Source organism: Panthera leo, chromosome B3, assembly GCF_018350215.1.
Source record: "Panthera leo isolate Ple1 chromosome B3, P.leo_Ple1_pat1.1, whole genome shotgun sequence".
NCBI classification, from domain to species: Eukaryota; Metazoa; Chordata; class Mammalia; order Carnivora; family Felidae; genus Panthera; species Panthera leo.
In genome coordinates, this window is record NC_056684.1 from 93,540,436 (window position 1) to 93,612,524 (window position 72,089).

General features: G+C 35.8%; 1 long non-coding RNA gene across 2 annotated transcripts; it reads right to left on the reverse strand.

Annotated features, from left to right (window-relative positions):
* Positions 1–14,857: 14,857 nt before the first annotated feature.
* Positions 14,858–42,338, reverse strand: LOC122222501. 2 transcript variants are annotated; one of them, XR_006203786.1, is made up of 6 exons: positions 42,290–42,338; positions 39,879–40,029; positions 37,902–38,009; positions 16,835–16,906; positions 15,692–15,876; positions 14,858–14,931 (listed from the first exon to the last, which is right to left on the reverse strand). It is a non-coding gene; the product is annotated as an uncharacterized LOC122222501 (long non-coding RNA). The 2 variants fall into 2 exon arrangements; XR_006203787.1 differs by having other exon boundaries at positions 39,856–40,029.
* Between the last annotated feature and the right edge of the window lie 29,751 nt (positions 42,339–72,089).

A 72,089-nucleotide genomic window follows, 5' to 3' on the forward strand; every position in this document is an offset into this window, starting at 1 on the left:
TCTTATCTACTAAATTATTCAGAGGAAATATGCCTCCTAGAATGCCAAACTGTACTTCTAGTCATTTCTCCATCCTTCTTAACCGGTTTCCTGGGAGCTCTCTCTTCTTTTAGAAATATTGCCTCAAGTTGTGGGCACAATTCTTGATAACTTGAAAGGCTTCAGCAATTGGTTGTTGGTCAGTTTCCTAGTTAGCAGGGACCCTGAGTTTCTGGTCTAGGGGCAGAAGGTGAAGCATAGCTTGTGGACTGGCATGGCATTAGATTTAAAAATTTGATCCTATGAAGCTTGTAGTGGGTAATGAGAAATCCTCATAGATTTTGATAGGAAGCTGACCATCAATCCTAATTTCTATGGATGGTATGAATTTCCATTCTTTTGGTTTTCATAGGTGTTTCAGTGAGAATTTAGGAAAGGCTACATCAGTCATGTTTGCCCCTTTATACCAGAAGCCTTCATTCATTGAAACATTTGGATAGAATTTCCCAAAGTGTATTTTGAATACACCATTTCAAAAAAATTACATTAAAAAAAGTATTTCACAGGGCAAGCCAGGACATTTGAGTTATACTGAAATAAAGAAAGTTATGGGGCACCTACGTGGCTCAGTCAGTTAAGAGTCTGACTTTGGCTCAGGTCATGATCTCATGGTTCATGAGTTTGAGCTCCACATTGGGGTCTGTGCCGATAGCTCAGAGCCTGAAGCCTGCTTCAGATTCTGTCTCCTCCTCTCTCTGCCCCTCCCCCACTCATGCCCTGTCTCTCAAAAAATAAATGTTAAAAAAGAAAAAGAAAGTTAAACAAGTTTGTTTAAAGTAAAGCTTCCCAAAGCTTTTGCTATGTTAATGTACATAGAGAATCCCTTCGCTAGGGTTAGAGTATGTATTCTTTGTTGCCCAAACTTATTTGAACACAAGTCTCCCCCATTCCATAAGCCATTTTCTGAGACTAGTGTGTTATAGAACATGTTTTGGGAAAAATAAGTTTATAGGTGGTTTTTATTTTCTGGAAGTTGCCTATATCTTACTGGAGCTGTTCACTTTGTTGTTAATTATCCTTGAGAGGGAGATGGGACCAGAGGGCATGAATTCTCAGCCAGAACTCCTCTCTTCTCAGGGTTATTATTCCAAAGAGTTTGCTAGAAAATGGGGTAAGTATCTGAACAGTTCATGTCCAGCAAAAAAAAAATATATCTTTCCATTTGCAAGTAAATTTACTCCTCAGGTGTTTGATTGCAGTGGAAATTCATACACACATACTTCACTTCATATCACCTTGTTTGTGACCTCTATTCGATTTTCCCTGCTGATTTAATCCAGTTTCCAAGGCAGGATAAAATTTTGGCTTTTGAAGGAAAGGGAGTAAAATATATATAGATCAATATTACTGTGTTTTGTTTTGTGATTCCTGACTGTTTTCTCAGAATCCTAGCAGTTTGTAATTGGCAATGACTAGACTGGGTAGGTCTGTTTTAGGAGATCTAAATTGGATCTCAGCTCCACTGCCTTTGGAAGCTGTACTTCCTGAGTACCAAGAAGGACTCACTGTCTAGAATAGTATTTCTCACTTAAACTGTACTGTGAGCTGTTAACCTCATTAACGGAGTTGCAAGTTTTAGGGAATACATAGTTAATAACACTTACTGTGAAAAGGTTGTTGTTCTTTGGCCAAGAAGAATAATATGCTGACTTTTAAAACACTGTGAGAAACAACAAAATGGTCCTAATTCCCCCCTCCCTACCACCTCCTGCCTGTATCCATCACCAAGGCCTAAAAGTCACCATTTGACAACCCCTGATCTGAACACAAAACAGTACAGTGGCAAGAATAGGGAGAGAGGAGGTGGGTAGCAAAAGCTACAAAGTATACGGGGGAAGAGGGAGGAGGTGGTCTAAAGTGGTAAAAGTTTACTTCACCAGCAACTACGAAGTGCCAGTGTTGAATGTCCAGAGCCTCTGTGAACCAGTTGGAACTTGCTGAATTTGAGTCTGTATCTTTGGGAAGTTTGCCAAGACTGTAGTAACCATGAGATTTAAAATATTTACCACAAGGTAGACACCATTACTGTAGTGCTAAAAATGTTTTCAGAGTGCCAGTAGATTATGTTTGAATTCTGTATCTTAGATCAAGCTAGTATCCCTAATATGTCAAAGATTGATGATTTCCAGAATCTTTAGCAAGATTATCAATAGCAAATATTTTATCTGGTCTTTACCCTGTAGTTACAAGCTTCTTGATGTGAAGGGTTGTTTTAGTCAAGGTTCTTGGTTGCAAAAAAAAAATTCAAAACAACTTTATTTCAACTAAGAAATATTTTGAAAAATACTGAAGTAGATCACAGAGTTGAGGGAAAAGCTGTAAGAACCAGGAAAGTTCTAGTGGGCTATAATTGGATTGGTGCTAGAATTCTCTCTTTTATTTATCTTTTCTGATTGATGTGGGCTTGGTCCCATACTTTAAACAATCATGGTGTCTACGGAAAATGGGGTTTTTTGATTGGCCAGCCTGGACCATATTTCATTTCTTTGGTCATGGGATCAGAGCATTATGATAAGCAGTTTGATCAAACCCATATGACAACCAGGGAGAGCAGATCTCAAAAAGAGTGGGCAGTGGGGTGTTTGTGTGTGTGTGTGTGTGTGTGTGTGTGTGTGTGTGTGCATATGTATGTGTGTATGTATGTGAGAACATTTGTATTTATTTGCGTGTATGTATAAGAGAGAGAGAGAGAGAAAGAGAGCAAAATTTACTAAAAAATAATGAAAAAGCGATGCTGAAAAGAAAAAATTATTATGGATATTGTATCTTATCCAGTCCTAACATGGTACTGTACACATATGGCTCTTCCATAAGTATTAATTTGATTTCCTATACCTCTCATCTAGGGAGACCATTCTTGAAAATACCTCATTTAAGCTTGTGTCAAATTCTGGCACTGATTCTAGAGGAATTCTGGAAAGATGCAAGTCGTCATAGGATGACTGGTTATTTAGTTGAGTGGATTTTAATCTCTGTCAATCTGAAAGAATGGCTTATGTTTAGGTGAAAGTCATCACTGTCTAACGCTGGCATTGAGTAGGATGAATACTTGAGGGTTGGGAGGAATCTAGTACCTAATGTCATTATGGTGCCTCCCAAGACAATCACTAATTTTTACCTAAATGCTTCTAGTAATAGGGGCTCCTTGTTTCATAGAAATGCATTTTCTCTAATAGCTATATTGTTTACTTATTTCCATATTATGGAACCATATTATCACCTCTTTGATTTATAGAGATTCTGTGTAATCAACCATTCTTTTATGATATCATTCTTTAATATTTGAATATTGCTCTCAACTCCTTTGCAATCATCTTTTAATGTCATTTACCTTCTTTTTTGCCAACCAATCATTTATGAATGACACTTTAAAATTGCTGCACACTATTTAGCAGTACACATTGAAACCCTGGTAAAATTTGCCTTATAAACCCTACTTCTAAGAGTTTATCCTAGTGAAACAATTATGTATATAAAACTGTAAGACTTAAGTTACTTTGTGTGGAAAAAGAAAGTAACTTATAACAGTTGAAAGTTATAACGGCTTAAATGTCCAATAATAATGAGTTTGCTAAGTAAGGTTTGAAATGTTCACATGACAGACTATTATAATGCCATTAAAATACTCCATAAATATATCTATTAACAGGGGATAATATTCATTATATAGGGTTGTTTCATTTATCTCTTGCTGCATAATAAATCTCCCCAAATCTTAGTGGCTTAAACCAAAAATGATTAATTTCTTCTGATACTGTGGGTTAGCAATCTGGGTGGTTCTGCTTGTCCTGTCTGAAATCACTTATACATCTCTAGTTATCCCATGGCTTAACTGGGCTAATGAACTCAAGATGGCCTCCCTCATCTGAACGGTAGTCCATGCTGTTGATTGTGGTGCCTCAGTTCTTCGAGGCACCAGAATTTACGGTGTCATGTCTATGTCATCCCATGGGTCAAAGCAGGTCACAAGACTACTCTAAATCCAAAAGATGAGGAAATAGACTCTACCTCTTGATGAATAGAGCTACAAATGATTTATCACCATGCGCAGGATCTATCACAAGTAACAAGTAAAAGACGCAGGTTATAAATAGCTTGACTCGATTTTCTGTTATTGATACACACACATAAATACACAGATAATATTCTTGAAGGATATATGCAAAAATATTAAAAGCGAGCTTTTAATGGATGGTAGGGTTATGATTAGTTTTGTGGGATTTTTGTATGAGTGATATGATTATTATTATCTAATTTTCTACAACTAATCAATTGTGTAATGAATTTAAGAGAGATGTCTTAAAATACTAATCATCGTGTTTTCTGTGTGCATCCCTACTCTGCTTTCTTACAGGTGTTTTTAGGGTCTACCTCAAAGGAGGATTTATTAGTTAAGATACATTAGAGTAAGTTGAAGTAATGAACTAAGCCCTAAATATCAGTGGTTTGATAAAAAAAAGATTTTTTTTTCTTGCCCACATTTATGTCTAATGAAGTTCTGTGATGCTGGTATAGGACTCTGCTCCACATAGTTGCTTCAGGGACTCATTTTGATACTTCCATCTCAAAATTTCATTGGTTGCATAATTTTCACAGCAGGGCAAGAGCAAGCTGGCAGGTTGGGAATTGGTTTTTAAATGCTTTGACCGAGAAGTGACACACATCCTTCTGCTCACAACCCTTTGGTCAGAATGAGTCCCATGACCTGCTACATAACCTTCAGGGGGCTGTGACATGTGGAGGGACACATGGACATTTGGTGAGCAATAAATATCTCTAACATATATTCCCTCATGGTCATTAATATTTTCTTCTCCCTCAACTTTCCATACATCAAATATCTCTTCAAAAGGGGTGAAATTCCATCCAGTTATTACATTAAACTAAAAAAATTAGGATGATACACATTAATCTCTACGTCAGCTCTGAATGTACTCCTATTACTATAGAGTCCTGCTGCATCCACACCACTCCTGAAACAGAATGCTATGGGCACCAGTGACAGTCACAGCAAAGTTTATTTCAATGAGAGGCAAGGCCAACCAATCAGGACCGACACTCTTGATTACAGTGCGGCCTCAAACAGTCGGGGTATGGAGTTTTTATAGCCGACCACATTGTCTTATCATCACCTGGGAACAGAGCAAAGAAATAGTTCCCAGATGGGGGTGGAAACAGTTCAGGCCTTCTGTGGTTAAGCCGGTTAAGCCACAACCCGTTGACCACCTTGACCCTGCCTCTGGTGCCACTTTTTCAAAGTTCTCAACATGCCCTTGCCCCAATCCAATCAAACACTAATCCAGTTGATTTTTTCAACTTGAAAAACTTTTGTTCCCTTGATTGATAGGACAAGGCTGTTATCTCCTAACCTACAGTGTCAAAACAAAGCTGTTACTTCTCAAGGCTACAGGTTAGCCCTACAATTTAACCCTTACAGTCCTATGAACTAAAAGACAAGTTTGCTTCCACAAACCCAGGCTGAAGTAGTATAACATGGCAGGAGAACTACAATCCGTACTTCCTTTTAGAAACAGGAATGATGGAAGGCATGTCAGCCACCTGTCTACAGCGATTCTGAAGAACCACCTGCAGACACTGGGGCTAGACTCAGCTCTCCCCACAGAGCTTCTTCATCCATTGTTCTCATAAGCCCTGACTGTGCCTTTCTGTGAGGTTTTTCTTTTTTCTTTGTCCTCTTTGGCCACTTCTAAAGAAGGCATTGAATTTACCTTTTGGGAGAGTGTATGGATTTTGAAACTTAATTCCTTTCACTTGAAATTTGGGAGCCTGAGTCATTTTACATCTCTGTCACAAGCATGTAGTTTCCTTGATAGGCAACTCTCTTGAAAATTTCATAGGCTTTTATTAGAATCCAGTCAGTTACACAGTCTAGTAACTGAACTGACAGTTATATTTGAGATTTAGTTCCCAGATCTGCTGTATTTCTTTGCTATTTTTTCCTCTCATACTCATCTCAAACTCCCTTTCTCTTTCTTTACTTAATGATGGATATCCTTGAATCCATCTAGAGCAATGGAGAGATAGAAGGCCACACCCTTAATCTAGTATTTTCCATGAAGCATTTTAATTTAATCAATTTTAACTGATTGATAAATTTTATTAGGCATGATCTGCTCAATTTTAATCTCATTATGTATAGTTTAGGTTTTGAAAGCACAGTCTCTTTTCTCTTTCATTTCTTCTTATAATCAGTAAATTGTTTCCTGAGAATCTTATCTTTTTCTGATATTTACATGTCAGATTCAACTCAAAATAACCAATGCACATGCTAATTTTCTTTTTTTACAACCTCTTCCTTTAGAACTACCTGCTTACTACTCAATTGTCTGCTTTTCAAGTTACGTCCTGTAACTAGTTACCAAATATTTTGCCATTGCTTAATAAAAATGGCTATATTTTTAGCTTTGATATCACTTTCCTTGCATTGTGCTGTGTGATTACTAAGCCAATGACATACCTTAGGATTTTGTTATGGAAACACCCCATGCCTGGCATGAATTCTGCATTCACTCAATAGGCTAGACTATGCTACATTAATAAATTTACACTAAAATATCTGGTTTAACACAACACTAGTTTATTCATTGCTCATACTTGATGTCCGACAAAACAGAAGTTCCCTTACAATGCAAGTACTTACAGCCCCAGGCTGACCAATTTTCCTTTATCTTATAATGCTACTATTTCATCATATGACTTTATAGTTGCTTCAGAAAGGGAAGAGGAAACCATCTACTGGCTCTTAAATGTAAGGGAGGTGGGAAATAATAAGAAAATAAGCATTTGTTTAGTAATAAATATCTGTGTGGAATAAATTCAGCGGGACCCTTACCTAGTGTTAGTCCAACACAGGAAGATGAAGTTATTTAGGAATTAAAAATATTACTGACAAATACTGTATCATCATTGATTTTATGGTACCAATCATAATATCTTAAAGATCAGAATGTATTTTATGTCTCCTTTTCTAAGAGTCTATACCTGTAACAATATTAAAGAAAAAGTTTTCCGTATGCAGTATGATACTCGCTCTTCTTTTTTCTTATTCCCCCTGAGATGAAATAATTACGAGCAGAACTTCATACAGTATTTTATTTTTATCTTTAAAGATAGAGGTGGTGGAGATAAGTAGAGGGAAGACTACATCCTCTTAAGTTATTTTCTCCTCAAGGTCAGGGGATTCATAACATTTACTTCTGGAAGTGACTAAAATTTTTTTTTTTAATGTTTGTTTGTTTGTTTGTTTATTGAGAGAGAGAGAGAGAGAGAGAGAGAGAGAGACAGAGTGTGAGCAGCCAGAGGGAGAGAGAGACAGAATCCAAAACAGGCTTCTGATCCTGAGCTGTCAGCACAGAGCCCCATGCGGAGTTCAAACTCACAAATGGTGAGATCATGACCTGAGCGCAAGTTGGATACTTAACCTACTGAGCCACCCAGGCATCCTTGTTTTGAAAGTAATTTGACAGGTAATCTAGTTCAAATTCTTATTTTAAAAGGTGAGAAAGAAGAGACTTAGAGTGACTAAATGACTTATCAAAAGTCACCCAACTAGTTGCTATTGGGAAATGTGAAGAGTCTAAAATTTTACCCTGTTTGCAAGCTAATAAGCTTGCCTTCTGCCCCTTTATAAATGTTGTTAGAAGACGCAATACGTCTGCATCAGGGGCAAAAGGCGTAATTACAACAAGAAGCAATAGCCAGAGTTTCATGTTCATTTGAATCTCTTCTCTTTGTCCCCCAGTTTCTGTGCAGGTCGGCCTAGATGCCTGGTCTTCCAGTGGACGTGTTAGGTAGAAGCTAGATATGAGCAGTGGAAGGAACACCCCAGAGATAAGAACGTGAGAAATAGGTTACACATTAGAAGTCCTGGGGCACTACATCCTGGCCCCGGGGCTTCCAGGACCATGGGGCTAACAGAAAAAGAGCTGCAAGTGCACAGCAAGTGCTCTCCTCTTCCACCTTTGCCCCAGGGTAACCCCTAGATTTATGATAATGCATTTGCATTGTGGTGGTAGTCCCTTCCCCCCATGAGAGAAAGATGCTGGGAGGCTGACCTTAGAGAGTCAAACACTCCCCTTCCCAACCTTGTGGGAGGAGTCCCAAAAATGTTTGGAAGCAGCCTCCATTAGAGACCACCCTGTCCTTGATGCAGGACCCAGACTCAGGGAAAAGGAAAGGACCCCTGTAGCCTCAGGGCATTTGCCACCTCTGGGCCTGCCCGCCCTTCCATCTTGAGAGTGTAAGATCCTCGATAAAGCTGCTTTGTGCTTTCACTGTGGCGCTGATCTCTAATGCTTTATTGTGTCAGTGCCAAGAGCCCAGACACAATGGCTTTTCGTGCTGACAGATTGTGTTTCAGGAGAGGAATGCTGAGCTCTCCACTTGGGGAATTCGCTGCTTTTATAGTGAGCAGGAGCAAACTGCTGTTTGTCTGGAGAGAGGCATTACCTCATTTTTCAAAGCTCCTTGCTGCAAACATGACCCTGATAAATGGCCCTAACTGGGCCATTAAGGGACTTTCATTTTTGGCATACCTGGCAAGAATGTGGAGAGATGCTCAGTGCCCCATGGTGGTGGATTGCTGCTTCCAACAGTTGGTAGCAAAGTTTACACTAGAATTTGCTCTCTCAATTCCTGGTTTACTAAACTGTCCATAGCACTGTGTCGGAAGACAAAAACCTTTTTATTTTTTTTGAATTTATTTTGATTTATTTATTTTTAAATATAATTTATTGTCAAATTGGCTTCCATACAATACCCAGTGCTCATCTCAACAAGTGCCCATCACCCACTTTCCCCTCTCCTCCCTACCCCCATTAACCCTCAGTTTGTTCTCAGTACCTAAGAGTCTCTTATGGTTTTCCTCTCTCCCTCTCTGTAACTTCCCCCCCCCCATCACTTTCCCCATGGTATTCTGTTAAGTTTCTCAAGATCCACATATGGGTGAAAACATATGGTATCTTTCTCTGACTGACTTATTTCACTTAGCATAATACCTCCAGTTCCATCCACATTGCTGTAAATGGTCAGATTTCATTCTTTCTCATTGCCAAGTAGTATTGCATTGTATATATAAGCCACATCTTCTTTATCCATGTGTCAGTTGATGGACATTTAGTCTCTTTACATAATTTGGCTATTGTTGAAAGTGCTGTCATAAACGTTGGGGTACATGTGCATCAGCACTCCTATATCCCTTGGGTAAATTCCTACCAGTGCTATTGCTGGGTCATAGGGTAGTTCTATTTTTAGTTTTTTGAGGAACCTCCATACTGTTTTCCAGACTGGCTACATCAGTTTGTATCCCCACCAACAGTGCAAGAGGGTTCCTGTTTCTCCACATCCTCTCCAGCATCTATAGTCTCCTGATTTATTCATTTTAGCCACTCTGACTGGTGTGAGGTGGTATCTCAGTGTGGTTTTGATTTGTATTTCTCTGGTGAGGAGTGACGTTGAGCATCCTTTCATATGTCTCTTGGCCATCTGGATGTCTTCTTTAGAGAACTGTCTATTCATGTTTTCTGCCCATTTCTTCCCTGGATTATTTGGTTTTTGGTTGTGGAGTTTGGTGAGTTCTTTATAGATTTTGGATACTAGCCCTTTATCTGATAGGTCATTTGCAAATATCTTTTCCATTCTGTCAGTTGCCTTTTAGTTTTGCGGATTGTTTCCTTTGCAGTGCAGAAGCTTTTTATCTTGGCGAGGTCCCAGTAGTTCATTTCCTTCAATTCCCTTGCCTTTGGAGATGTGTTGAGTAAGAAATTCTGTGGCTGAGGTCAAAGAGGTTTTTTCCTGCTTTCTCCTCTAGGGTTTTGATGGTTTCCTGTTTCATATTCAGGTCCTTTATCCATTTTGAGTTTATTTTTGTGTGTGGTGTAAGAAAGTGGTCTAGTTTCATTCTTCTGCGTGTCGTTGTCCAGTTTTACCACACCACTTGCTGAAGAGACTGTTTTTATTCCATTGGATATTCTTTCCTGTTTTGTCAAAGATTAGTTGGCCATACATTTGTGGATCCAATTCTGGGTTCTCTATTCTATTCCATTGGTCTATGTGTCTGTTTTGTTATCAATACCATGCCGTCTTGAGATTACAGCTTTGTAGCAGAGGCTAAAGTCAGGGATTGTGATGTGTCCCACTTTGGTTTTCTTCTTCAATATTACTTTGGCTTTTCAGGGTCTTGTGTGGTTCCGTATAAATTTTAGGATTATTTGTTCTAACTTTAAGTAGAATGCTGGTGCAATTTTGGTTGCGATTGCATTGAATGTATAGATTGCTTTGGGTAATATTGACATTTTAACAATATTTATTCTTCGAATCCATGAGCATGGAATGTTTTTCTTTGTGTCTTCTTCAATTTCCTTCATAAGCTTTCTATAGTTTTCAGCATACAGATCTTTTACCTCTTTGGTTAGGTTTATTCCTAGGTATTTTGTGGTTCTTGGTGGAACTGTGAATGGGATCAGTTTCTTTATTTCTCTTTCTGTTGCTTCATTATTGGTGTATAAAAATGCAACCAGTTTCTGTACATTGATTTTATACCCTGTGACTTGGCTAAATTCATGTATCAATTCTAGCACTTTTGGTGGAGTCTGTCAGGTTTTCCATGTAGAGTATCATGTCGTCTGCAAAAAATGAAAGTTTGACTTCATTGTTGCCAATTTTGATGCCTTTGATTTCCTTTTGTTGTCTGATTGCTGATGCTAGGACTTCCAATACTATGTTAAACAGCAGTGGTGAAAGTGGACATTGCTGTTGTGTTCCCGATCTCAGGGGGAAAAATCTCGGTTTTTCCCCATTGAGGATGACATTAGATGTGGGCTTGTCATAAATGGCATTCATGATGTTTAAATATGTTCCTTCTATCCTGACTTTCTTGAGGGTTTTTATTAAGAAAGGATGCTGTATTTTGTCAAATGGTTTTTCTGCATCTATTTACAGTATCATATGGTTCTTATCTTTTCTTTTATTAGTGTGATGTGTCACATTGTTGATTTGCAAATATTGAACCAGTTCTGCAGCCAAGGAGTGAATCCCACTTATTCATGGTGAATAATTCTTTTTATATGCTGTTGAATTCAATTTGCTAATATCTTGCTGAGAATTTTTGTACACATATTCATCAGAGATATTGGCCTGTAGTTCTCTTTTTTTGCTGGGTCTCTCTCTGGGAATCTGTCTTGGGAATCAAAGTAATGTTGGCTTCATAGAATGAGTCTGGAAGTTTTCCTTCCATTTCTATTTTTTGGAACAGCTTGAGAAGGATAGGTAATAACTCTGCTTTAAATGTCTGGTAGAATTCCCCAGGGAAGCCATCTGGTTCAGAACTCTTATTTTTTGGGAGATTTTTGATAACTGATTCAATTTCTTCACTAGTTATGGGTCTGTTCAAGTTTTCTATTTCTTTCTGTTTGAGTTTTGGAAGTGTGTGGGTGTTTAGGAATTTGTACATTTCTTCCAGGTTGTCCAGTTTGTTGGCATATAATTTTTCATAGTATTCTCTGATAATTACTTATATTTCTGAGGGATTGGTTGTAATAAATCTATTTCCATTTGTGATTTTATCTATTTGGGTCCTCTCTCTTTTCTTTTTGAGAAGCCTGGCTAGAGATTTATCAATTTTGTTTATTTTTTCAAAAAACCAACTCTTGGTTTCATTAATCTGTTCTGCTGTTTGTTTGTTTGTTTTTGGATTTCATATTGTTTATTTTTGCTCTGATCTTCATTATTTCTCTTCTTCTGCTGGGTTTGGAGTGTCTTTGCTGTTCTGCTTCTAATTCCTTTAGGTGTGCTGTTAGATTTAGTATTTGGGATTTTTCTTGATTCTTGAGATAGGCCTGGATTGCAATGTATTTTCCTCTTAGGACTGCCTTTGCTACTTCCCAAAAGGTTTGGATTGTTGTATTTTCATTCCCATTTGTTTCCATATATTTTTTAATTTCTTTTCTAATTGCCTGGTTGACCCATTCATTCCTTAGTAGGATGTTCTTTAACCTCCATGCTTTTGGAGGTTTTCCAGACTTTTTCCTGTGGTTGATTTCAAGTTTCATAGCATTGTGATCTGACAGGGTGCATGGTAGGATCTCAATTCTTTTATACTTATGAAGGGCTGTTTTGTGACACAGTATGTGATCTATCTTGGAGAATGTTCCATGTGCACTCGAGAAGAAAGTATAATCTGCTGGTTTGAGTTGTAGAGTTCTAAATATATCTGTCAAGTCCATCTTGTCCAATGTATCATTCAGGGGCCTTGTTTCTTTATTGATTCTCTGTCTAGATGATCTGTCCATTGTTGTAAGTGGAGTATTAAAGTCCCCTGCAGTTACCACATTCTTATCAGTAAGATTGCTCATGTTTATGATTAATTGTTTTTATATTTGGGTGTTGCCAAATTCGGTGCATAGACATTTATAATTGTTAGGTCTTCCTGATGGATAGACCCTGTAATTATTATATAATTCCCTTCATCATCTCTTATTACAACCTTTAATTTAAGGTCTAGTTTGTCTGATATAAGTATGGCTACTCCAGCTTTCTTTTGACTTCCAGTAGCATGACAGATAGTTCTCCATCCCCTCACTTGCAAATTTTTTTTTTTTTAACGTTTACTTATTTTTGAGACAGAGAGAGACAGAGCATGAACAGGGGAGGGTCAGAGAGGGAGACACAGAATCCGAAACAGGCTCCAGGCTTTGAGCTGTCAGCACAGAGCCCGACGCGGGGCTCGAACTCACGGACCGCGAGATCATGACCTGAGCCGAAGTCGACCGCTTAACCAACTGAGCCACCCAGGCACCCCTCCATCCCCTCACTTTCAATCTGAAAGTGTCCTCAGGTCTAAAATGAATCTCTTATAGACAGCAAATAGATAGGTCCTGTTTTTTTAATCCATTTTGATACCCTATGTCTTTTGGTTGGAGCATTTAGTCCATTTACACTCTGTTAGTATTGAAAGATATGAGTTTAGAGTCATTGTGATGTCTGCAGGTTTCATGGTTGTAGTGATGTCTCTGGTACTTTGTTGTCCTTGCAACATTTCACTCACAGAATCCCCCTTATGATCTCTTGTAGGGCTTGTTTAGTGGTGATGAATTCCCTCACTTTTTGTTTGTTTGGGAAAACTTTTGTCTCTCCTATTCTGAATGACAGTCTTACTGGATAAAGCATTCTTGGCTGCATATTTTCCCTGTTCAGCACATTGAAGATTTCCTGCCACTCCTTTCTGGCCTGCTAAGTTTCAGTAGGTAGGTCTGCTACTACCCTTATGTGTCTACCTTTGCATGTTAAAGCCCATTTATCCCTAGCTGCTTTCAGAATTCTCTATTTATAGTTATATTTTGCCAGTTTCACTATGATATGTCATGCAGAAGATTGATTCAAGTTATGTCTGAAGGGAGTTCTCTGTGCCTCTTGGATTTCAATGCCTGTTTCCTTCCCCAGATTGGGGAAGTTATCATCTATGATTTGTTCAAGTACACCTTCAGCCTCTTTCTCTCTTCTTCTTCTGGAATCCTATGATACAGATATTGTTCTGTTTGATTGAATCACTTAGTTCTCTAATTCTCCCCTCATATTCCTGGATTTTTTTAATCTTTTTTTCAGCTTCCTATTTTTCAATAATTATATCTTCTAATTGATCTATTCTCTCCTCTGCCTCTTCCTTCTGCACTGTAGCCTCAATATTTTGCACCTCATTTATAGCATTTTAAAAAAAATTCATGGCTATTTTTTAGTCCCTTGGTCTCTGTAGCAATAGATTCTCTGCTGTCTTCTATGCTTTTTTTTCAAGCCCAGAGATTAATTTTATGACTATTTTTCTTAATTCTTGTTCAGTTATGTTGCTTAAATCTGTTTAGATCAATTCTTTAGCTGTCACTTCTTCCTGGATTCATTTTGAAGGGAATTCTTCTGTTTTGTCATTTTGGCTAGTTTTGTGTCCCTTATGAGTTTTAAAATTTTGTTATGTGCTCTGCACTTGCAAGCACTGCTATATTAAACATGGGTTATACACTGTCAAGGGCCTGGCCCTTCAGGAGATGTTTTTTGGAGAGTGTTATTTTCCCTTTGTTGTTGTGACTTTGGTTATTTTATTTCCCTTCTTGTATTTATGTATGGACCCTCCACCAGGTGTGCTATGATTTGTTCCTTGAAGTAGCCCTATGGTCCCTCAGGTTGTCTCAGTTTCTCCCTGGTATATTCAGTCTCTTTTCCTTCCAGACTTTTGGGTTCAAAGTCCTTTGGCTTCAGCCCTTCTTTGTTTGAGAGACGCAGGAAGTACAGATCCCCCTACTTCTCTGCCATGTTGGCCTGGTCCCCAACAAAACCTTTTTAAACAGTATCTTCATTCTGGTTGAAGCCCTCTTTATTAATTATTTTCCTTTTTGGAAAGGGCCCATATTTTGTAGTCCTATTGAAATATTTAATATTTTTTCTGTTAATGATCTGATTGGTAACTTAGGTCATGTATTAGGTAATGTGACCCTAAATTATTTCATATATAATAAGATCTAGTCAAGGACCAGCAAATTTGTGCCAGCAAATCCTGAATTATAGGAAATTTGTCCTTTTAAAATGCTGTATTTTTCCTTCAACTTGTTTTATACTTTGTTTTTGGTAGTCAACATTTATAGATCTCCTACCTTGTGTCCATCTATACTTGGAGTGTAGGTTATATGACAAATTACAAGTCTTGACCTCATAGTGCTTATAAGACCCATGTGTAAGGAAGTGAAAAACAAAAATGAAGAAGCATATGCTAAGACTAGATTGAGCAGTATAGAATACAGGTTTATGGGATCCCAGAAGAGTTAGAGTTTTCTTGCCAGCTGTGGTCAGACAGGATTCATTGGTGAAATGGAGAAAGTAAGATAGCTCCTAGAGAAGGGGGAGACAATGAGTACTATTACTCTTTGCATTCTCTGTTATTTTGAAAGTAAATATTAAGGGTTATTCTTAAATGGCAACCATATAGGCACTTTCCTCATCTGTTTTATTCACTGCTCAATATTCAGTTCTTAGAAAAATGCCTTGCCTGTGTTAGAAACTCATAGAAACACTAATGAATGAAGAAATGATGGTTAAAGACGTGCATGATTTGTACTATTTGTCTTCAACATTCATTTTTTGCATAGCCCACACATTCATGCAGTATACATTCATACAGAGACAATTTCTCATTCATTGAATTGGGTCTTTCATATGGTTCCTGGCCCTGAGAAAAAGGACTTGATGTCAGCATGACACTACAGGGACATTTTTTTTTTTTTTAATGTTTACTTATTTTTGAGAGACAGAGAGAGAGAAAGAGGGAGAGAGACAGCCCGTGAGTGGGGTAAGGGCAGAGAGAGAGGGAGACACAGAATGCAAAGCAGGCTCCAGGCTCCATGCTGTCAGCACAGAGCCTGATGTGGGGCTTGAACTCACAAGCTGTGAGATCATGACCTGAGCTGAAGCTGGATACTTAACCTACTGAGCCACCTAGGTACCCTACAGGGACATTTTTTTAGCCAACTATGAATCTTCCTCAGTTGAACCCAAATATTTCTTATTGTCTTGGATCATGTGGCTTGGATCATGTATACTCATGGAGTGATTTTTTTACCTTATTATATATCCCACTTATTCCCCCACTCACTCTTAACTGTAGGCTCAGGGTTGTGGAGGCCACATAAGTGCTGGTGGCAAATGGTGCAACAAATCCACTGTTAATAGCAGTGGACACAGCCTTCTTTTATCTTTTTCATAGTGCATACTGAGCTCTGTTGGCAGAGGCTTGAGGGCCAGGGATAGCTTCAACACCCATATAAAATGATACTAGATCTATGGGAAGGAAACAAGAATGGATCAAATTTCTGCAGTTCCCTGGGGCACCTGGTCTTCCTCCTACCTGTTACCCATTCCTGACAACTCCCCATTCTTGTCACCATGTTGCTTGGCAGTAGTGTCCCAACTATTATTATTATAATTAAATAATATGTAATAAATCCTTATATATTATTAGCTGCTGAAACATAATATTTTCTGTTTATATGGGGATAAAACCATCTTGAAGCCATGTATGTTCAACCTTCAATATTGGAGTTTCAAATATATATTCAGAAATATAGGAGATTGCTTATGTTTTGTTCTTGGACTATAGGATTTACGTCTACTACTAATGATATCTATGCAATTTTCTAGTGAAAACTTTAATTTTTTTAATGTTTATTTATTTTTGGAGAGAGAGAGAGAGTGAGCGAGTGTGTGTGTACGCACATGAGTTGGGGAGGGGCAGAGAGAGATGGAGACACAGAATTGGAAGTAGGCTCCGGGCTCTGAGCTATCATCACAGAACCCCAAGTGAGGCTCAAACTCAGGCGTGGTGAGATCATGACCTGGGCAGAAGTCAGATGCTTAACCAACTGAGCAACCCAGGCACCCCTCTAGTGAAAACTTTTAACTGGGTGAACATAGTCATAATAATAATTTGTGAGAATAGGAAAAATGAAATAAATTAAACTTAGTAACTAGTGGGATGTCTTTAGAAGTATTTGCCATACACATCATGGGGCAGTCAATTTAAAAATATTAATTAAAAGGAATTGCTAATTAAAGTCTTATACCATTTTAGAAACCTTTTCTCATATAATGAGAGCCACATTTTCACATGGCTTTTTATAACATTTTAATTTTGCTCATGCTTTGTGAATCTAGTGAATCTAACAAGGATCAAAGTGACTCTCACCTTCCTTGGAAGGAAGCTATTAAATTAGATGTTATAACTTATAAATTCACTTACTTGTGCTGAGAGATTCATTCTGTAGAAACGTCCTTCTGTTTCAAAATCTTATTGGTGCAATGATGTAGATTTCTGAAGGGAAAATAAAATGGGCAGCCTGAAAGAAATGCCAGATGGCCAGGCATTGCACAGAGAGATCTGAAGCCAGGTGTAATCCAAGCAGTGCTTACTAGGATCACACTGGGGGTAGGAACAAATGAAGGATTGCCCTTAGTCTGAATCTTTTATGTCTATGTTAATTCTAGGGACTTATGAACATTGTAGGCCTGTCCACAGTTGGGAAGATGGGAACTCTACAGTTTTGTTTCCCTATTGGATTCACTCTGGGCCCAGGTAACTTAGAAGCCAGAGAACCTGTAGGTGTAGATATTGGCTTGGTGGAATGTTATGATATAGTCAAACAGTAATCAGTAGGTATCAACTTTTTCACTTTCAGATGTTAGCTAAACCCCTAAAGCCCTGACAAAACTCAGCTCTCAAGGGAATCTCAGATGCTAAGTACTGAATATTTGTTTCCCTTATAAATGCCTATGTTGAAATCCTAACCCCAAAGATGATGATGTTAGAATGTGGGGACTTTGGGAAGTGCTTATGTCATGAGGGAGAGCCCTCATGAATAAGATTAATGTCTTATGAAAGAGTTCCCAGAGAGATCTCAAACCCTTCCCCTATGGGAGGACACAGTGACAGGTTGCCAGCCAAACCAGGAAACGGGCCCTCACCAAAACATGACCATGCTGATGCTTTGATCTTGGGCTTCCCAGCCTTTTACAGTATGAGAAATAAGTGTTTGTTGTTTTTAAGCCACCCAGACTGCGGTATTTTGTTATGACAGCCTGAATAGACTAAGGCATCAGATAAATTGAGAATGTGAATCTAGATATTTGTTAATAGTGCTAAAGGATTATGAATCAAATGATATCTGGGTAAACCTAGTAAAATACCACAAATCATTCATTCATTCATTCATCCAATAATTATTCACTGGTTCTTAGGAGTACCAGATATTCAACTGGGCCCTGGAAGAGACAAGCAGATTAAAGACATGGTCCTAGTCCTCAAGAACCTTGTGATTTAGGTGAACAAACATTTTTTTTTCCTTGAAATTTTTGTATACACAAAAGAGGGCCATTTATGTGGCCAGTTCTTGGATTTCCCCATGTAGCATACCTACCTATTTGAGCATTTTGTTAGCCAATGTACTAATATACAAATTCTTGACCATTCCTCTACACAATTTAATGTAAGAGGAGGTTTCACAGTTTAGTAGGAGCAGTGTTAGGAATAGTTGGTTGTAAGCTAGACAGCCTTACCACTTCCCCTGCCTAACAACAAAATTACCATTAAGTTGGGGCGCCTGGGTGGCGCAGTCGGTTAAGCGTCCGACTTCAGCCAGGTCACGATCTCGCGGTCTGTGAGTTCGAGCCCCGCGTCAGGCTCTGGGCTGATGGCTCGGAGCCTGGAGCCTGTTTCTGATTCTGTGTCTCCCTCTCTCTCTGCCCCTCCCCCGTTCATGCTCTGTCTCTGTCCCAAAAATAAAATAAAAAAAAAAAAAAATTACCATTAAGTTATTCAGAAAATGTTTGCAAAAAGCCTTTCATAGAACTTATCTCTAGAAAAATAGAATTACATTTACATCAGTGGTGGACTATTGACAAGGTGCTGGTAATCCCTGAAGATTGAGAAGGAAACAAGGCTTTATTTTTATCTCTTTAAGTGATTAAGTTTTCATCAGTACTTTTATGCAGTGTGTGTAGGTGGAGGAAGCCATAAAAGGGACCCAAAACATATACAACAAACAATTTTTGTTGATTGGAAAAATAATGGTAAAGATAGAGTGAAAACAAAACTAAGAGGTTATTAATTAATAAATATTTACTTGGTAACCATTATGGGAAAGACACTTCTGAGCACTGCAGGGGATAGAAAAATGGCCATGGCCTTTGATCCCTACATTCCAGGAAGTTGTAGTCACTGGGTATAGGAGTACAACCAATCTATATAATTGTAGCGCATACCATAATAGGTTAAATGCTTCTATAGCAAAGAGAAAAATAAAAGGATAAAAGGTTCAGGAAAAGAGAGAATCTGGTTGAGTATGTGTTTGGGGCTTAAAAACACTGTTAAGATTAGTGAAATGGGATTTCTGCTGTTTCAGGATGGATGACATTTAAGTCAGCAGACATGGGCCGAGGTGCAGAAGTAGGAAAAAGCACAGTTGAGGAAATGTCCAATAAGTCGGGGAGTTCAGGGCATACTTTGGGGATAAATGGCTGATAAAGCTAGAAAGATAGTATGGAAAAAGGTTACACATATTTATTTATGTTTTTAATCTCTTTTTACCTGTTTTCTTTTTGAGAAGAATCTAAATCTTTCCTCCTATCTTACCTTCCTCTTTTTTTTCTTCTTGAATTTGCAGAGAAAAATGTGTCCTCCAAATAATCATTTTGTTTAATTGTAAGGTTATTAAATGCATTTGATCCAAGTGTCTATTATATGTGATTTTCAAAAGTCACAACAGTGAAATAGTACTCATAAGTCTATAGTGTAGCAAGTCTTAGAAGATCAAAAAAGAGAAAAAAGAATAAAAGCTGAGCTTTAAATGTATGGATATGAAAACAGGTGGTTTTCCATAGCAACATTTTTCCCCATAGACATACAGTTTTGATGCGTTGCCTTTTAACTTCTAGTGGATTAAAGATAAAACCTCAGAGTTGAAACAGATCAGTAATTAGATTTTTCCCAGTCTCTTTACTTTAAGGAAGAAAGCAGGCTACTCTCTATCTCGAGTTACTTTATTTTTGGCTCACCTTATAGTTGTTTGGCTTTGAGACATTTCATGTTTAGATTAAGCATGCCTTTGGGCAAATTTGATTTTTATCAGGGTAATTCCAAAGCATGTTGAATTCACAAAGTTAGAAGTATAAAAGCTTATTTCTGATCACCTTTAATAGGATAATATTGGTGCCTTTTGTTAATTTTTAAAAGTAAGATCTTGGATAGTGTAATTATTATCATTCCATCATAGATTAGTTTTGTTCAAGTGCTTGCTACTTAGAATTATGAAAAACCACAAGTGATTGCTATTGCCAAAACTTGGCTGTTACTTTTGTGGTTAATATTAAACCTGTTTTCAAGTTCAGATTGTATTTACTTTATGTATAAGTCTAATTTTTAAAAAAATTTTTGCATGACAAGAAATTGTCAGTGTGTTTCTAATTCTCAGTTTCCAAAATCAATCATCCACCCTAATTGTGTTCTGGTCACTTATATTAATGATTGTAAAATAACATGTTGAAAATTGTCTTATTTGTTCTATATATAGCCAGGAAAAAAAATCTGTCTGCATGTCAATATGCTCTTAAATTTAAAGTTCCTCCAAACTAAAAAAAAAAAAAAAAAAGAAAAAGAAAAAGAAAAAGAAAAAGGAATTGTAATTTTGTATAATTTTAATATACTTACTTTGTGGCATTTATTATGAAAATAAGTTTGCTTTTATAATAGTCATAATTAATTAAACTTTTATTTAGACATTTCTTTTAACCCTTCCTATGCTACTTAAAATGTATTTCTCTTTTTGTTACTCTACCAGTTAGGTTAGATTTTATAATATTTGGTTTAAACTTATAATAAGAACCTTGAACAGTAATCATATTTTCTTTTATTTTCTGTTTTGATTCAGTGAATAAATTCTTTAATTGTTAAGATGCCACCTCAGCATTATGTTGAAACGAAAAAAAATCGGGAATTGTTTACTGTAATTATTAAGCTGCCAATGTCTTTACAAAAAGATGTTTCTGCCCAAATGAGTATTACTGATGTAAATAACATAAAATACACTTCCACAGGAGGACAGAACAAAAGTACATCTGCCTTGAATTGATATGAAAAATAATTTAATTGGCAATGTACTTCTCTATACCAAGAAATAGACTCACCAGTCTATAGTATCCATCATGGGAGAGATCAATTAGATGTCTCTTTAACAAAAATATAAAAAAAGAACTGTTTGCCCCTCAGATGAAATGATTTCCTCTCTGACCAAAAAACCAAACCAAAACAAAACAGAAAAAAACAAAACAAAAAAACTGCACAACAAGATGAGTCAATCCAATCTTACACAATTAATACTCTTACCTAAAGAATGGAAGCACCTTATTATGATTGAGTTCCTAGATTGCATTTTTTTTTTCTCATCAGATTTTAGGTTTGTTCCTGAGGATGGAAAATGCTTAGGTTTGTGTACTTGCCAAAGTATGTACCCAAAGCTATCAGTAGCTCCTTTCTTTGTTCATATGCTAAAATTGGAGTGCTTAAAATTTATAAGGATGGTTTAAATGTTAAAACTAAGCATGCATAGAGATCTAGGCAGATATCCAGTCCATAGACATGGAATAGCTTTTTTTGATGGAGTTTTCTTATTCCATTAATACTCTTGAGTGATTCAGTTCCCTGGAGGCTATCCTTGATGTACTTGTGGAAAGGCTGACATTCTTAGAATTTCAGTCATACAGTGCAACTGGTATTGTTGGAAAATTACACAGAAGAAACTGTCCTGTTCTATATGGCTAAGCTCTGGTAGATAAATATTTAATGAGTTCCAAAGAATATCAGTCATTAGTATTTATCATTACTGGTATGGAATATAGCTAAATATAGCTGAATACAACTCAGTATTTTTGACAGCACACAATGGGAAAAATAAGCTTTGAGGGTGTTTTGTTTTCTCCTGATTGATTTAAATTCAAAGGTATAGCTTTCTTGTCTGTATCAACATTCCACTGAATACAAAGATTGTTCAGCGAAAGTGCACAAGACCAGCATGTCTAACATCATTCCCTGCTCGGTTGAGAAAATCATGATGCAAAGAGAACTTTGCCCCTAATCTGTATCCTTTGACTTTTGCCAAATTCTTATTCCTAACTATTTCTAGGGCTTATTGGGTAAAATAACACTTAATATTCCTGTTTGATATAGATGCTTTAACTATGACAATAATTTCTACTTAAATGAATACATGTATTATATGCAAATTTATTGTTGAGTCTCAACACAAAGATTCTATAAAGATTTTGTTTGGAGTTAAAAATCTTTATCAAATGGACCCAATGACTTACCAACTGGTTTAGACATTTCATGAGGTAAATCTTCATTACATTTCTAAATAATGATGATTTGAATAATTTTTCCAAGTTAACACATACAAAAGGTACTTTTCCTCACTTCTCATTTAGAGAAGACTTTTTTTAAATTTATAAATGAAAAATTTAATTAATAAGTGGTGATATTTTAGGGCTCATTAGATTATGAATTCTTTCCTTTGCTATGTCATTGTTTATTGGAAAGAATTTAAGTGGAATCATTTGCCTTTATCATTTGCCTTCTGGTGAGTACACTCTGGCATCCCACCCTAACTTTTAAAGATTTGCTTCATTGTTACTATCTCATAGTGCTTAGCAAGAGGGCATTGTATATAGAATAAATATTGTTAGTGTGAAAAAATCATGTTCAACTGAAACTTTTGTTACACATTTTGGTAATGAATACAGGAGAATGGTGGGCTCAGTTTCGAATATCATACTTGGCTGTTCCAGCCAAATTTTGAAGATTGCTATTTAGACTCTTATCTGAAATTAGCAGTTGAAGGTTCTCCATCTTGTATTATACACTGGTTACACTATTGGAGATTGCCTAGTGTTTAATGGAGAAAGGGCACAATGTATGTTTTGGACATATAATGTTCTGGGCTGCAGTAGTGTTTCTGCCACAGTAGAATAGGGGCAACTCCTTAGAGTAATCTGGTAACATATCAAATCACCAGAATTCTCTTTCTTTCTTTCTTTCTTTCTTTCTTTCTTTCTTTCTTTCTGTGTGTTCATTGAGTTGGAAATTTCAGCTAAAGTGACTTTCATGCAGTTGGATAATTATCCTGTTAGTATCTTGTTTACTACTGTGTGTAGCATAGATCTCTTGGATATTATAGCAATTTTCAGTGTGGAATGTGAGAAAACTAAATAATAGTACTTTAAATAAAGGTAGGTCTTGATGTGTGAGCACTTATAGTATTTAGTGTAGCAAATAATATCTTTGCTTTATACTATTTGATAAGGCTTTTCAATTTGTCATATCTTCCACATCACTATAAGAAGGCCTTTCATGATACCTTCTCTCTCTCCCTCTTTCTCCCCCTCTTTCTCATTCTTTCTCTCTGTTGTTGTTATTTTCCTCTGAGTATCTTAGGAAACTTGGCTTAAAAATAATAAGTAACAAAATCATTTAGCTTATTAAGATATGTGGAAAGGGAGTTTCAATTTTAATCTCAATGGCTGCTAAATCAATAATTAAAAACACACTGAAATTAAAGGGAAAAGCATTTAAGTGAATGAGCCCAGTTCTTTCTTGAATAGGACAAGCCCTTTAAATATGGTAATTGATTGTATAAGGTTTGTTTTTAGCTTTGAAAACTAACTTTGTGCTTTTTTGTCTCCATGCTATTTCTTGGGGAGACTGAATATTGTTATGAACTCAAAAATAGATTTATATAAAAAATTGTCACAGATAATAGTTAGTCAATTGAATTCTGTCCTATTAGTACAGTGGGAAGAACAGGATTATATTTCTTTGGTGTTCCACATAAAAACACTTTGTTTCTTTGAGCACTGTGGAGCCAATGGGATTCAGCTTTTGCATACAAGGGAGTTAACCACAATGCTTATTGAAAACAGCTTGCTCAGGCTGCTGTCAGGTCTTGCAACCAATATAAATGCCTTGCAGGCAGATATAAATGCAGCCCATGCATTAAAAAAAATATTAAAACACTTACTGGCACAAGCTTATAGATGGTATTCAAGTTTCATTCAGGCTCTGGTATCTGAAAGTCTCTTATGACTTTCCTATTTCCTTTTGCTTCAGGACATTGAAATAAGCCTGACTCAGAGACAAGATATGCATATTTATATATGTTTTATAAGAACAACTAACCTTGAAAAAATGCAGAATATACTCAGAGAGGGCTGAATTATGCTTACTTTTCAAATTCCCAATAGTCCTTTATTTTCTGAACAGTGATTTAAAGTCCTTGTGAGTGAAGAGCTTTGAAAGGGGCATTTATTAATGTGCTCAATATATTTATTTATGACCAAATGTATTTTAAAAACAGCATGTGTCCTAGATTTGGAAAATGTTGTTAGGATTCTTTAGTGTCATTTTACTTGCTTTGGAAGACTTATAGTCTCAGTAAGTATTTTAATTTTGACTGGAGAAAAAGGAGGAAAGATGAAAAAAGGAAACCCACTAAAGTGTTTTTAGTGTATAGTTGTTTATTCAGAATTCTCATTACCAGAAGTCTCAAATAGCATTTCTGTAAATCACACATGCAGTGATAATTGATTTTTATAATGGTAAGTTTTAGTTATTGCTACATATTGAAGAGCCTCTGAATCATTAAAGAAACATTATGATTAGATTAGTTTTAGTATCAAGTGTTTAACATTACATCTCCTTTCAGGGTACAATATATCATTCACAGAGATACAAATTTGCCTTTCAAATTCTACACATTCCTGGGAAAGCTGTGCGGGGTTGGTTAAACATCCCTTACGTTAGCACATGCTACATTGAAAAGGACCCTCTTCTCTCTCTCAAATGGTTTCATCAGTGTCATAATATTTAGAAACATGGACCTGGAAGGTAACTGAGCCCATCTTGATTATATCTGATTTTAAGAAACCAGGTCCTTTGGCCCTGTTTGGACTGTCTTCTGCATTGGTCTCCCACACATCTGCCTCCCTCGCCTTCTTCCTTCCCCAATGCATCCTTCCAGAACTTTGGCAAGATAATATGTCTAAAATATACTTTCATTTGTGTCACATTTCTGTTCATGAACCTTCCATGTGTTCCTTCTCTCCTCCCCTTCCTCGCCCCATTTCAATCTCTTTTCTGGTTAGCATTTAGGTTGGAGATAGTAGTCAATGGAGGATAGAAAAGAGTGTCAAGAGGGAAAAACAAAAACCTGAGATAAAAAAAGAGAAGGTGAAACAACTAAAAGAGATAAACTTGGGTTCTCAGACACTTAGGATAAATGATTTATAATGTATATACTTAGTGTGTATTATGCTGCAAGTTAGAAATATTGTTTTGAGATCCTCAAGATGGTTTTATCTAGTTTAGAGTATGACCTGTGCTATTTCCTTTGTTAGAAATTATGGATTTTTTTTTTACTGCTTTGGAAACCAATGAATGATGATCCAGTTAACATGTATCTCTAATATTATTGGCATGTTAATTTTCACTGATGCATAATTACATCTGATATCTAGAAAATATAAGATAGTCTGACAAACTATCATCTAGAATTAGGCTGGGAAGGATCATTTCACTCTTAGGCCCCCATGTGACTGTGGCCCATGCATAAATAAATAATAGATTCTGAAGGGAGGTCTGAGTTGGGCAAGACAAAATTGTGAGATGGGGGTTTTCCATTCTCACCACATCTACCTTTCCTTGTACACCATTTCACTTTACTTTCCATTTTACTCTGTACCGTCTTGTTAGTTCAGACAGGTTTTTGCTTTTCACTTTTTCCCTGCTGCAGCTTCCTCACCTAAACAAGGGAGGTTCAACCTTATTGAATCTTACTTTTTGTTAACTCTGCTTACATCTTAAACCATGTCTATTGTAAAATAAAACATCCCATACAGAAAATCACCCAAATTAAATGTATGGTTTAATGAATTATATTATAAGGTAAGCATCACCCAGGTCAAGAAATAGAACTTTCCCAGCCACCCCAGAAGCCCTTCTATTTGTACCACCCCAGTTATAACCCTTTTCTCCTGCCATTATCCCAACTTTTATAGTAATGACTTCCTTGCATTTTTCTTTTAACAGTTTTGTCACTAACATATACAGTTTTGAAATTTTGACATGATTTTAAGTCTTTAAAAAAATCTCTATGTTCCTTTTCCATCCCTTTCATTTCCTTATAATATATCTATTTAAAAAGCTAGGAAATTTGATATGTAGAATTTGCCACTGTCTGGACTTTGATGATGATATCCTTGTGGTACAGTTTAATATGTTTCTTTGTCATGGATATTTCTTGCACATTGGCTACTGAATCCAGAGGGTGGATCTGATTTATGCATAATTCCTTTGACAAGACTATACACAGTATTTGGTATGATTATAGGAAGTACTAGCCTAGTTTTCTCTTTTTGTGATTTTAGTAACCACTGATATTGACTGCCTACATACATAATTTATTGGCAATTATAAATGGTGATTTCTAATTCTACCATTTCTTTTTCTCATTTATTAATTACCATACTTTTATAAAGAGACAGTCCCTCTCATCTCCCATTTGATTACCTAGTGCAACAGTTCATCTAGGAAAAGCTGGATAAATGTTGCTTCCATCCCTTTATTTACTAGTTTTCAAGATAATGAGGTTTTTCTCTGTCATCATTGGAAGGTGACTAATGTTTAAAATATTATTATGATAGATTTCAACTCCTTACAATTTGTATCATTGTTAAAGCTCACATACTATGTGATTAACCTTTCTTAATCTTTATGTTACTATACAGTCATTATTATCTAGCTAGGGATGGCCTTTTCAGTAACTGAATTTATTTTTGATAGACTTAATTCTTTTATTTCCCATTTCCTCCTACAGAATGTAAGTGACTTTATGTAAATATAAGTGCTATAATAAAAGAAACACATGTTTATTGTGAAAAAAATGTTAAAAATTAAAAGACAATAAAATTAACTTACAACTCACCACTCAAAACTAACCACTATCACATTTTGGTAAGTAGCTTTCCAAAATTCTTCATGCATAATATATCAAATTTAAATCTTACTCTTTGTTTTAGTCTATGATATATGATGAATGTATTTTCATGTGAATAAATATAGACCATCTCATTACTTTGAATGTATGGATATAAATTAATGGATATTAAGTTTCTATTTTTCCACCAAAAATAATGCTACTGAATAATTACTGAAAATAATTACTGAAAATACAAATATATATGTATATATTTGTATTAGAGATGCAGTACATTTCCTAGCCCAACCATATATCCTCAGAAAGTTATGAATAAGCAGTGAATATAATACATTACATTAAACCCTCCCCTCAACAACTGGGATACTAATCTAGAGTTTTATAAAGTAGCTTAACCCAAACTGATGAGATAATAGTAGCAATCAGATTTTTTGCTTAATAATTTATTTATTTTTAATTTTTTAAATGTTTATTTATTTTTGAGAGACAGAGACAGAGCATGAGTAGGGGAGGGGCAGAGAGAGAGACACACACAGAATCTGAAGCGGGCTCCAGGCTCTGAGCTGTCGGCACAGAGCCTGACGTGGGGCTGGAACCCACGCACCGTGAGATCATGCCCTTAGCCGAAGTCGGACACTCAACCGACTGAGCCACCCAGTTGCCCCCAAAATTTAGAATTGTGAACTGATAAACTGTGCTAGTCACTGATCATTTCAGTTGGGGGTTACAGTAGCCATATTTGGCCATGTGAAACCTGAGGTTTACAAAGAAATAGCAAGTCTATTGACCAAAAAAAAAAAAAAAAAAATAGAGCAGATATACAGGGCACCTACTATGTGCCACTCACTGTTCTAGCTTCTTGGGATACATCAGTGAATGAAACAGTGATTTCTGTTTTCGTGGAACACACATTCTAGAGACAAGAGACAATAAACTATTGGCATTTTAAATGAACAGTATAGCATATTAGCATCATATGGAAATAAGGAAAAGGAGAGAAGAATAAAGGAGGTAGAAACATAGGTTTTAGAAAAGGGTGATGTTGTTCTTATGAAACTAATCGAGAAGCCCGCTGCCCTAGTTCTGGTAACTTTCCAGTTAGTAGTTCCAGTTTGCATGAATCCTGTCTTCTTATACTCATTTACAGTACAGATATAGTATTTATAGTATGCTGACTTTTGTGACATTTAGGTATCCTTCAATAAGTCTCCTTTTTTATTTTAACTAGTTTTAATCTGTTTCTGTTCTTTTCAACTTTGATGAAAACATTCTTATGTACTAATTTACCCGATTACTTTTCTTGGATAATTTCCTATAAATAGATTACTGGATTAATGAGAATTCACCTTCAAATTTCTCAGATACCTTTTGGCTGAATTTGTGCTTTAGTTTCCCAACTTCTGTTAATATTGAGGGGGATGATAAATATCCATGGGACATATGAGCCAACATATTATATATCAGAGAGGGTCTGGTCAGGAGCCAGTCATTTAAGAAGAGAAATTTTGATATAAAGAATTTTTTTTATGAGATAAAAGGTGGGTAACTATTAAAAGACATTAAAAAAGGGACCCCAAAATCCATAGAGGTAGCATCTGTAGAGTGTGGTTACTACCCTGAGAGCTGAGGGAAAAGTCAACAAGGAAGGAACTGGGGAGAAGGTCCTGCAAGGCTGAGGTGCAGACCTCTAAGGAGAGGGTGTGGTTGCCACTAGGCCATGCCGCTCACCACTCTGGTGATGAAGGAGCTTGTCTTGAAAACTGAAAGCCACCATTCTTAGGGTGATCCTTTCTGATGGGCACCTACTGCTGAACTGGCAGGAATGCCCCCAGCTTCTGGGACCCTGAAAGTCCCTTTTTCCTTTTGGACCCTGGCCTTGTCCTTCCAGGACTCTTGAATGGCTGTGTCTCACAGTGAGCCAACTGGCAAAATACAAGCATAGTCTGCAGACGGAAAACAAAGTGGGGTTGAAGCTGGGACACTATATATTAATATCTGCAAATGTGGTCAGTGTATTCTGATTTAAACCCATTAACAGAATAGTTTTGATATGATAGAAAATAAGGCAAAAATCCATTTGCTTTTCTCTACACAAAATGGTCTATTTGGGCTCAATCCCATTTGTTCTGAAGCTATTCTGAGCATGAGAAAAGTTTCTAATATTTTAAAAATTCCTTCTTTGGGCTATAATTCTGCATCACTTTCTGGCAAAGTGATGGGATGGTTTGTTTCATCATTCAGTTTTACCACCCGAGTGAAGACCAGATAGTGCTTGAGTCCAGAGAGAATTTTATTGATTTAAGTTTAATACTGTGTATTAATCTTGCTGTGAACAGCCTTTCCTACTCATCAGATTCCCTATATACTGCTTACAATTATTTTCCATGTATAACTCGCAAGCCTTTTCAAATGCATTTGTCTCATGGGAATCCAAAAGCTCTAGAAACATTATAGTGTGTATTTCAGTGGTTGCAATTTCAAGGTGCAGCAACACCTGGTGAGGCCATCACAATTCATCTTCTGTCTCTTAGGGAATGTAGTAAATTTTCCAACGAACTAGATATTTTTTCTGTATTTATTTCTCTTCTTTTTCCTTCATATTGCACCTGCTTACCAAATTATACTAATATAAAGAAATAAAATTATTCTAAAATGGTATTTGACTACAACTGTTACTTATATAGGATAGTAATCACTGTTGGCTTTTTTTAAATAAACAAAAGCCTTCCTCTTATTAGCACCCCACATTATATAGTCTGAAGGTAAACTCCCATCATGTCTCACTTAGAAGAACATTATTAGGCTAGCCCACTAAATTGTTGCTTATACTCTATTCTTAGATGCCCCAAATCTGTCCTCCATACTTCCATCTGTGAGGTCTTTCCAAAAGACCTCATCTTGTTCGTATCAGTTTTTCTCCAGGGTTAAACCCCCCCGCCCCCCTTCCGTTGCTCCCCAGTGACCAAGTTCCTTTGCAAGGAGACAGGCCATCCCCAACAGCTCACCCCCTTATATTCTGTATCTCAGTTGCCTGAACCACTGGCTATCTTGCACAAGGGCATACTATTTTTGTGCCTAGTGGGTTTCTGCTCATTCTTCCAGACTCAGACTAAGGTTTGTCATAAAAATTCTTTGGAAAGAGTTGTTTATTCTGTGTCACCAGTGTTTTATTCAGTACTCATTCAGACATTTCAAATATTTGAGCACTTACTATGTGCAAGAGAAGAGAATAGAGAGTGATGAGGTAAAAAGATGGCAGTTTTAGGTAGGATGACTGACTTCTCTGAAGTAATGTTGAACAGAGAGCTGAATGAACAGATGGATTGAACCGTGTGGTTGTCTGGGAGAAGAGCATTTCAGGCATAGGGTATAGTAAGTGCAAAGACCCTGAGGCAGGGATGTGCTTTGGTACAGAAGGAGTAACATGGAGAATGACTGACAGGAGAAGAGGGAGAAAGGGGGTGTGGTTAGAGACAAGATTGGATGCTAGGGTAGGATTAAGACAGATCACATAAGACCTTGTAGGCCATGGTAAAGATGTTGGGTTTTATTCTGATTGAGATGGGATGTGAAATATTGTATAAGAGGATATAGGATTAAGTCCTCCTCCCCCATTTGCTTTTATAGTAGAAAAAGCCTAATTCTTTAGAACATAGGACATTTTTCAGGTAAAATTCTTTTCACTGTTGCAGCAAAACCTGCTGGGCAACAATGGGTTAACCTGCTATTTTGCCTTTTGTGGGTAGGAGATATATTTAGGTGAAAGGAAATGATGATTCTTGGAAAAATCAATTTCTTCTTATCAAATCTCTGAAAATGAAAAAAGCTCACAGTTTTTGCAATTCCTTGGAAAATAGTTTTGTATTCAGTAGTGGTGTTTGATCATGTATTAACCTATATTGATCAAATCAAAGTGTTGGAATGGCTCATTGTTTTTTGTTCTGTTTAGTTTCGTTTATCACTTTATGTCTGAATACATGGGCTATATTTGTGATTTAAATTACTATTTAAAAATTCATAGTAAAATCTTAACAGAGGCAACAAAAATAGAAACCCAGAAGTATACAATTGTTTTCACTATGGAAAGGACTTTTTTTTTTAAGAGAAAAGATCTTTATCATTTTGTATAATGAATTAATGTGCAATTTGCATGACTTTTTTTTTTTTTTTTTTTACAATTTAATGGGAATTATAAAAGTAATATAGGATATAATGCATCTGGAATTTCAACTGACTTTTAAAAATAAAAAGGATACTTTAAAATCATGGACAACCTTAGGATTAAAATCCAACTGTATGTTAGAAATTATGTGTGAAGGTCAGGGATGTGGGAATCTCAGTCTCAAACTATAGTGCTTTAGTTTATCCAGTCAAATTTGATATGGTTATGCCATCCACTTTATACCATGTGGCCCATTCCAGTTTTGATATGAATTTCAGAAGTGCAGTACCAACTCTGACACTGGAGTCTTCCTCTGAAGAGCTGTATTTACTTCTTTTTAATAACTGAGGATTTTACATGACTTAACATCTAACCCTTCCATGCAAATGGATCAATAAGAATTTTAGTTTCAACAACATTTAAATAACAACCAAAAAAGAGTTCAACTACATAAAACTGTACCAAAGAGATATGAAGTGCATTAGAATCCAATGGGCAAAATGGGTGAAGGGGAGTGGGAGATATAGGCTTGGAATGAATGTCATAGGAATAAAAGGCATGGCACAAGGAATACAGTCAATGATCTTGTATGTCAATACAATGAGTCAGTAGCAATGCATAGTGACACATGGTAGCTATGCTTGTGGTGAGCACAGCATAATGTATAAACTTGTGGAGCTACCGTGTTCTACACCTGAAACTACTATAACATTGTGTGTCAGCTATACTCAAATAAAACAAATTTGATGTATTATAAGGAAAAAAGTAAGGCTCCGATTGTATATATATAGCATAAAGCAACTATGTTTAACAAAAAACTTCTGTGAATAATGGTAGTAATGTTGATGCTGATAATAATAGAAGAAAAAAAAGAATCCAATGGGAGCACAGATTTTGTACATGCTCACGTTTCCACTCCCCCAGATCTTATACTCAGTGCAAAAAGGTAGTGATAGAAAGGGTCTCCCTGTATGTTTAAAAGCAATCACACCAGAAAAGGAGAGGGAGGATGAACCAGAATGAAACTTTCTCTAAAAATATTTTTAAAAGTTGCCCTTCCCTACACTTATCGTATATTAGATGTAGGTTATTTAGTTTTGGATACTTGGTGTTTTGTGAAAAAATAGAATATTTTTTTTCTTTTAAAGTCTCATATTTAAGGCTTCGTGTTTCCCAGAATTTCATTTGAGTTCCAGAAGATATGAAATATAAAACTAGATTTTTTAAAAAGTTGCTGAATTAGTGTCCCATCCACATCCAAGTTAGACAAAGCTCACATGATCCAAAAAACAAAAAAACATTTCATTGACAGTTCTTTCTGACATTCTTTAGGGATGTGTGTGTGTGTGTGTGTGTGTGTGTGTGTGTGTGTTCTAAAACAACCAAAGAACTTAATATCAAAGAAATAGCAATGATTTGTGATTTAGCCCATACACTCAGAGTGATAACTTTTGCATAAAGAATAGGGCAGTGAATTTGGCCAGAGAGAAGGACTAACAGAGGGAAAAAGCCTGTGTTCAGTACACTTTGATGTATCTCAGCTACCTGGTCAAGCTATGTGCAAGAGTCCTAGGAGTTCCAGATCATTGTTAACCAGCTGTAAGAATATTCCCAGGAAAAGTATCCTGCCTGAATGCTTTTGTTGTGACACGTTCTAATCCTAGTGTGCCACACTTTGTTCTGGCCTCAAAGTACTTGGGATAGTTTCTGGAAGATCTTGGGGATAGAAAACACTGTGCTGGGATGGTGGCATTAGGGGAGGAGGTGGAAGATAGGACGTGTTTGGGAATTTTGTATCCCAGGGCACATTTTACTAAATGTTAGTCCCCACTTCCCATTATTGTAGTCAAGGAAGACAGGACAAGAGATTCAGAAAAATTAAAAATGCACAAGCAAGTGTTCTCACAAAGAGGCAGTTAAAAGTCAGGATCCGTGGAAACCAGGATTGGGAAATTCTTTAAAAAAGAAATTACAATAATCTTGTAAGAGAATGAGTAAGAAGATGCAGGAATGGGATTAATTTTAAAAAAGAGAGAAATAGGGTAGATGAACAAATATCCAATTTTCTTCCCACTAGGTAAAGCGTTTAAGGCCATTTTTCACATTTTCTGACAGAAAAATGTGTCTGTGATATTACAGCCCCTAACACGGGCAATGTTCAGACTTTCTGATTCTGCATTTTCTGAACATTGATGGTTCCTTCACATGGCTCGGCCCTTTAGAGATGAGCATTTCTCCTGCTCATCAACCTGGCAGGGCTTGGAGGTTATTAACACCGGCCTACTTTCAAAGTCCTGAGCTGAAGCCCCAGGGTATCCAGTTGTATAGTGAAACCCAGACAGGAGGAATGGCAGTCTTTCTGTCTCTTTATGGGGAAGAAATCATCCCCGTTAATTAAATGAAGAGTTTGAGCGGTGCTTGGAGACTTGTCTGTAGCTCTCCTGTGGAAAGAGTTTTCTTTGTCATGTCTTTGGAAGTTAACCCTCCAGTTCAAGCTTTTCATTTGTGAATTAGAATTTGAACTTTTTTTTTCATTAAGGCAAATAAAATCCTTGCACTCAAATTTCTAAGTATAAATAAAAATCATAGATCTCAAATGTAGATTTGGACCATTGACCACTCTACTCTTTTAATTATAGCTCTAAGGAAGTGGGTTAGAGATTGAATGCAGTAACATATATCATAGTTAAAAGCTCAGGTTTTCACTGGATTTTTAACTCTCATTTGTGTGATCTCTCCTTTATCATATGCTACAAATACTGGGGGTTGAAAATGGTGTCTGCAGTTACCTAGGGCGCCAGCCCCTGGGCCTAGTGTTCCTTTAGTCTGTGAGTTGCTACAGAGTTGCTGGCTTGTTTCTAGTGAATTACCATTTTGCACATTAAGGACAATGCAAGGGCAGCTCTGGGATACCAAAGTAAGTCTTATACCATTTGCTAAATAATGGGAAAAGCCTGTATTTGGAGCCAAACCTGATTTCTGCCTGGCCTCTTTCTAGATGTGTGGACCGTAGGAAGTTCACTTATTTCTTCAACCCTTATTATAAATATGAGAATTTTGTACACTGCTTGTGTCATCTGAGACACTGCCAGGCACTTGATGGGAAATTTTTAAATAATAGCTACTTTACTATTTAGGCATTAATTAATAAAATATTGTCACTTTGAATCTTTTCTTAGAATTGAAGTCATCTAACATTTACATACATCTTCATTCTCTACTCAGCTACTTAAGGATTCAGGCATTTGGGAGAGATGGGTTGACTGTGTCTTCAAATTATTTGCCTGCAAGTTTTCAGAGAGAAGGCATTACATTGCATTTTGAGCACTCATTATTTCCAAGGTCATCTTCTCAAACCACCTCCTTGTCCCCAATACCGTTCTTACTAGGGAGAACTACATATGTTGCAATTTGATTTTTCTTTGCACTGTCCTAGCTATTGCATGAAATTTTGCTGACTTCTTATTCTTCATCCTCTACCTCAGATCTCAATACAAACGTATGTATACCACCCCTATACCACTTACACAGGAGACTGACAATGTCTCTCCTTCCTTCATAGTCTCTTTTTTTAAAAAAAAAATTTAATGCTTATTTATTTTTGAGAGAGAGAGAGATTGAGAGAGAGAGAGAGAGAGAGAGAGAGAGAGAGGGAGAGAGAGGCAGGGCACATGTGGGGGAAGGGACCAGAGAAGGAGAGACACAGAATCTGAAGCAGGCTCCAGGCTCTGGACTGTCAGCACAGAGCCCAGTGCAGGGCTTGAACTCACAAACTGTGAGATCATGACCTGAGCTGAAGTCGGACGCTTAACCAACTGAGCCACCCAGGCACCCCCATAGTCTCTTTCTAACTGAGCCTTCTGTTGCCTTTAGTGTCCCTAAGTTAAACTCATTCTCCCCTGACTGTTGTCACCTGCATTGTTATAAACGTAATTGTTCAAGGTCACATAAGTTTATCTCTTTAATAGCCTCTAATTCTTCAAGCTATTTTATAACTTGGATCCTGCCAGAGACTTTTAAAGTTGCCAGGTTTCTGTCCACCTGAATATTTAAAATACATGAAACAAAAATTTCAAACAGAAATACACTGAAGATCCTTCATATTAAAGTCATTTGTTTCTGATGTTGCAATTGGGTATCATTCTTCAACTAAGTAAATATATACGTAAAGATGCCTGTTTCTGTAGTGCTCTAAAAATAGAATAAAATTAACAAGGAAATAAATTCTAGTCATTGACCAGATTTTAGAGAGGGTTTGTAAAAAGCAGGGGTTGTCAAACTACTGCATATCAAATCTGGCCCACTGTCTCTGTGTCTCTGTAAGGCCTGCAACCCAAGAACATTTTCTTACATTTTCAAATGGTTGAAAAACATCAAAAGTAGAATAATATACATATATATGTGTACACACACACACACACACACATATATGTATATTATTCTATAATATACCATGAACTCACCAACTCTGAGATCATGACCTAAGCTGAAGTCAAACACTTAACCAACTGAGCCACCCAGGCACCCAGTCACTATATCTTTAAATCTATAATTTCCCTGTCCTTTTTTCTCTGTGAAATATTTGTTGAAGAAGCCAGAGCATTTGCCCTGTAGACTTTCTGGCATTATTTATTTTGCTGATTGCACCACACTTGTGTTATCTAACATGTTCCTTTGTCTCCTGTATTTAGTATGAAAGCTATTTGGAAATAGAGGATTGATCAAATATATGCTCGATTTAGGACAAGAATACTTAATAGGAGGATCCATCAGGAGGCAAATTAATATTTTGTGTCTTTCTTTTTATAATTTAGAGGCCTTGATGATCATTGCCCAGATCCATTATTTCATTAGGGTGACATTATAATTCCATCCTTCCTTTTTAATTTATTAGCTGAAAAACTTCTATAAAGGGAAGCTTCTCATCTTCTCACATACACATACATATTAAACATACTTCTTTGATCATATTTTCAATCATTTGCAGTTACTATTATTGTTGCTTAAAATACTCCACTTTTAAAAACTACTTCATTTTTTAGATAGTGGGAATTTAGCTACAAAATTTTAAACATATTTTTAAAAGATTATCTTAATTTATGTCCCAAGAATTTGTGTCTGGTTTTATTTAAAGTTTACTTTAAGGGGAGGCTGGGTGGTTAAGCATCCAACTCTTGATTTTGGCTCAGGTCATCATCTTATGGTTCATGAGACTGAGCCCTGCACTGGGCTCTGCGCTGACAGCACAAAGCCTACTTGGGATTCTCTTTCCCTTTCTCTGCTTCTCCTCAACTTGTGGGCACATGCATGCATTTTCTCTCAAAATAAATAACCTTAAATTTAAAAAAAAAGAGTTAAAAACGTTTAGTTTAATGCTTTTTCTTTATACATGCAGCGAATTCTGAGTGCAAATAATTAAACCTTGCAATGTGAGTTTTGTGCTAGAGATGTCAGCCTCCACCCTTCTTCTAAGGGCAACCTTTCTTGAGTCCTATGATCACATCATGTGGGGTGAGGCTCTTGCTTGTCTCTGCCACCTCACCATTTCTTTTCTTATTTAATGTAGCTTAAATGAGTTGTCTGCAACCAGAAAAGGCTAAGATAAACAGAAATGTTCATGTTAATAAACTGTAGATTGAAAATAAAGAGATTTGGTTCTTGCTGTGACTCTAGCACTAGGGTACAAGTTGTCAGATTGGTCTAAATCAGCATTTTCCCCAGTGATATCCCTCAAAACCATAATTCTGTGGGATCCTTTGCACAAGAGTTTCTTGCTCACATCAATTTGGGAAATAGTGCCTATAATTTTCATGTCTTGGTATGTCACTAGGCCTGTTAGCATAAAAGGCTCTGAGAATTTTACAGGAAAGAAATCCATTTAACTTGGTGTTAAGTGTGTGGTTTCCTAAGTCCACCTGGCCACAAAATCATTAACACTACTATCTTGTGCCTTGGAGTTGCGAGGTGCACCCTGTGGGAAATGTTAGAATAGCTAATGTCCAGGTCCTCCTTAATTCTCCAAGTTAGATTGTCCTGAAAAAATGTGTCAGAAATCAAATTTTTTTCTTCCGTATGGAACCTGCCCTCTTTCTTTTGTCTTCTTTGGCTCAATCAGTGAAGCTGACTTTATCTCATCCCCCAAATTACCCAGGTAAAAACTATTCTTGGACATCACACTTAGGCTGGATATGAATTTTGGTTGTAATCATTTTCTGAAGAGGCCCAGAGAAAAAGAGGGATGGCTTTGCCAAAGTAGACAAAAGGAAACTCTTAGGAAGACTAGTGGAGTATTGGAGTATTAGATAATTAACTTAGAAAAATGGGAATTTGAAGTTCTACAAAATAAAGATTGAAACCTAAAACAGGGCGGTCATTGTGAAAATAGCAAATGGAAGTTACTCCTCATCAGCTGGGAGAATTTTCATTCCAGCACACATATTTAGCATCACCAGGGCTTTTGGTTTATGGACCTGTGAACATCTAGCACTCACTCTGCCACTAAATGGGTCACCCTCAGTAAATCATATGGGCCACAGCTTCTTTATGTGCAAAGTGAGAGTGTTTCACTAGATGATCCCCAAGGTCCCCTTCTGTTCTAAATCAGTGATCCCAAGAAATGTGTTTCAAAAGCATCTGTATTTTATATACTCTTGGTGTATGGAGAAACGAAGTAAAAAAGACTTTCCTCCTTTTCAAGTGTATTTATGTTGTCAAGCTTAAAAGATGGGCTGGAACTTTCTTGAATATAGTGGTAATGTGCTTGGTGAAAATAGTGTGGTTTTGGAAAAGGAGTTCAGAATTAAAAGAAAAAATATGATAGAGCTCTAGAAATCATTTTTTCTCTCAAATATGCAAATGAACAAATAATTTGAAGTGATTATTAGCATCAGGGTGATACAGCAAATATTCTGAATATAAATAACTGATTATTTGCAGAAATTGTTAAAAACAGAAAAAATAAGAATAGGCAATAGCAGGGAAAGAACATGGACTCTGGGACAAGTAGAGCATTTGAGATAGGTTTTTACAATGTGAAAAAGACCTTATGGGCAGGCTGGGACATCATTTCAGATTTTTATTTTCAATTCCCAGCATGTTCTTTTACTAACCTTTTTCTTTTTAATTGCATTCTCATTTTATCCAAGCCAATAGCTTCAGAATTACTGTGCTTTTCGTTTCATGCAGTCAGTTTGCAAATAGAGCATGTCTGGGTTCTTCTGTGGCAAAGAGAATTAGGGAAAAAAAAAAGTTAGCTTTGATTCTGTAACAAAATGCCTGTAAACACAGCAAAACTTAATCATGGTCGTACTCTAAGTGGCCTTATGAAGCTATCTGCTCATGACTGTGCCCAAAGTAAAGCTTTAAAGCTCCCTGAAAATATTTGCTAGCCGGAAGCCATCAAAGGTAAATGACCTTAATGTATACTTCTAGTGGAGAACTAGATACTTTAGTGAACTCCAGGAAACAAAAGTAGACAAAGTATTCAATGGCAGTGCATAGAGCAACCAAGTTTTTACTTCTCACCTCAGGCCTGCAAAGCTATTGCACAAAGCAGCCATGAGTAGTGTCCACTTTTAATATGGTATTTGCAATTCAAATGTTTTTCTTCCTCAATTTTAATCTGCAATTGCAAACACTGTATTCCGCTTTTGCTTGTCATATCCTTGGGGCTTTGTTCTGCCAAATTGTTAGCTCACTACTTTTCATGGTAATTTATAGAACCCAGTTCACTTTGTGTCGCCACAGGTTATAAATGAAAATGGAAACAATTTGCTCTTAAGAAATCTTTCTGAAACAAAATGCAAATAACATACTGAAACAAACTAAAGGTATTTAAAAGAGCAGTGCAATGTAATTATAGGGGTTATATTACAACAAACATTTTCTTGGTCTCTCTCTCTCTCTCTCTCTCTCTCTCTCTCTCTCTCTTTCTCTCTCTCTGTCAGAGGATATCTTTCTTTCTGTATTGAAATTAAGATACTTTCTCTTAGGAACTTTTTAACTACTTGTTTTTCCCAATTAGTTAAGTTAAAAACTCTGGACTGTGGTGGGAGTGGAAGGGGTGGTCTTGGAGTTATTCCTGAGGGTTTGCAAATCTATCTGTATACTAAGCACTGTTGCTACACTGAATAACCTGTTTTTCACAACCTGTTTCTCACATTATTGGACCACTTATATCCTTCCTTCCTTTCTTCCTTCCTTCTTCTCTTTCTTTCTTTCTTTCTTTCTTTCTTTCTTTCTTTCTTTCTTTTTTTCTTTCTTAAGTACTCTCCACATCCAACATGGGGTTTGAACTCACAACCTGAGATCAAGAGTCGCATGCTTTATTGACTGAGCCAGCCAGGGACCCCTATTTTTAAATATAACAGAAGTTGTGATTGAATTTCTTGAAATCTAAAATGAAATCATGGAACATTTTTTCCAATTATGAATTTTCTTGACAGATTATCAAAGAAGTATCACTGTAACAAGTGAGTATTTTACATGTAAATCTAAAAAGGAGTTTCTCAGGCTCCTCGTTGTGAACCCACTTCTCTGTCCAATATGTTGAATAATAGAATTAAATTGGTCATTGAAAAGAATCACTATGAGTTTCAAATATGATTCTTTTAGAGCAGGGTTTCTTAATCATGAACTCATGGATCCCTGGAAATTACTTTTAAACTTGCATATATATATATATTGCATATAAATATATATTGCATATAAAATTGCATATATATATATATATACATATATATATATATAATTTTTTTTCTGAAGAGAGAATCCAGAGCAGTGTTCATCCAATTAATAAAAGTGTCTGTGACCATAACAAGATTGGGAACTACTGTAGGTGGTAAAGAGATAACCTGAAAAGAGTTTATTTTAAATTTCCTTAGAATGAACTATATTTTGAAAAGATGAAAAAAATTCTAAGTCAGCAATTAAGAAAAGCTTTTGTAGGAGAGAGTGATATATTCCAACAATAAATTGAATATACTTTGGCAATTATCTACAGTAAAGGAAAATTCAGGTATACTGTATTATTCATTCTTTCAGAGAACAATTGCCATCACTAACCTGTGTTTTTATAATTAACTCACTTTTATTTTTCCCTCTGTGTTTGTAGAAAGCTATCCTTTACTGGAAGAAATACTTCAGACTAGAAATTGAGAGGCTGGTTTTAACATTTTCTCTTCCATTGCTTGATTATCCTTTGGCAGAGCAGATTGTGATGCTTATTTTAAAAATGGTCTATTAATGAAAAATAAATTTTTTAGTTATCTGACTTTGAACAAACAAGACAATCAGGTAACTGACTGCTAGAAATGTTTTTCTTTAAACTAGTCATACTGGTAGCAAGTAATTATGAATTTAATTTCCCTTTCCTTCAATATTTCTACCCATGAAACAAATTTAAACATCTATTGTCATTTGGTTAATGGAAATGCTAAAAACATGGATACTATTTGTAGACACATAAAACTCAGAAAATTGAAATATGCTTATTTCCTAGAAAATTCAGACTAAGTTATCAGAAAATACAAAGCATGTAGGCCACATGTTTATTTCCACACTCTCTTCTTCATGGTTTATGTACCTTGGATTCCAGACCTACACCTCTAGTCTCAAATAATCTGGTAATGTAATTTGGGGCATAGTGGATTGTCTTTTTATAGTACCCATGTACTGGTGTTCATATTAAAATATGTACAGACACGTTTTATTTTTAAACATTTGTCAAGATTTTGCTATGTCCAACAACCAAATAATATGCCCTCAGCTTTCACCTACAGAATTCTTCAACAATATTCCATCTTTAGGAACACATACATCCCGAACTGGAACCATATATTGACATTTCAGCAATGACTTTTGACTAATCAGCTAGATTGTTTTCTATTTTAAAATACTTTATTGTAGGGGCACCTGGGTGGCTCAGTTGGTTAAGTGTCTGACTTTGGCTCAGGTCATGATCTCCTGGTTCATGGGTTTGGATCCTGCATCGGGCTCTGTGCCGACAGCTCAGAGCCTGGAGCCTGCTTTAGATTCTGTATCTCCCTCTCTTTCTGCCCCTCCCCTGCTCATACTCTCTCTGTCTCTCAAAAAGAATAAAAATGTAAAAAAAATTTAAATAATTTTTTATAATAAAATTTGCCTACAGTGAAATGCATATATTTTATATGTATAATTCAACGAGTTTTCACTAATGTAAATACAAATATACACACATATAAACAACTCTCAATCCAAATATAGAACATTTTGGGCTACCTGGGTGGCTCAGTGGTTGAGCATTTGACTCTTGATTTGGCTCAGGTCATGATCCCAGGGTTGTAGGATTGATCCCTGTGTCTGGCTCTGCACTGAGCATGAAGCCGAGATTCTCTCTCTCTCCCTCTGTCCCTCTCCCCTGCTTGCAGATGCCCTCTCTCTCTCTCTCTCTCTCATAAAACAAACGAAACACAAATATAGAATATTTTAATCTCTGCAAAAAGTTTCCTGTACAACTACCTCATAGGTGACTGCGTTCTGATTTCTATCACTATACATTGGTTTGAATTGTACACAAACTTTATGTAGACAAAGTTAAATAATATGTACTGTTTTTATGTCTGGCCTTCTTCATATGCATATGTTTTTAAAATTTGTCCTGTTGTTTCTATCAGTAATGCATCCCTTATTTTTGTACCAAAATATTTATCTACTCTACTATTGATGGATGTTTGGATTGTTACCAGTTTTTGGCTACTCTGAATAAAACTACTATAAACACTTTATACAAGTCTTTGAGTAAATATATATTTTCACTTTTCCTGAGTAAATACTCAGGAGTAGATATGCTCAATTGTAAAGTACATATATGTTTAACTTTATAGGAACTGCCAAGAAGTTCTTTCATTGTATCATTTTACATCCCATTAACAATGGGAATTCCAGTGATTCTGTATCCTCACCAACATTTGAAGTTGTTAGTCTTTTTAATTTTAACTACTATAGTGACTGTGAAATAGTATTATTACTAGGCTTTAATTTGTAATTTTTTGATAACTAAAGATACTGAATACTTTTGTAATATGCTTTTGATTTCTGCTTGGGGGTAGTCTTTTCCCCATGTAAAAATTTGGGCTTCCCTTTATTATTAATTTGTAGCAATTTTTAAAAATATATTTTGGGTATTTTCTGGTGTGTGTGTGTGTGTGTGTGTGTGTGTGTGTGTGTGTGTGGCTTAACTTGTCTTTTTTTAAAACGCATTTTTAGAAACACATACCTTTTCAATTTTGATGAAGTCTAATTTATCATTTTGTTTCTTTTATGGCTAGTGCTTTTTGTATACTATGTAAGAGTTGTTGCCTCCCTCAAGACTGTGAACATATTCTCTCATGATTTTTTAGCTTTTATCTTTTGGTCTATGATCTGATTTAAATTAAGATTATCATGAATTGAAGTAGCTTGCATTTTAGTTAGTTGTTCCAGCACCATTTATTGAGAAGATTCTCCTTTCTTTACTCACCATAAATGTGTTGGTCTATTTCTTGAATCTCTTTTCTACTGATCTTTTCTTCTAAGCTTTGCCAATGCCACACTATCTTGAGTATTGTGACTTCATAGTAAGTTTTGAAATCAGATTGTAAGCCTTCTAACTTTACTTTTCTTAGTTTTTTTTTCTATCTCAAGTCCTTAGACTCGTCTTGTAAGTTTATATAAGAAAAACTGCTGGGATTTTATCAAAATTGTATTGAATCTAGATGATTTGGGGAGAAATTACATTGTTTCAATGTTGTTTCTTTCAGTCTATAAGCATGGCATATCTTTCCATTTATTTAGGTCTTTATTAATATCTTTAAAATGTTTTATAATTCAGTGTGCAGGTATTTTATAGCATTAGTTATTGAAAATGAAACTGTTTTTAAATTTTGTTTTTAATTGTTTGCTGTTAGTACAATTGTTTATTTTCTGTTTCCTCTTATTCTGTAATTTTGTTAAATTTCTTGCTAGTTCTGGTATTTTTTTTCCTATAGTTTACTTAGGATTTTATATATAACATATAATAAATTTATATAATTTTAGTCCAGTGAGTAAAAACAATTTAATACTTCCTTTCCAATTTTTATAACTTTTACTTTTCTTTGTCCCTTATCACACTGACTAGGTTTCCTGAAGTTGTGAGACAAAGGGTATTATTCAATATTTGCCAATAAATATAATGTTAGCTATGGGTTTTCATAAATGCCTCTTATTATAATGAGGGGTTCTTCTTCCATTTTTAGTTTGTGAGCTTTTATCATGAATTTGCCCTGAATTTTGCCACATGCCTTTCATCCTTATGATTTCAATGTGCTCAAATGTATTATTTATTTATTTATTTATTTATAATATTTGAAAAATGTTTTAAAGTTTTTTGTTTTTTTAATTTACTTAGAGGAAGAGAGTGAGAAATGGGGGAGGGCAGAAAGAGGGAGAGAGAGAATCCCAAGCAGGCTCCATACTACCAGCATGCAGCCTGATATGGGGCTCATGAACTGTGAGATCATGACCCAAGTGGAAATTCAGAGTCAGATGTTTAACTGACTGAGGCACCCAGGTGCCCCTTGATTTTTTTAAAATATTTTTATTTAGTTATGATATATTCTCTGTTTTATATATTTCTGGATTGATTTAGTTATATATTTACTTATATTTTGTTCATAACTTCTATATGTGCATTCATGGGGTTATTGGTGTGTGTGTGTATATATATATACAAAATATAAAAATATAAAACTTTTATATGTACATTCATGGAGGTATTGGGGTGTGTGTGTGTGTGTGTGTGTGTGTGTATATATATATATATATATATATATACACAAAATATAAAAATATAAAAATATATATTTAATATTTTTTAATGTTTTATTCATTTTTGAGACAGAGGAGACAGAGTGTGAGCAGGGGAGGGACAGAGAGAGAGCCAGACACAGAATCCGAAGCAGGCTCCAGGCTTTGAGCTGTCGGCACAGAGCCCGACACAGGGCTCGAACTCACACACCATGAGATCATGACCTGAGCCGAAGTCGGACGCTCAGCTGACTGAGCCACCAGGCGCCCCTGCCCCCCAAATATGTATTTTATCAGGTTTTTAAGTTGGACCTTTAAAGCAACTTGGTTTTTTTTTTTCCATTTATTTTGTCAAATTTATTTGCATAAAGCTATTCCATAATATATGCTTATTTCATTTTAATGTCTGTAAGATCATAGTGTTGCTTTTACTCCTAATATTGGCAATTAATGTTTTCTCTTTTTTTCTCATTTATTTGTTCCAGGAATTTATCAATTTTATTAATCTGCTCAGAGAATTAACTTTTGACTGTTAATTTTCTTTACTGTCTGTTTTTCATTTCTTTAATTTCTGCTCATATCAGTATTTCTTTTATTTTCCACTAACTTAGGGCTTCATCTGCTTGTCTTTTTCTAGTTTCTTAAAGTGCAAACAGATCATTGATCGTAAGAATTCCTTTTAAATATAAGAATTTAAGGGATGCCTGGGTGGCTTAGTCAGTTGAGCTTCCAACTTTTGATTTCAGCTCAGGTTAAGATCTCATGGTTTGTGAGATTGAGCCCCGCATCAGGCTCTGTGCTGACAGTGTGGGATGTTCTCTCTCTCAATCTCTCCCTCCTCCTGTCCCTCCCCTGCTTGAGCACTCTCTCTCAAAAATAAATAAACATTTTAAAAATATAAGAATTTAAATCTATGAATGTATTAAAACATTACTTCAGCTGTATGCTACAAATTTTTATATATTGTGCTTCATTCAGTTAAAAATATTTTCTATTTCCCCTATTGATTTCTTCCTTGACCTTCTAATTATAAGATATTATTTAATTTACAAATATTCAGAAATTTCATAGATATTTCTATGGATTTAAATTTAATTCACCATGGTCAGAAAACATAGTCTGTATGATTTCAGTATCTTAAAACTCGTTATGAATTTATGGTATACTGTACAGTCTATCACAGTGACCATTATATGTGTACTTGAAAAGAACTCATTCTAGAGGCATTGGATATAATTTTCTACACATGTCACGTAGGGCAAATTGGTTGATAATGTTGTTCAAAGTCTCCTATGTCCTTACTAGCCCCTTCCTATCCTATTTTATATCATTGGAGCAAGTCTTTTTAGGTATAAAATAAAATATGATTATAATAGATTTATTTTCCTATTTAATTTAATTATATTTAGATGTTGATAAAACTTTATGCAATCTATTTATAAGGCTGCCCCTCTGTTTTCATGGGGGCAAGATAGCACATGAGGGCAGTGTGTTGTAAATCAAGGGACACTGGCTTGAAAATAAGACATTCTAGGTTATTGTCCCAGCTATGCTACAAAACCCTTCCTAGTGCCATCTTTTACTTGAATTGATGGCTTTCATTTTCAGTGTACTTTTCTTTTGGGAGAGATATGGGTCAGAGAATCTTACCAATACCTTTTATTTTTCCTATGTTTTCCCTTTGCTTTCATTTTTAAGCAATATTCATTAGTTCCAAAAATATTCATTGATCTTCAACTATTTCCACACACTCTTATGGATGCTAAAGTAGAGCAGATATCCATAAAATAAACAAAATTCCTGTATTTTTGTAGCTTTCATTTTCATGGAAGAAAACAGTACATATAATAAATAAGTAGATTGTATAGAATACTATAAAATGATAAATGCTATGGGAGACATAGAGGAAGGTAACGGAGATTGGAGTGCTGGATTTCAGAGTAGTACTGAAAAATTGGCATGTGGACACAGACTTGAGGGGGATGAGATAGTTAGCTATTGGATATCAGGGGAAAGAGACTTTCAGAATGAGAGGGCAATCATTGCAAAGGTCTTAAGTCAAGACTGTGCCGGATATATATGGAGAACAGTAAGGAGGCAATGTTGCTGGATCAGGGTGAACAAGGAAGAGAGTTTTAAAATATAAGATCTGGGAGTAGGGGCAGGTCACAGAGGCCTGTTTGGACCATTTTAAGGACTTCTTTTTTTTTTCCAAGTAAAATGTCTCTTATGCAGAGAAGTGTCACAATCTGACTTTCATTTTAAAAGTATCATTGCATATATGTTGATAATAAACTATTGGAGGATATGGGTCAAACAGAAAGATATGTTGGAGGTGTGCAGCAATGCATCTGAGAACTTAATTTGGTTCAGACAGGGATGGTTGAATAGAGGTTATGAGAAATAGTCAGATTCTGAACATATTTTGAATATACTACTAACAGAATTTGCTTATTGATTATAAATGGGGTATGAACAAAGATGATTCAAAGATGATGTGAAGTTTGTTAGCCTTAGGAACTGGAAGGACAAAATTAGTGTCTAGTGTTATGGGGAAGGCTACATTTCTTTTGGAAGAAGGTGAGGAAGATCAGATACCATATTTGGAAATGGCGAGTTTGAAATGATGTCTTGATATCATGTAGGCATTTGAATATGTGAATCTGGAATTTGGCAGAAAGGTCTGGACTGGAGATACAAATTTGGAAGTTTTAAGCATATATACCATATTTAGATGGAGAAGGGCAAGGCACTGAGGATGAATTCTTAGGGCATTTCAAATTTAAGAGTCTGGGAGAAGAGGTGAAACCAGCAGAGAGCACTGAAAAGGAGTGAGGAAAGTTAGGAAGAAAAATGAAAGAGGGAGATTTCCTTCAAACCAGGTAAAGACAGCCTATCAAAAAAGAGGGAAGGCACAGTTCTGTCAGCCTCTACTGGTAGGTTGAGTAAAATAAAGGGACTTTAACAACATGGAGGCCATGTGGCTTCTGGGCAAGAGCAGTTTTTGATACACTGTGTGGCAGGAGTCGGGGAGGTGGGGTGGGAAATCTGATGAGGGGGAGTTTTGCTGGAAAGGGAAATTAATAAATGGAACAGTGCCTGGTAGGAAAGAATAGTAAGATTTTTTTTTCTCTTAAGGTGAGAGAAACTAGAAGAAATCACAAGGATCTGTAACTGTTATTTATATTTACTTATTATTTGATATGCATGCTTCATTCCCAGAAGTCTTTGAGGTGGATCACAAAGAACAAAGCAAACAAAACAAAAACAGTAAAATAAAATAAAAAGGGAGGCTTTCAGTAATTTTACCTCTTTATAAAGCCTTGTAATTTATGCCTTCTAGGTAATAGAGTAGGCAACATCTTGTATTTTAGGAGAGAAACAAGCGGAGTTATTATTCATCTGTTTTTTGTTTTTGTTTTTGTTTTTGTTTTTTATTGAGACACAAACACCATGGAGCCCTGTGCCCGATTTGTGCATTGTTTTTTTGTTGCTGACATTAAACATACATAACTTTGGTATCTATTTTGCTTGGCTGCTCCCCAGATCTGATTTAAAGTTATAGTTCTTGTTGCAGGTAAGACAGCATAATGATATGTTGGTTAAATTGCTTTTTCATTTTTAAAACAAGTTCTGAAATGTTACCTGTCTTTATAAGCACACTGGCATTTTCCTGTTATCTTTATAATTTATTCTCAAGATGATGCTTTATCAAAATGAAAGTTACTTTTAAAATCTTATAATCTGAAGACATCTGGATGGCCAACAGGCGCATGAAAAGATGCTCAACGTCGCTCCACATCAGGGAAATACAAATCAAAACCACACTCAGATATCACCTCACGCCAGTCAGAGTGGCCAAAATGAACAAATCAGGAGACTATAGATGCTGGAGAGGATGTGGAGAAACGGGAACCCTCTTGCACTGTTGGTGGGAATGCAAATTGGTACAGCCACTCTGGAAAACAGTGTGGAGGTTCCTCAAAAAATTAAAAATAGACCTACCCTATGACCCAGCAATAGCACTGCTAGGAATTTATCCAAGGGATACAGGAGTATCCTGTATGATGAATGGATCATCATCCAGTATCCTGATGAATGGATAATGAAATTGTGGTTTATATACACAATGGAGTACTACGTGGCAATGAGAAAGAATGAAATATGGCCCTTTGTAGCAACGTGGATGGAACTGGAGAGTGTGATGCTAAGGGAAATAAGCCATACAGAGAAAGACAGATACCATATGGTTTCACTCTTATGTGGATCCTGAGAAACTTAACAGAAGACCATGGGGGAGGGGAAGGAAAAAAAAAAAGGAGGTTAGAGTGGGAGAGAGCCAAAGCATAAGAGACTTAAAAACTGAGAACAAACTGAGGGTTGATGGGGGGTGGGAGGGAGGGGAGGGTGGGTGATGGGTATTGAGGAGGGCACCTTTTGGGATGAGCACTGGGTGTTGTATGGAAACCAATTTGACAATAAATTTCATATATTGAAAAAAAATTAAAAAAATAAAATCTTATAATCTTTTCTCCCCAGTTTTATTGAGATATAACTGACACACAACACTGTATATATTTAAGACGTAAAGAATAATGACTTGACTTACATATATATTGATATGATTACCACAATAGGTTTAGTTAATATCCATCACCTTGTATAGATACAAAAAAAAGAAGAAAATGTCTTTTTTTGCCTTGTGATGAGAACTCTTAGGATTCACTCCCTTAACATTCAAATATATCATATAGAAGTGTTGACTAGTCATTATGTTGTACAGTACATTCCCAGTACTTTGTTACCTTACAATTAGAAGTTTGTTCCTTTTGACCACCCTTATCCAATTCCTTCATCTCTCACCCCCTACCCCTGGTAACCACAAATCTGATCTCTTTTCTATGTGTTTCTTTTTTAATTGCTTTCTTTCTTTTTAAAAACTTTCACAGATAAATGAGATCAAGCAGTATTTGTCTTTTTCTGTCTGACTTTTTCACTTAGCATAATGCCCTAAAGTTCTCCATCCATGTTGTCACAATGGCAAGACTTCCTTTTTTTTAATGGCTGAATAATATTATGTTGTGTGTGTGTGTACATTTATACACACACCTCACAACTTCTTTATCCATTCATCTATCAATGGACACTTATGTTGTTTCCATGTCTTGGGTATATAAATCATGCTGTTATAAACTTGGGGTTGCTATGAACATCTCTTCAACAGTGTTTTTTCTTTTCCTTGGGTATATTCCCAGCAGTGGAATTACTGTATGGTAGTTCATTTTCTAATTTTTTGAGGCACCTCCATACTGACTTCCATAGTGGCTGTATCAATTTACAATCTCAGAAGAGTGCACAAAGGTTCTATTTTCTCCACATCCTCACCAGCATTTGTTATCTCTTTTTGATGATAGTCATTCTAACAGGCATGAGGTGATATCTCATGGTTCTGATTTGCATTTCCTTTTTGATTAGTGATGTTGAGCACCCTTTCATGTACCCGTTGGCCATTCGTAAATCTTCTTTGGAAAAATTTCTATTTTGGTTCTTTGCTCATTTTTTAATTGGATTTTTTCTATTGAGTTGTATGGATTCTTTATATATTTTAGATATTAGCCATTTTATGAGAAATGATGTAAATATTTTTTTCTTATCATGTAGGTTGCTTTGTCATTTGTTGATCATTTCTTTTGCTGTGCAGAATGTTTTAGTTTGATGTAGTCCCTCTTGTTTATTTCTAATTTTGTTGCTTATTTTTTAGGTGTCATATAAAAAAATTGTTGCAAAGACCCTGTCAAGGAGATTTTTTCTGTTTTCTTCTAGGAGTTTTATGGTTTCTTCTTTTATGTTCAAGTATTAATCCACTTTGAATTAATTTTTATTTTTGGCTTAAGATAGGGGTCTAGTTTCATTCTTCCAAATGTGAATATCCAATATTCCCAGCACCATTTATTAAGAGAGCATCTTTTCTTCATTGAGTGTTCTTGGCTCTCTTGCAAGTATTAGTTGACCTTAGATACATGGGTTTATTTCTGGGCTCTTAATTCTGTTCCATTGGTCTTTGGGTCTGTTTTTTATGCCAGTACCATACTGTTTTAATTACTGTACTTTACAATATAGCTTGAAATCAGGAGTGTGATGCTTTCCACTTTATTCTTTCTAAGGATTGCTTTGGCTATTTGGAGTATTTTGTGGTTCTATATAATTTTGGGATTTTCTCTACTGCTATAAAAAGTGTCATTGGAAACTTGGTAGGGATTACAATGAATATAGATGGCTTTGGGTAGGTAGTATGGACGTTCTAACAATATAAATTTTCTTCTTAAAAAATGTTTTTTAATGTTTATTTATTTTTGAAAGAAAGAGACAGAGCATGAGCAGGGCAGGGGCAGAGAGGGAGGGAGACACAGAATCCAAGCTGTCAGTACAGAGCCCAATGCGGGGCTCAACCTCATGAACCATGAGATCATGACCTGAGCTGAAGTTGGCCACTTAAGTGACTGAGCCACCCAGGCACCCCTAAATTTTCTAATCCATAACATGGGATAACTTTCCATTTATTTGTGTCTTCTATTTATTTCATCAATACTTGTAGTTTTCAGTGTAGAAATCTCTCACCTCCTAGATTAAATGTATTCCTACATATTTTGTTGTTTTTGCTGCTATTGCAAATGGAACTGTTTTATTTCTTTTTCAGATAATTTGCTGCTATTGTATAGAAACACTACTGATTTTTTTCCTTTTTTTTAATTTAAATTTTAGTTAACACACAGTGCAATATTGGTTTCAGGAGTAGAATTCAGTGATTCATCACTTACATACACTACTCGGTCCTCATGACAACAAGTGCCCTCCTTAGTACCCATCACCCATCTAGCCCATCCCCCACCCACTCCCTCCATCAACCCATGGTTTGTTCTCTGTATTTAAGAGTCTCTTGTGGTTTGTTTCCCTCTCTTCTCTCACTTCCCCTTCCTGTATGTTCATCTGTTTTGTTTCTTAAATTTCACATATGGGTAAAGTCGTATGGTATTTGTCTTTCTCTGATTGATATTTCATTTAGCATAATACATTCTAACTCCATCCACATCATTACAAATGGCAAGATTTCATTCTTTTTTGATGGTTGAGTAATATTCTATTATATATAAAATATATGTTATATTAACATATTATATATATACACCCATCACATCTTATTTATGTATTTATCAGCCAATGGACATTTGGGCTCTCTCCATAGTTTGGCTATTGTTGAAAATGCTGCTGTAAACATTTGGGGTGCATGTACTCCTTCAAATCAAAACACTGTTGATTTTTGTATGCTAATTTTGTATCCTGCAACTTTACTGAATTTGTTGATTAGGAAACAGTTTTTTGGTGTAATGTGCAGGATTTTCTGCATATAAAATCATATCATCTGCAAATAGGAACAATTTTATTTCTTATTTTCCAATTCTGAGGCTTTTTATTTCTTTTTCTTGCTTTATTGCTCTGGTGAGAATTCCCAGTACTAGGTTACATAGGACTGGTGAGAATGGGCATCTTGTCTTGTTTTTCCTCGTAGAGGAAAATCTTAGAATAAAGGCTAGATTTGTTTCTGGTCTTTCACAACTGAGTATGATGTTAGCTCTGAACCTGTCATATGTGGCCTTTATTATGTTGAGGTTCACTTCTTCTATACCCACTTTGTTAAAAATTTTTATCATGAATGGACGTGAATTTTGTTAAATGCTTTTTCTGCATTTATTGAGATGATCATATGATTTTTTTCTTTTACTGTATTAATGTAATGTATCACATTTATTGATTTATGTAAGTTGAATCTGCCTTATGTCCCAGAGATAAATCCCACTTGGTCATGGTGAATTATCCTTTTAATGTGCTGTAATTAAACTTGCTAGTATTTTATTGAGGATTTTTGCCTTTATATTCATCAGCATTATTGGCTAGTAGGTTTCTTTTCTTGTAGTGTCCCTTTCTGGTGTTGATATCAGAGTAATTCTGGCCTTGTAAATGAGTTCGAGAGTGTCCCTCCTCCTTGATTTTTTAAAAGAGTTTGAGAAGGATTAGAGTTAATTCTTTAAATATTTGATAAAATTCACCTGAAGCCATCTTGTCCTGGACTTTTCCTTATTGGAAGATTTTATTTTTTTAAAACTAATTCAGTCTCCTTATTAATAATTGGTCTGTTCAGATTTTCTATTTTTTCTTTATTCTGTCTTAGTACATTCTATGTTTCTAAGACTATTTCCATTTCTTCCAGGTTGTCCAGTTTATTGGTTTATAGTTGTTCATAGTACCTTCTTATGATTCTTTATATTTCTGTGGTATCAATTTAATGTTCCTTTTTCATTTATAATTTCGATTTGGGTCTTTTTTCTGTTTTGCTTCCTTAGCGTAGCTAAAAGTTTGCCAATTTTGTTTATCTTTTCCAAGAACCAACTCTTAGTTTTATTATCTCTATCATTTTCCTGTTCTCTATTTCATTTATTTCTCCTCTAATTTTTATTATTTCCTTCCTTCTTCTAACTTTGGTCTTAGTTTGTTCTTTTTTTTTTCTAGCTTCTTGAAGCATAGAGTTAAGTTGTTTATTTGATATTGTTGTTTTTTAATGTAAGTATTTATTGTCGTGTACTTCTTTCTTAGAACTGATTTTACTGCATTCTATAAATTTTGGTATGTTGTATTTCTCTTTTCATCTGTCTCAAGATACTCTTTTATTTCCTCTTTAATTTCTTTTTTGATCCATTTATTGTTCAGGAGAGTGTTGTTTACTTTCCATCAGTTTTCCAGTTTTCCTTCTGTTATTGATTTCTAGCTTCATACCATTGTGGTCAGAGAAGATACTTGGTATGATTTCAATTTTCTTGAACTTGCTAAGACTTGTTTTGTGGCTAGCTAACATATGGTCTATCACAGAAAATATTCCATGTACACTTAAGCAGAATATGTATTATGCTATTGTTAGATAGAATATTCTGTGTATGTCTGGGGTATATTTGGTCTTTAGTGTTGTTCACATCTGCTGTTTCCTTATTTATTCTCTATCTGGATGAACTATTCATTGTTGAAAGTGGGGTATTCAAGTCCCTGACTATTATTATATTACTGTTATTTTTCCTTTTGTCTCTGTTAGTTTTGGCTTTATATATTTAGGTGCTCTGATTTTGGGTTCATAAATATTTACAATTGTTCTATCTTGATAGTTTGACCCATTTATCATTATATAATGCCTTTTAAAAAATTTTAATCATTTTTAGTTTAATGTCTATTTTGTCTGATATAAATATAGCCATCCCTGCTTTTTTTTTTTTGTCATTTGCTTGAAATATTTTTCTATCACTTCACTCTCAGTCTATGTGTGTCTGTAAGGCTAAATTGAGTCTCTTGTAGGCAGTTTCTTATATTTCTGGGTCTTGTTTTCTTAAATTCATTCAGTTATTTTTTTTATTGAAAAACTTAATCCATTTTTATTTAAAGTAATCATTGGTATGTTAGGATTTGCATTGCCATTTTGTTGTTTTCTGGTGTTTTGTAGATCCACTGTTCCTTGCTTATTATCTTGCTCTCTTTTTGTGTATGTGTTTCGATGCCTTTGAAGCACCTTTATGATGCTTTTTTTGTGTAATTATTTCAGGTTTTTTCCTTGTGATTACCATGAAGGTTACACAAAATATCTTAAAATTATAACATCCTATTTTAAACTGATAGCAACTTAACTTCAATGGCATTTCTAAAATTTATACTTATATTTCTCTTGCCCCTGACATTTTAAGTTATTGATGTTACATTTACATATTTTTATTTTCTGTATCCAGTAACAGATTATTGTAGTTATGATTATTTTTATTCATTTTTTAAACTTTTAAACTAGACTTGAAAGTGAATTACATACCACTATTACCATATTTCAGAATCTAATTTTGACTATATTAAATTTGACTATATTCATTACCAATGAATTTTATGCTACCGTCATATGTTTTTATGATGTTAACTAGCATCCTTTTACTTCTACTCAAAAAACTCCCTTTAACACTTCCTATTTTTTTTCAAGTTTTTATTTAAATTCTAGTTAACATACAGTGTTACATTAGTTTTAGGTGTAGAATTCAGTGATTCATCATTTACATGAAACACCTAGTGGTCATCACTACTAATACCCTCCTTAACCCATCACCCATTTAACCCATCCTCCCACCTGTCACAAAAACAGACACATAGATCAATAGAAAACCTTTAGCACTTTTTTTAGGGCAGGTCTAGTGGTGATGAAATGCTTCAGCTTTTGTTTGTTGGAAAAGTTTTTATCTCTCCATTTTATTTTTTGACTTTTGACAATTTAACTATAATGTGTCTTGGTGTAGCCCTATTTGGGTTCAATCCATTTGGGATACTTTGGGCCTCATGGATTTGGATGTCCATTTATCTTCCCAGGTTTGGGAAGTTTTCAAGCCTTTTTCCTTTAAATATACTTCCTGTCACTTTTTCTTTCTCTTTTCCTGCTGGAATTCCCATAATGTGAATATTGTTTTTTTGAGTCTGTCTTGTAAGTTCTGGAGGCTTTCTTCACTGTTTGTCATTCTTTTGTCTTTTTGTCCCTCTGACTAGATAATTTCAATATAAGTCGCTGATTCTGTCTTCTGCATGGGAGGGTCTGTTTTTGAAGCTGTCTTTTGAATTCTTCAGTTTAGACATGGTACTTTTCTGCTCAGGATTTTTTTTTTTTTTTTTTTTTTTTTTAATTTTTTTTTTCAACGTTTTTTATTTATTTTTGGGACAGAGAGAGACAGAGCATGAACGGGGGAGGGGCAGAGAGAGAGGGAGACACAGAATCGGAAACAGGCTCCAGGCTCCGAGCCATCAGCCCAGAGCCTGACGCGGGGCTCGAACTCACGGACCGCGAGATCGTGACCTGGCTGAAGTCGGACGCTTAACCGACTGCGCCACCCAGGCGCCCCAGGATTTTTTTTTTTTTAATGGTTTATGTGTCTTTGTTGAACTTTTCATTTCATTCATGCATTGTTTTCCTAGTTTTGCTTAGTTGTTTGTGTGTTGTCATAATTCACTAAACTTTTTTTTAGTTTTCATTTAGCTGTTGTTTATTGTAGTTAATAAGCCCTGAAAAAGTATTCATTAGACTGAATACACTAGAGAGCATTTCCAATCATAAAATAACTATAGGGACTATAGTCTCTAGGAGACTGTGCTTTTCTGTTTCAACAAGTGTTGAGATATTGAGTTCTAGAGACAGAAGTTCAAGTTCTACACTTACTAACTACATAGCTTTATAGCCTTGATCAGCCTTTAGGTTCCTCAATATGTAAAAGGGATATGATAACAATATTTTTTCTTCCTATCTCAATGAAATGTTAAGTCGATCAAGTAAGATATGTCTGTGAAAGTGTTTTATAAAGTCTGGTGTTCCATAATTGTTAGCTATTGCTATAGAACATTTTCTCCTCTTTTTCAGCTGCATAAATTCTTATCCCACTGATGTAACAACATTAGTGTATTTTTATTTTAATTCCAGTATAGTTTTTATTAAGGTTTTCATTTTAATTCCAGTATACTTAGCATACAGTGTCCTATTTGTTTCAGGTGTGCAATATAGTGATTCAACAATTGTATACATTACTCACTGCTCATCGTGATAAGTATACTTTAATCCCCATCACCTATTTCATCTATCTCCCCACCAATCTCTCCTCTGGTAACCATCAGTTTGTTTTCTATAGTTAAGAGTCTGTTTCTTGGTTTTTCTCTATTTATTTTCTCAGAAACATTAAAAAAGTTCTTACTTAGGTTTGTTTTCCAAGGTTTGCTAATTTATTTACACTCTTCCTCTAAAGAAGACTACAGAATTAAAATTTTTAGCTCCATAAACAGCATCACAAGAATTCTTCATGGAGATTTTTAAATGCACTGAGGAGATGGAATTGTCATGAACAGGAATTCTGCTACCTGTATATCGTCAACTCTTCTATGGAGCCACTTATTTATATATCAGAAACATAAGCACATCCAACAGAACAGAGAATGCTTTCTGTTAGACTTAGAATTCATTGGTATATTAATTCAAGGGAGCCCTATGAACGAAAAGTGCAGGGCTGAAATACAAAGGCACATTCAGTGTCCAATGAGAAAAAAAGGAGTCCTCTGGACCATGATTTACCCATCTCTATTTTCTAAGTTCAACTCCTAAAATGTGTAGTGCGGTAAAGAGAAGGAATGAACAAATTAACTTTCATTTTCTAGCAGGAGGAGATGGGAGATGCTCAGGAGTGAATCAATCACTTTGCCACTCGCTGCACTGACAACATTCATCCGCGTGAGCAAACTTCTGTGTGGGCAATGCCAGTGAAATTTATTTCTCAGAGTGAGTTTACTGCTTACATTCAAGGCATCTCATTTTTCTGGCAATCAGGATAAATTGTGTCTTAGTAATAATATTGTAGCAAGCTATTCTTTACTTGAGGAGTCAGTAATGACTGTGTCTTACATTTGCATTAATTCTGACAAGATTTACTGGTGCTTGCTGATCTGTAAATTTCAAAATGGCAAACAGCAGCAAAGGTCAACACAGCAATAATATTAATAGCTTTGGAGAAAGGTTGAGAGACTCGGAGATTCCAGTTGATAGCCTGGGTGAGAGGGAAATTCAGCGAATGGTTTTGTCATCTATTTCTTCACTCCTTATTTTATAGGGTAATTATAGTACCCTAGTAAAGGAAGCATGAGGTCACAAAGAGCAATAATATGGAATGTTGTTTAATCATAGGTAACATTTTCTCCAGAATCTCTATCTTATAAAAACACTTGGAAAAGCCGGTGAGAAGTTGGAGATTTGTGGCATTATAGTTTATAGTTACAGGACATGGAATTTTTTGAAGGTTAAGAGAACTCAGTATAACATTCTTCTTGTAATATATTTATCACTCAGTGGAAACTCATGAGCTAGAAAAACATGGTTAAATAAAAGAGATACCTTGATGCTTTAGGTATATAATGGGAGAAATGTGTTCCACCTCACACTGCTTTCATGTCTTCTGTGAAATCTTTCCTGATAACTCTAGAACAACAAATTAACCATTCCTTCTTCCATATCATTTCTTACCCAGGTAGCACAGAAGCTTCTTTCTGTTGATGCCCTCTTTACATTGTCTTGTGATTTATTTGTTTACTTATCATTGTCCCTTTCTAGACTCTATGGTCTACAGGGTAGGAATTGTATGCTTTTCATCTAACAGGGTACCTGACTTATAATATGTGCTCTATAAATGTTGTAGTAAAAGTGAGAATGCCTGGGTGCACTTTGGCCACTGTGCACTTTGTGGTCAGACACCTCTTTTTTCCATAGATGGCAAGAGGAATCAGATGATTTTAAGGTATGGAGCAAGAGGTTCCTGTTGAATAACTGAAATATGTAAGACATCCAGATAGGAATCAATACAAGGCACTTAACCAAAGTAGTCATTTGTGGTTTGACTAATCTGGATATCCATCTTGAATAAAACCTAGATGAGTTCTTTCTGTATCTTGAAGACCACAGAAGAATGAATGTAGAATAACTGAATCCACTGCATAGGAAAATAACTAAATGCAATTTGCTTTATAGTTAAACTTAAGTGGTATTATATTCAGCAAACTATAAATGACATTGAGAGCTTTGGTGTAAAGCCTGCTAACTTTTCTCACTAAAGACGTGGAGAAAATTCTAAAGCAGCAGAGAATAGTTTGTTCTTGTTGTACATGGACTCCTTTCTTATTTTGTTGTCAGACCTTCTAGGTTCTGTGGTGATCTGAGTCAACATTTGCTTTCATTAGAACCTTTATTATTCTTTTCAGAAGTATCTCAGTCTTTACTCATTAAAGTCTTTACTGATTAGATTAAAAGGAGTTGTGTCCCATTAATTAATTGCTACAACTACTCTAAGAAAATCTCCCTGTTTCTGATCTTGTACCCCTTCATCTTTCTCTGATATCTGCATGCTATGAATTTTCAGGGTGAGTCCTAAATTATTCTTGTTATGGCAATTGGAGAAGTTGTATTCTGTCCTTTTGATGAGGAGAGTTATTTCCTGAATGGGGTCTGAGCCAAAGCAGAACTTGCATTGGGCCGAAGGGTCACACTAGCTGTTCTGTGACACAGTCCAGTATTCTTTCTGGGTAAAGTGGTTCGTGGTTTTCCTTTTGAATCATTTCACATCTGATAAGACATAAGCCTTGGAGACATAATACTGAGGATAAAAGTAGGCAACCATGTTTATTTAGATACTTGTAACAACTAACATGCCTGAGGGCATAAAGAATAGGAGAATTATAAGTCATGACCACTGTAGGGAAGAGACTTCTCCTCTTCTCATCAGGATAAATTATCCTGTGGTAGGATAAATTATCATGCTTAATTCTTTACCTCTCCCTGTATCCATGCCCTTTGCTATGTAAATGGGAGTTCTTCTACTACTGGACAACTGTACTTCCCCATCCCTAAGTTGGAGCTTAATGTTGTGCTTTTCTTTGGGCAATGGGATGTCAACAGATATGAAACAAGCAAAGACTTAAAATGTACTTGCATCGTTGGGCTTCCCCTCTGTGTCTTTGCCCCTGTCATATGAAGAAGTTCCCTGAGATAGTTGCTGCTCTTTAAGCATGTGTGCCGTGAAAAATATACTTAATGCAGATTTGAGCCCAACTACAGAGAATAGACAAGCCCAGTGGAACCTGCAGGTTGAAGCAGAGTCATCAGGCCAGGTCAGCTGACCTCCTAAACAACATGTGACTAGCAGTCATGTGAGTGAGAATAAATGGTGGTTGTTTTAAGGTAATGATTCTAAACTGGTTGTGATTTTGCCCTCCAGGGGCACTTGGCTATGTCTAGAAACATTTTTTGCTGTCACAACCCAGGGGATACTACTGGAATCAAGCCAGAGATGCTGATAAACATCCTACAATACATGGGATAGATCCCTACTACAAATAATTATATGGCCCCAAATGTTAATAATGTTGTTATAAAGAAATCCTGTTTTAAGATAATAGCTAATTGATATCCCTACTATCTGCCGTCTTCTACTAGATGCTCCCTGGCCCCCATGAATGAAGACTCTAATTTGGTCAGAGCCCAGAATCATCACTGGGCCAAGATTTACTAGTAAGCAGAATTTTTTATGCCTTTAAGGCGTGACTCTGTTCTATGTTCTGTCTTATGTTTTCTGCCACAATACTAAATAGATTTATGTCTTTGTGGGTAAATCCAACTATCTGCTTCTCATTTTTTCTTTTCTTTCTCTTCAGTCTCTTTTGAATTTCTTGCTTACTTATGTTCTCTCTTTTTAGATGCTGCTGAACTTGCCTCCAGGCCCCATGATATAGGTTAGGTTCAATTAAGTATGAGGACTTTCTGCTACTTGTTCAGCTATAAATATAATGGTACTTTGATTTCCACCCTGCTGTTTTCCTTAGTGCATAGGCCTCCCCCAGGAACCCTACAGGGCAGAAGGCTTTTGACATGACAGGATGCAGGCAGTTCCTGGTCCCAGGTGGTAATACCATCAAGTAGCACTGAAGCCTGTCCCTGGGATCCTCACAGGCTCTCAGCTGTTAAATTGTCTGGTAAAAATGTTAAATTCTATAGAAGTTAAAAAAAAGGAGGTGTGAAAATCCCTGAAAAAGACTTCATGGAGAAAATAGGAAATATTCAACAACTATTTGTTGAACCAATTTCAGATAGGTACATTTGACTATTAAGCATTCAACACCCTTCAAAATGTAGCTTCACCTTTTTTTCTACCCTAATCTCTATACACACACAGTAACCAAATCAGGTGACTCATTGCTCTTTAAATAAGCCTGTGACTTTACACTTGCACAGTGTTGCATGTGGTCTTCTTTCTGGATCTAACCTATTCCCCTGTATTTACACAACCCTTTACACTTTAATGTTTATAACCGGTCTCTAATGTCACCTTCTTGATCTTTTCTGTGTTCTTTTTTTCTACCTTTGTACTTATTAGAATTGTGTTCTTATATTTCTTAATGTTTTAGTATTCCTTACAACTATTAATTTTTGGGATTCAGGAATAAGAAATTGAAATTACCAGGAATTCTTGGGTATTCCTGAAGCCCTAAGTTTCCCTTAAAATATTTCATACTTTTTATATTATTATGCATTTCTAAAAAGGTTGTACAGGAAACAGGAATTATTAGTCTAGGAGTATTTACAAGGCTATAAATGAATAGCCTATAGTAAATGTTCAAACGCTGGAAAACACCAGCCAACATTTTCAAGTAGTGTGCAAATAGTGTAGCATTTGGATCTCTTAGCAATATTCAGAGTACTACAGAGAATCACCTGTCAAAATTGCCGATTTAAGGACTTGCTTTCTTTTCACTACTTGTTATTTCTTAGAATTTCACTCATAGGATTTGTTTACAGTATACAATACATGTGAACATATTAATACTTATTTTATTTGAAAGAATGACTAACCATCATCAGTTGATAGGGCCATGAATACACTGTTATAAAAAGGCAATAGCTACAAGCAAGACTGAATAAATCATGAACACTTTTATCCTATTTGATCCTGTCTTGCTTCTTAGAGTGTAGACTTTAACCTTTGACCCAGTGTGTCAGCATTTTCCATCTTGCTTTCAACTCAACATCAGTGATTCCCTCTCACCAGTAAGACTTCTATGCTAATTGTTAAACTTGAATTTTCATAGGTGAAGTATACTTTTTCCATATTTCTGATTTTTGACTGATTTTTATTGGAATTTGGGATTTAGCAAAACCTGTTTCCCAAAAAATGCCTAGAAGAAATTCCTGCATAGAAACAGTAGTGCCTTTCAATTTACATATCTTATCTCCTATGTGCATATTCAGACTTCTACATGATACAAATCTGCTACAGGTTTTGCGGAGGGGAGCGATATGCTAAATGTAGGCCTTTACCAAAATGAATTTGAGAACTGAGAAATGTCAAATTGCAGGTGGTGGAGAACATGATAGGAGTAAGTGAATTTAGATGGAGGTAACTTAGGGAATGTTAATGCAGGTATGAAGAAACCTGACCTAGAATAGAAAAAGTAAGAATAAGGAAATTACTTGATAGTAACTTGATAAAGATAATAGAGCAGAGGGAACAGTCTAAGATCTGAAATATTAAGCTTGGGGACAAACAGAGTTGTGGGGGTACTAATAGAAATTGGGAATTTGAGGAAAAAAGTTAACTCTTAGGAAACACTGGCTAATATGCCAGGAACTGTGCTACTCAGTTTCTTTTTTTTTTTTTTTTTAATGTTTATTCATTTTTGAGACACAGAGAGAGACACAGTGTGAAAGGGGAGGGGTAGAGAGAGAGGGAGACACAGAATATGAAACAGGCTCCAGGCTCTGAGCTGTCAGCACAGAGCCCGACACAGGGCTCGAACTCACAAACCGCAAGATCATGACCTGAGCCGAAGTTGGACGCTTAACTGACTGAGCCACCCAGGCGCCCCTCACTTTCATACATTAACCAATATGGAAAAGAGTCAATTCAAAGAAGGAAGGTAATCTAGAGTTGGAGGAGATGGAACAGTAATTGGTGAAGTCCAATGGACAATTGGAAATATAGGACTTGAATATAAGTGAGAGGTCAGAGTTGGTTACACAGGTGTATTTTTGAGGAATAAGAATAGAGACAATGTTTATAGCTATGAGAAATGAATGTGGGCCTTCTTGAGTTGGTCTAAGTCTCATCACCATTTAGAATAGAATATTTAGACATCATAAACTGAAAGTGGAGAAAGTATGCTTTTCCATCGTTATGATTGGCATGTGGTAGAAAAATCCCAGGATATATGTAACTATTTTCTTTCTGTATTTGGATACATAACAGAACTTATTAATTGTAGAAGAAGCTATTGAAATGTAAGCCATAATGAGTTTGTTAGGATCTGCTAGTCTTGTGACATACTATGCTAACAAAATGACACTTAGCCTTAGATTTGAGTGACCAAGTGACTTTTGGGAATTTATGGAATGTAATCAAGTTGTTCTTTTAAAAATCAATACCGTGGATGATTTGTTATTAGAATCGAGCAGATACGGTTTTAGGTTTAGATATCAAGCTGCAGTGCTATTCTCAATTCTTTTTTGGATTTGAGTGATTAAGTAATTCACTCGTGGCGCTAAAAGAAGTCAGAGGAAGAATAATGATCTGAACTCTCTGACCCGAGTAAATTTCCCCACTGACATCTTTGGCACCTGAAATGTAACATGGTTAAGAAAAACAAACAAACAAAAACCTTGTGAGGAAGGAAAAGTGACCTGTTAATATAACTAGTAGGTATGGTATAAGAATGGACTCTGTTAGGGATAGCATTAGTGTGTTTATTATCAAAAACCTTGACTCCTAGAAGAAAGATTGAAAAGTGATAAAGAGATTGGGGGGAAAAAGTAAGAAAGTGGTTAGAAAGTAAAAACATGAATATTCCACTCCTGACCTTTTGCTCCATGACTTTTCTGATCCCATTTAATTTTCAGTTGTGTGCTTATTCTTGTTCCTTAAGTCCTTTTTTGTCCTGAATGTATTTATTTATAGTATTTATTTTGCATAATAGAATACTCCACTTGTATGAGTTTGCTGTGTTTCCTTTAAATATATGATGAAAGTGCCTTCTTTCTATGCTGCATCAAGACTATTTCCCTCACAAGCACAGGGATAATACACTTAAGAGGCATTAATGGAACTGGGTTTAAGTGAAAGCCATTCTTCATTTCATGCACCCAGCACTCTTCTTCTAAAGGACAGTGAGTTTATTATTCAAAGCCACATTTAACCAGAAGAATTTTTGCCAGAGTTAGCCACTCAATCACAGAGCAGAAATGAAAATCGTGTGCTGCTTATAGCCCAAGTGCAACTGTTTTATTGAACATTTTAGCAGATTATACCAATGCTATGATTATATATGAGAAGTTTTCTAAGTTACAGGCCAAGAAATGCTTTGAATTTCAGTCAGATTTGGTACATGTTGAGTTACAATTATTAATGGAGGCTCTACCCCTTGAAGGGGAAACGCAACAACTTAGGGGCTCTCTGTTTTTTGTTTTGTATTTCTTCAGACAGTTTAAGTGACCACAATTTAATCTCCTATTAATTTTTGTCCAAAGTTATTTTACTATCAAATAAATGATGCCATTTTGGAATAATTTGTTCAGCTACTGTGATTTTAAGGTTTCCATTTTTGTTCACTGAACAAATTCTTAATTATCTAAGGGCAATTGAAATGCTCCACAAATCTTTGTGCAGTCAAAGTTATTTCTGTGAATAATGTAGAAACTAACCTCTTGGGAGCCTGTCTATATTTGAAAGGTTTACTAATGGGCTGCTTCTTCCCCTTGCACATATGCCGGTTTATAATTTACAGCAGCCCTCCAGGAGCTGTGTCTAATCCCACAGCCCTGCCGCACATCACAGCACACAGCTCTCAACTGCCACAAATCCCTGGCTGGGAACTTTCTGTTTTCTTCTCTTCCTACAGTTTATGTATTTTGTGTCTATGGTTTTAGTATTTCTAGTTAATGGAGCCCAAAACATGTTAAAGTTTATGTCATTAAAACATTTCAAGAACTTCCGTCTTTGGAGATACAGATTTGCCTTCTCTATAAGATTTTTACTTTTCAGCACAAGACGTAGGGATTATCATCATTTCTTTCTATAATCAAGTAATTGGTTCAGGAGTCAAAGTAATTGGAATGTTCTGAGAGTGTCTTCTATGGCTGTTTCTCCCATTGCTGTTCATTACCACCCATGTGCCAGATCTGCTGCCTTCTCTGCCTTTGTGGGTATTTCTTCAAACCAATGATGAATCTCTTTGGGAATAGCGGTTGTCTTTTGTCTTTGTGTTTCCTAGGCGTATATTCATACTTGGATTTGTGGAATGGAAGAAAGCCAGATTAACTACACTTTACTCTTTCAGTTCTTGACATGCATTTTTGAACAGGCTGCCATCACGTTAGCTTGATGCCTCCTATATTAGGGGGCTTCTATTTAAGGAACTGAATTGCATTATATTCTTTTTGGTTTTGAAATTCCCAAGTAATTTACAGAACTAAATTTAGGAATATGTTTTTTATTTCATTTAGCATTTTTATTTATTTTTATTTAGCATTTTTATTTATTTAGCATTTCATTTCATTTTATAATCAAATTTATTTCTATACTGAATACAGCCTAATACCTCTTTTTGACTTTTGGTCTTTTCTGCTATTTTATTGATTTTTATATTGTTTACTATTTATTTTTCCTTCATCCTGCTTCCATTTAAATGCAAACTAGGTACATTGGCTTTGGAGTCTGAAACTGATACAGCTTTCTGATTTCTTTCTTTCAGTAGGAAATTCCTTTCTTCCTGTTAGTGAGAACTATCTTCTGCCCTTTGAATTTAGAGCATACCCTGTAGCCAGGCCATTTCATTTAATAATACACCATTTTTTTCTTCATGTTGCTTCTAATTTTATTTTGTTTTTCTTGGTATTATTCTAAGGCTTTTATATTTTAAAGGAAAATAATGTGTTGTCTATTCTTGATATTTGGAAGTTAGTTTTTGTATTGCTGCTTCAATTTATTAAAAGCTGTTTTTACAAAAAATATGTATCTTTAAGCACAAGTTGTTTGTTGTACTAGTCATTCTTCTAGATCTTTTGTTTTTTTTCCCTCTGTTTCTTGAACTCTGTTAAGTTCTTGGGGCTATCTCAAAACCAGCCAGATTCCTATGGAGAAGAGAGATTTGGGCTATCTTGAACTCAGTGGTGTGTGATCACCATGGAAATACAGCATTAAGGCCACAATGACTGATTTACATTGGTAATACGTTGCTCTCCCTTTCCTATTAAACTTTCTGTCATGAGAAATTATTAATCATGTGACACTTTCTTTTTCATTACATTCTCTGTGATGAGACTATGAGACTGTGAAATGCCTATTACATTTTATGAATGATGAGCAAGTACAATAACATTTTGATTCTTTTTTTTTTTTTTTTTTTGTCTACACTGTATTGTTGGCCAACTGCCTTATTCAGTTTGACTGTGCAGCATTCTGACTTATGGTTCACAGAGTTAGCTAACCCAAATCCAGAATACTAAGAACCTATAATTCAAAGGTGACATCAATCTCATGATACAATTTTTGCATTAAAACAAGATTGTAGTGAGATATGCCAATATCATAATATGACCTGTTCTTATTAAATGATTGGTATTCAAACTGGACAAAGCAAATTGAACCAAATACTATTCAAAATAATTTATTGCATTTTCTTCTCAAAACTGCCATGGTATTCACAGGCAATTGGGCAGTTACATAATTTTGTAATATGAATACAAAAGGCCTAATATGTACAATGATCATACTTTTGAGTTAAAGAATGTTAAATGTCAATTACTGGGCATAAGGTACTTATAAATCCTCATGGGGGTGGCAGTAACCCTGGGACACAGGAAGAAATCAGAATACAGGAAGCCTGTATGTACTTCTAGTTCTGTTGGGCAATAAGGTGGTCTCCCTGACTAGTTTTTCTTTTTCCAGCTTCCTGCTGCAAGACAGTTCATGCTTACCAGTCTCAATCATCACACTCTTCTTGGGTACCATGACACTGTACTCTGTCTTCCATGGGAGAACAATTGAGTGTTGGATCTTGGGAAATCTGGGATGAAAATATTCAACAAAACCCTCTTGCTAATGTCAAAGCTCTTGCTATTCACTTCAGTTTAATGCTGTGGCAGCTCAGCTCAAATTCATAAGATGACTGTGAAATGAATTGTCTGTAGGTTTCTTGACTTAGTAGTAGTAGAGAATAACATGCTGGTTGATACACTCTGCCTTTGTCACTGTGTCACCTTCATGAAACAATAATCACTTGAAAGCAGAAACTCTGTATGAATTTATCATTGTATTCCTCACAATTTTAGGTGTATAGTGTCTTACACTTAATAGTATTCAATAAATATTAATAGAATTGAATTGAGAGCCTAATAAGAGGAAATGAGTTTACATTCCACAGCAGATAGGATTTTAATTACCTTCACTGTTGAACTTAATACATGGATATTAAGAACCACTAAATGGCTATTTCTAAATGTCTCTTATTTGTTCAACTAACATTTGTTGAATCTATATGCCCAGTATTGTGTTGGGAGCTAGGGACAGAGAGGGGTCATTAAGAGCCTAGTCCCTCAAGCGACTCCCAACAACAGGGTATCTTTAAGGATATTTAGCTGGAATAGGTGCTAGATCATTTCAAGTTTAGATCACAGGGTTGATGAAGTCAAGGTAATTGCTTTAATTCTTTCAGTCCATTTAGTCAGACACTATAATCTATGGCTTCTTTCAGGCCTAAGTGCCTGGTCACAAGTGGGATGTGGTGATGAACTATGTGTGAATCTGTGTCCAGTCATCATCACTATGGGGAAGCCCCTCTAAAACATGTGACCAAAGTGGTCAGTAGCACCATCTCCTCCTACAAAGAACATTTTCATCTTTAACACTTTTGTTTTTATTGTTCTTATAGGCTTACAAGAAACTAACTCTTTGAATTTCAACTCTTATTTTCAAAATTAACCTTGGATGCTTGACAAGAGAAAGGCTTGGCTCATGGAAACTTCTCTGTGTAGTTGTTGACTTTGGTTGTTATATGATAGGGTTTAGTACTGGTGGCACTTGCCTGAGACCTGCTAGCCTATACAGAATCTTTGGGAGAATTATACAAAGGAAGCTTTTCTAGGAAGATGAATTAGAAAGAGGTCCCCCTTTTTTTCCTGGAGGCTGATGGAACCCTACACCAGAGCACAGCATTCAGAATGAGCAGAGAGCATGGATTGAATTTCAGTGCCGTTCAGACCTTTTGTCAGATCCTTTTGTGCTTTAGACAAAAGGCATAACTGTAGGCCATAGTCCTGGCACTTGAAGATGAAATGAAATTTAATTTGTGACTCTATAATGATATCCACTTATTTTTTAACCCTAAAGAGAGTGCTGTTCCTATTTCCATAAAGATTGTACATTTAAAAACCTACTTGCTAATGGCATGTCTCCAGACTCATTTCAATACACAAGTTCGCTCACATAATGCTTAAGAGAACTTGATGTCTCGAGAGAGCAGCTCAGTGCCTACTTCATGAGTGCTCTGGGGTGGGTGTGAATGGAAATTGTGGAAAAGTGAACTGCATTAAACATCTGAGTGTTTTTCAATGAGTAACAGGTGTGTAATACATCTATGATAATACCATATCATTTTTATGCTATTTGATAAATTATATTTATTCTCTGTAATTTATATTGCTTTGCTTATTTGTGAAGAACAAGGCAGAAATAATATGTTTTAAACTGTAAGATGGCATACTGTGAGATCTCAGTGTAAAAGGATAGGTTTCCCTTTAAACTTAACTAAGAAAAAGAAGAGCCCTGTTAACACTTGTGAGTCTAAGCAGGTGACTTTGTAGACTCAGTAACAGAACAGTTGCCCACCTTCACTTACCCACATAGGTGTATAAACACATGCAAAAACAAAATGCTAGGCACTTTTTGAGAATGGCTGAAATTCTCCTCTATTTGGTAGTGCAGAGAATTGTTAACAACCTAATGCTGACCTTGATTCTTTCTGTTTCTTCCACCATTGTGATGTAAACTCTGTTGGGACAAGAATCTTGTTGTCTGGTTCATTCTAATATGTCCTGTAGCAGTGTCACTACATTAAGTGAATTTTCATGGCATATATTTGAATAAATAATGAATTAATGTTTTTAAATTATATCATCATTAATTTTTTAAATTAAATATATAATGTGCTGATTTTTCACACCTAAACTAGGCCTAATTGAGATATCCACAGAAAAATTAAAAATTAAACTTGTGATATTTTCGAGTGAATTTTGGACTTATTGTCTGCATGTTTTTTTATTTAGAGAAAGTTTGTAGGAAGCATACAGGGAGTCAATTATTCTGTGCCATAAATTAAAAGAATACTAGATATAGAAAAATCTAAATAAGAGGGTGTTTTATGCCCCTGACATTTTTCTAGCCCTCATCTTTTCTTTCTTTCTCTCCCTCTCTCTCTCTTTTTGTGGGTGGTTGTGGTCAGAAGGAGGCTAAAAAAATGGGAGTGGGATAATTTTAGAAAAATGTACACTGAATGAAAAGGACATTTTATAAAACTTAGATTTGTAGTAAAATTATATTATTTTAATATGTATTTTTGCCAATTTTAGTATCAACAGACTAATTTTTTTTTGGCAAGCTGATTATGTGGTTTGTTTGTGGACCTAACCTTCAGAGATGTAATGAATTGGGTGTATATTTACATAATTTACATAAATATAGATATTTATGTTATAAAACCATATAAATTTTATTTGCTAGAAATATCTCTGGTTTAAAAGTATATGCTTTGAATTCTAACATGAATTTTCTGTAATTGGGAAAAATAGAAGAGGTCTGAACCTGGATTATCTAAAATCACATATGAATGCAAATCAGGCAATTGTTAGCATTTCCATTTGCAGTGTTAATTAATTGGCAGATATTTGTAGCTTTACAAGCCAAAACTCTTGTAAATTATTGCATTAGGTATTCAGGGAAGCAGAACATATTAGAGAGTGACTCTTTGATGAAATCATAATTTGAAGTAATATATGTCCTGTTAGTCCATAATATCCTGAGATTATACAAAATTGCTCAGTGTGGTAATTTGATCCTATTAGACTTTGGTATAGAAGTGACTTTACTACATGGCATAGAGTAATACTCTATCTTGTTTTAGAGACTCAGGAAGGGGATCGTTCCCTCAAATCTCTCTTTCCTACTTAGGAATGACCACAAATCTCCTTTCCTCCAGACCAGTCCTATTTTATACCTGTTTTCCTGCCATTATCACTCACAGCACTCCTTTCACTCTCAAAGTGTTCTATTCCTGTTTTAACAAGAAATTATTTGGTCACACTACTGCTAATAATTTGCCCTAACACTAGACTTAGTCATTTATACTTTAGAGTGAATGTAATTTAGAAACTTTCCTAAAAGTAGATTTTTTATTAAAAATTAGATTAGGAGGAGGCACGGACTCTAAGAAGGTGCGGGGGTGCCTAACTGGTAAGTTGAGGAAACTGACAGCTGCTTAATCTATTCCATAGTTTTCCCAGAGAAATACCTTTCAGGAATCTACTTTAAATAGATTTACTCAATTTTATGTATCTTATTCCTCTTTCCTTTCTCTTTGATATGGAAACTAAAATACAAATGTCTAGGAGGAAGAGTTCAGATGGCAGAGTAGTAAGGGGACCCTGAGCTTGTCTCGCCTCTTGAACACAGCTAGATCGATATCAAACCATTTTGAATACCTAGGAAATCAATCTGAGGATTAACAGAACAGTCTGCTTAATTTGAGGGAGAGAACGTGGCAGGTATGTGGTGCAGAGAGGTGAATTGGGGGAGAGAAGAGCCATGGTGGTGCCTCAGAGGGAAGGGAGCCCTTTTTGCCCTGGTGACGCTCTGGTGAGGAAGCAAAGTGGATCCAAGGGAGTGGGCAGCATGGTCTGAGGATCCCTGGTCACACAGGGAGAAGAGGTTCCACTGTTTGGTGTGCATTTGCTAGAGGTAGTACCCCTCACTGTGAGCGAAGGACCCAGTGGGCACCACTAGCCCACCAACACTGATCAACAGAGTGATCACAGCACCACCAAATGGAGAACAAAGCCATTACACCAAGCTCCTACCTCTGTGCCCTGTAGGCACATCTCCTGTAGGGCAAGTCAGCCTGAGAATCAGAGCAGCAGACCCCTCTCCCAGAAGACCAGCACAAGTCCCTTCTGCAAATTGAATCTACTGACCATAGAGTGCTGCAAAGTTTCAGCTCAGAGGTAACTGGATCTAGTTTCATTTTTTTGGTTGTTGTTTGTTCATTTTTTTTCTTGTTGCTGTTGCTTCTGTTTTTGTTGTATTTCTTTTTTTCTGTTTCTTGGATACAGAAAGAACAAATTATTTTATTTTATTTTGTTTTTATTATTTTATTATTATTTTTTTAATTTTTAATTTTTTTCTGTGCTTTTCTCTTTTCTCTTTTTTCTATCAAGCTTCTTTTAAGCAAACCAAAACACATGTAGGATCTAGCTTCCTTTATTTGATTTTTTTTTAAAAATTGAAATTTTTATTTTATTCTATTATTATTATTATTACTACTATTATTATTTTTTTTCTTGCCCCAGAATGAGAAGATGGAGGAATTCATCTCAAAAGAAAGAACAGGAAAAATGATGGCCAGGGATTTCATCAATGCAGATATAAGTAAGATGTCAGAACTAGAATTTAAGATGTTTGTAAGGATGGTAGCTTGGCTTGAAAAAGCATGGAGGACACCAGAGAATCCCTTTCTATAGAGATAAAAGAACTAGGGGTGCCTGGGTGGCTCTGTTGGCTAAGCGTCTGACTTCAGCTCAAGTCATGATCTCACAGTTGGTGGGTTTGAGCCCTGCCTCGGGCTTTGTGCTGACAGCTCAGAGCCTGGAGCCTGCTTCAGATTCTGTGTCTCCCTCTCTCTCTGCCCCTCCCATGCTCATGCTCTGTCTCTCAATAATAAATAAACATTAAAAAAAATTTTAAAAAAGAACTAAAATCTAGTCAGGCTGAAATTAAAAATGCTATAACTGAGATGCAATCCCAAATGGAGGCTATAAAAATGAGGATGAACTAGGCAGAGGAGTGAATTAGTAACATAGAAGATAAAATTATGAAAAACAATAAAGGTGAAAACAAGAGGGAAACAAAGGTCAAGAATCACAAAGGCAGACTTAGGGTACTCAGTGATTTATTAAGACATATGATCATTTGTATCATCATAGTCCCAGAAGATGAAGAGAGAGAAAAAAGGGCAGAAGGTTTATGGGACAAAATTATAGAGCAAAAACTTTCCTAATCTGGGGAAGGACATAGACAGAGAACTCCCATTAAACTTCACAAAAGCTGGCTATTTCCAACACAAATCATAGTCAAATTCACAAAATACACAGACAAGGAAAGAATTCTGAAAGCAGAAAGGGAAAAAAGTCCTTAACCTACAAGGGAAGACAGATCAGGTTTGCAGCAGATCTGTCCAAAGAAAGTTGAGAACCCAGAAAGTAGTGGCAGGATATATTCAACATGCTGAATAGAAAAAATATGCAGCCAAGAATACTCTATCCAGCAAGGCTGTCATTCAAAGTAGAAGGAGAGACAAAATTTCCCAGACAAACAAAACTAAAGGAGTTCATGACCACTAAACGAGTCCTACTAGAAATTTTGGGGCCTCTCTGAGTGGAGAAAAAAAAAAAAAAAACAACAAAGACTAGAAACAACCAGAGAGCATCCCCTGAAACACCAACTCTATAGGTAACACAATGGCACTGAATTCATATCTTTCAATAATCACTCTGAATGGAAATGGACTAAATGCTCCAATCAAAAGGTGTAGGGTATCAGAATGGATTAAAAAAAAAAAAGACCCCACAAGAGACTCATTTTAGACGTAAAGTAACCTGTTGATTGAAAGTGGCAGGATGGAGAACCATATATCATGCTAATGGATGTCAAAAGAAAGCCAGAGTGGTCATACTCCTATCAGACAAACTGGATTTTATTTTATTTTATTTTATTTTATTTTATTTTATTTTATTTTATTTTATTTTATTTTATTTTATTGATGTTTATTATTTATTTTGAGAGAGAGAGAGAGAGAGAGAGAGAGAGCATGAGCAGGGGAGGGGCAGAGAGAGAAGGAGGGAGAATCCCAAGTAGGCTCTGCACTGTCTGCACAGAGCCCAATGTGGGGCTCAATCTCATGAACCTTGAGATCATGACCTGAGCCAAAATCATGAGCCTGATACTCAACCAACTGAGCCACCCAGGTGCCCCACGTTAAAACAAAGACTCTAAGAGATGAAGAAGGGAATTACATCATAATTAAGGGGTCTATCCATCAAGAGGATCTAACAATTGTAAAGGTACTGGGGTGGCTCAGTCGGTTGAGTGTCTGATTTCAGCTCAGGTCATGATCTCATGGTTTATGAGTTCAAGCCCCATGTTGGGCTCTGTGCTGACAGCCTATAGTCTGGAGCCTACTTTGGATTCTGTGTCTCCTCTCTCTGCCCCTCCCCTGCTCACACCCTCTTTCTCAAAAAATAAATAGACATTAAAAAATTTTTAAAAAATCTAACGATTATAAAATATTTATGCTCCCAAATATAAATCAATTAATAACAGATATAAAGAAACTCATTGAAAATAATACAACAAGAGTAGGGAACTTTAACACCATTTTACAGCAGTGGACAGATCAGTGAAGCAGAAAATCAACAAGGAAATAATGGCTTAGGATGACACGCTGGACCAGATGGACTTAAGAGATATATTCAGAATATTTCATTCTAAAGCAGCAGAATACACATTCTTCTCGAGTGCACATGGAACATTCTC